At 37.7% G+C, this 71,401-nt stretch overlaps 6 protein-coding genes and 2 non-coding genes across 10 annotated transcripts; 3 read left to right on the forward strand and 5 right to left on the reverse strand.

The window, feature by feature from the left end:
• Positions 1–4,110: 4,110 nt before the first annotated feature.
• Positions 4,111–9,097, forward strand: LOC110786432 (uncharacterized protein At4g00950). The gene is made up of 2 exons (XM_021990992.2): positions 4,111–5,058; positions 8,673–9,097. The coding sequence occupies exons 1-2, from the start codon at positions 4,288–4,290 to the stop codon at positions 8,748–8,750; spliced, it is 849 nt and encodes a 282-aa protein (XP_021846684.2). The 5' UTR covers positions 4,111–4,287; the 3' UTR covers positions 8,751–9,097.
• A 2,330-nt stretch (positions 9,098–11,427) lies between these two features.
• LOC110786443 (uncharacterized) lies at positions 11,428–14,838 on the reverse strand. The gene is made up of 3 exons (XM_021991003.2): positions 14,632–14,838; positions 12,946–13,028; positions 11,428–11,658 (listed from the first exon to the last, which is right to left on the reverse strand). The coding sequence occupies exons 1-3, from the start codon at positions 14,708–14,710 to the stop codon at positions 11,626–11,628; spliced, it is 195 nt and encodes a 64-aa protein (XP_021846695.1). The 5' UTR covers positions 14,711–14,838; the 3' UTR covers positions 11,428–11,625.
• Positions 14,839–17,679: 2,841 nt separating this feature from the next.
• Positions 17,680–21,558, reverse strand: LOC110786453 (uncharacterized). Its single transcript, XM_021991013.2, has 3 exons — positions 21,399–21,558; positions 19,502–20,411; positions 17,680–18,403 (listed from the first exon to the last, which is right to left on the reverse strand). The coding sequence occupies exons 2-3, from the start codon at positions 20,398–20,400 to the stop codon at positions 17,947–17,949; spliced, it is 1,356 nt and encodes a 451-aa protein (XP_021846705.2). The 5' UTR covers positions 20,401–20,411; positions 21,399–21,558; the 3' UTR covers positions 17,680–17,946.
• Positions 21,559–29,126: 7,568 nt separating this feature from the next.
• LOC110785065 (uncharacterized) lies at positions 29,127–29,975 on the reverse strand. Its single transcript, XM_021989519.2, has one exon. It carries the CDS (start codon positions 29,829–29,831, stop codon positions 29,310–29,312), a length of 522 nt encoding a protein of 173 aa, XP_021845211.2. The 5' UTR covers positions 29,832–29,975; the 3' UTR covers positions 29,127–29,309.
• A 1,702-nt stretch (positions 29,976–31,677) lies between these two features.
• LOC130468173 (U1 spliceosomal RNA) lies at positions 31,678–31,839 on the forward strand. The gene has a single exon (XR_008928597.1). It is a non-coding gene; the product is annotated as a U1 spliceosomal RNA (small nuclear RNA).
• Positions 31,840–32,978: 1,139 nt separating this feature from the next.
• Positions 32,979–49,861, reverse strand: LOC110786463 (uncharacterized). Of its 3 annotated transcripts, XM_021991027.2 has the most exons (17): positions 49,441–49,861; positions 46,101–48,776; positions 45,224–45,683; positions 44,337–44,565; positions 42,303–42,467; positions 41,804–42,076; positions 41,444–41,689; positions 39,795–40,190; positions 38,341–39,717; positions 38,181–38,237; positions 37,072–37,500; positions 35,576–35,799; positions 34,587–34,720; positions 34,068–34,334; positions 33,807–33,985; positions 33,583–33,730; positions 32,979–33,496 (listed from the first exon to the last, which is right to left on the reverse strand). In XM_021991027.2, exons 1-16 carry the CDS (start codon positions 49,802–49,804, stop codon positions 33,632–33,634), a joined length of 7,575 nt encoding a protein of 2,524 aa, XP_021846719.2. In that variant the 5' UTR covers positions 49,805–49,861; the 3' UTR covers positions 32,979–33,496; positions 33,583–33,631. The 3 variants fall into 3 exon arrangements, with proteins under 3 accessions (XP_021846719.2, XP_021846713.2, XP_021846724.2); XM_021991021.2 differs by having other exon boundaries at positions 32,979–33,730; XM_021991032.2 differs by having other exon boundaries at positions 32,979–33,730; positions 46,101–48,756; positions 49,441–49,607.
• Positions 49,862–52,117: 2,256 nt separating this feature from the next.
• Positions 52,118–57,312, forward strand: LOC110784767 (probable alkaline/neutral invertase F). Its single transcript, XM_021989211.2, has 4 exons — positions 52,118–53,149; positions 54,549–54,983; positions 55,349–55,907; positions 56,549–57,312. The coding sequence occupies exons 1-4, from the start codon at positions 52,601–52,603 to the stop codon at positions 56,851–56,853; spliced, it is 1,848 nt and encodes a 615-aa protein (XP_021844903.2). The 5' UTR covers positions 52,118–52,600; the 3' UTR covers positions 56,854–57,312.
• Positions 57,313–57,630: 318 nt separating this feature from the next.
• On the reverse strand, positions 57,631–57,701 carry TRNAG-CCC (transfer RNA glycine (anticodon CCC)). Its single transcript has one exon. It is a non-coding gene; the product is annotated as a tRNA-Gly (tRNA).
• Positions 57,702–71,401: the final 13,700 nt, after the last annotated feature.

The following is a 71,401-nucleotide window of genomic DNA, read 5'->3' on the forward strand; positions in this document are numbered from 1 at the left end:
ATATTCTTATGTTCTTTTCAACTAAACTAAATAGTAAAATCATTTTTAATCTTTACAAAAACCAATTTGGAAAAGTAAATACAAGATCCAATTAGTCAAATGAGTAAAAATTAACTCAAATGTTTAAAAATTACCCCGATACATGTAAACGCGCAAATTTGATGGTGCAGGCGTGTGCACCGTGCTCTAGGTGCACCGGAAACAAAACGACATAAAAAACACATAAAACGCGCGTGTTTCATTAAATCCCGGGAACAAAAGAACATTTTTCTTGAACAAAAGAACAATACCCTAGAACAAAAGAACATTAACGGCTCTGTTCTTTTCAGCTCTGTATTTCACGTTTTTATTCGATTTGCTTTCTTCTTGCGATATATATTCTTCTAGATTTTATGTTTGAACTCAAATTGTGAAGAGGGGAGAGAAAGTATGAACTAGGTTTTCTAAAATGGTTCCTAGAGAGAGAAAGTAGTGAAAATTACCAAAAATTCGTTGATTTTTCTGCTTCAATATCAAATTAAATCGATTCTTCTTCTTCAAATCTGAATTCTGCAGCTGATAATCAGATTTTGGGAGGTAATTTTTCAATTTTGAAATAATAAATTCTAGGTTTTGATGATTTTGATTTTGTAATAATCGTGTGTTTGATGATTTTGATTATTTTGATTATTTTGTTTTTGTAATAATCGAGTTTTGATGGTTTTGATGATTTTAATGAATCAAATTATGTAACAACACGCTTATTTCGTTGAAATCGCTGATTTTGAAGATTTAGACTATGTACTTACGATTTTTTTTCCAGAAAAGAACAGTTTTACGTATTAAAAGAACATATGCTCGTATTAAAAGAACAGTTTCTTTATGCTCGTATTAAAATAACAGTTTCATTATAATAGAAAAATAGACCATTTGCGTTTCATAATTTGTTCATTCATTCTATTGTGTTCTTCTTTTTTTATTATTTTCAATTTCATTTGCGTTTCATAACTTGTTCTTTTTATTTTATTATGTTAATTTTCTTCTTACTTTTTATTTATCCTTTGTTCTTTTGGTTGCGTTCTTTTTCTTGGTTTTATACATGTTAACCTATTATTTTTTCAGATATTATGAATAATGTGCTTGATAATTCATAACAGAATGATGAAAATGATGATTCTGAATCATATATTATTGTTGGACAAGGTACTTGACTTGTTCTTTTAGTCTCTCTATTTGTTCTTTTAGTCTTTTCATTTGTTCTTTTTATAATATTCTGTTAAAAGAACAAAATAAAAACACGTGCATAGTTCTCATTATGCACTCTTTAAATATTTTTCCTTTCTCCTTCTCTGTTATTCTTTGATTCTACTTCCTATTTTTTCATTTTCTATTTTTCAGCAACTATATATATAATAATTGTACTTATGAATCATAACCATTAGTCATTTTATAAATACATTTTAGAGAGAGAAAGATGAGAGGATTTATATTCTCTCAACATAAGAGAGATTTTTTGAGAGAGAAAGAGTGAGATGGAGAGTGAAAGAGTAAAAAATATATTTTCTCCTTATTCTCTCTCTAAAATTTCTTCTGAATGTTTCTCCTTTGTTGAAAAATGAGTGAATTAAGAAAAACACTAGTTCAATTTGGCTGGTTTTCGAAGCAAGAGAATATCTAGAGAGCGTGATATTTTCCGAGAATTGAGATCAGTTTTTGAAGATTTATTAAAAGATATTGATGCTCCTGATAAATGTTGATCGAGTGTTTAAGGTACGTTTCCTTGTTCTTTCCTCTAATGTTCTTTTCAAATTGTAATGTTCTTTTCACAACTTTACTTTTACTGTGGCATCACCATAGTTTGTTATTTTAAATCAACATAGTTTGTTCTTTTATATCAACGTACATAGATTGTTAAAAAAAGAACATATAATGGTTTGAAAAGAACACATAACACTTAAAAAAGAACATAGTCTGATTCGTGGTAAAAGAACAAAAGTACTTTTTTAAAAAATATAGATTTAGTTTTTTAAGTGCATCAAAAAATAGTCGTTTCGTCTTTTTTTAATTAGAACATAAAATCGTCTGAATAGAACAAATAACACTTAATAAAAGAACATAGATCTGATGCGTTGGATAAGAACAAAAATAGATTTAAATAAAAATATAGATCTAGTTTTAAGTGCATCAAAATATCGTCGTTTTTGTCTTTTTAATTAGAACACTAAGTGGTTTGAAAAGAACAAATACAACTAATAAAAGAACATAGATTTGTTGTTCTTTTCGTCCCTTTCATTCTGTTCTTTTGTTTGATAAGGAAAAAGAAAATGTTGTTCTTTTTCATGTGTTTTGTTCTCTTGTTCTTTTTTTTGTTGTCTTTTTCTTAAAATTTTTTGAGTTTTTGTTATTTTATTTTTCTTTTGATTTTGTTCTTTGTGTTTTCCAAAAAAGTTGTTGTTCTTTTTAAATTATTTTGTGTTTTTTTTAAACTTTTTTACTGTTTTTTAATTTTTTATAATATTATCGATAATATTTTTTGTTTTTTTGTTTTTCTGTTGCATTTTTCACATGATGTTCTTTTTGTAAAATAGTTGTTCTTTTTATAGTGTATCAGGAGAGAGAATATGTTATTTTCAATTTTGTACATTTTCTTTAGTTTTTTAACATTAGTGTTCTTTTCAGCTTTTGGTTAATGTTCTTTTCGTTGACTCTATTATGTTCTTTCTGTTTAGTTTCTTATGTTCTTTTTGTATTTTTTTGTTTTTTGCGTTTTGGTGCAGGTGCACGTAGATCTACGTGCAGGCCCCTGCACCATCCGCGCGTTGATGTAAACGTTTTCTTTTTTTAGTGATAAGTTTTTTTTATTACATTTTAATAAAAAAACATTCTTTCAAAATAACTGACACGTAGTAATGTACTCCGTATAAATGTAACTATTTAACCATTTGTTTATCCGTCGATTTTTTTCATAATATAAAGGTCAATAAAAACATAAAAGTTACAAAAAACTAAGTAAAAGTTATCCCGATGTACAATAATCTTATTATACACCTTGTGCGTGCAAGATCTTTTGTACAACGGAACACGTGTTATTTTCAAGAATGACCTCGCTTATTTAATAAACTAGCTTTTGAGCCCGTCCAATGAACGGACAATTCTATAGTGGTTGTTAAGCCGTCTTTTAAAATATTAATTTTATTGATAATTTGTCATTTTAGTGGGAATATATGATTTATATAAAGGTCAAAATGTGAAGTTGACAAAATAAATAAATTGAATGGAGAATTAATATTGAGTGTTAAAGAGAGGGAGATGGAGTGGAAAGGGTTGAAAGAATATAGGAATTAAATTGTGAATTAATGTTGATTGAGGAAGACAAAATGGAAGAGATGTTAAAGCTGTCAAATATTCCGTAAGATACAAACTAACAAAAGGAAAAATTGAAAAAACAAATTGTGGATGAAAGATAAGGGTAACACGTGTTATCTAATCATCTATGATTTCCCCTTTATAGACTAGTTATAAATGTCCTCAAAAAACCCCCCTTAGGGCTTGTGTTGGTGGACATGAGGTGAGAATTTAATTTCTATAGAAAGTTCTAATTCAAGGGAAATTACTTCCCTCGTTAAATTCATGGAAATTTCCTTAAATTATTTGATTGACAACATGAGAATTTATAATCTTGATTGACCGAAGGCTGGGCTACTTAATTCACTTCCCATATTTTGTAGGAATTTCAACTTCCTACATTTTTTCTCTTTTTATATCAACCAAATAACTACACTACAGAGTATCTATAAATGATTATTCCCATAAATTTCAATTTTCCTCATTTTTAATTGTCAACCAAACAATCTCTTAAACTTTCGAAAAAACATGTGAAATCATGTAGGAAAAACATGTGAAATCATCTAAGAAAATCTTGAAGATAATTTCTTAAATTCTTACCATAAAGTAGGAATCATTTTGTAAAATGGCATGCCATACCACCAGTCCATATAATTATAGATAATCAATCATCTTTAAATCGATCCTTAAATTTCTTAATTTCCTCACATCTTTTTCCCAAAAGTAAAAGGAACAATAAATCATAGACCCGCCAAAAAGGACAAAACTCCCCACCTTCCCCTCCCCTTTCACAAATGTCATACGTTTTCATGTACTTCAACAAAAACACACCACACTTTCTCTCTCTTCACTAACAAAAACACAAAACAAACTCCCATTTTCTCTCTCCTAAACAAATTCCCTGTTCTTTCTTCCCCACTCTCATCACAGATTCACAGTACAGCCAGAAACAGAGAGAGAAAGATGGGATCTGAAGAAGAAGGAACAGAAACAGAGCATGGAAGTGAAATCCCAAAACTACCCTTATACACACTACCCTCTCTAAAATCAACACAACAACAACAACATTCAACAAACTTATTAACATCACCCTTACACACTTCAGCTTCAGCCTCAGTCTCAGTGCCCTTCAAATGGGAGGAACATCCTGGAAAGCCCTTACCTTGTCTTGAACTTGCCCTTCCTTCTTCTTCTTCTTCTTCATCTTCTACAACAACAATTAAGTCCCTAGAATTGCCTCCAAGGTTGCTCAATGAGACTAAATTTACCAAAACACCCTCCCCTACAACCGTCCTAGAGGGTCCGTACAGTTACAGTAATTCTGCTACTGTAGGAAAGTCCTTCTCTTTTAGGTTTCTTAGGAAAAGACAAGGGTCCTTCGATGGTTCCCTTAGTTTTGGGGGTAGTCGAGGAAGTAGCCCTGAAAGAGGCTTGCTTGGGACAATTGTTCTTAGCCGCAGCAGCAGTGTTAGTAGGAGAGAGATTAATACTAATACTAATACTACGACTAAGGGCTTGTTTGGTTCTTGGATGAAAAGAGGTGGGAATAATAGTAATTTCAAAGGTAAAAACAGTGATGTTCATGGGGGTAAATTCGTCTTTCCAGGTTTCCTCTCCGATGATGGTATTACAGGTACGGATGACGGTGGTGAAGCAACTGTTCAGGTTACAAAGATGGGTAAAAAGGGCAAGTTCTTGGGTTTGTCATCAAGCAGCAGCAAGTCTCACTTCTGGGTAAGTTTTGTTTATTATTATTATTATCCGTTTTTACTATTTTTGATGTTTTAGTAATTTTGTCTCAAAAAAGGTGAGAAGTTTAGTTAAGTTTGTGTGGTTTTGATTAATTGGGGTTATCAAAAGTTGTCAGAAATGTGTTTTTCATGGTCTTAAAGTACGTAGACTAATGTCAGAATGTGTATTACTTTGAGATGATCTAAGAATACTGTGTCTAAGCAGTGGTGTTGTGTTATGGCTACGTTAACAGCTTAACATAATTAGGTAGCAAATTGTGATTCATTTCGGGTATTAAAACCGCAGATTAGGTAACACTGTCTATGAATTGAAGGGTAGAAAAACTTATTGACTTTTAAAAGTAAGAAGAGATGATGAAAAGTATCCTAAGTTGTACAGTAAGTTCCTAACCACCATATCTGTCACACTGGTACAGTGATACCTGCTCTGTGTTCAATGATAGAGCAGAATCACCAGTTGCAAAAGTGCACATTACTACATTCCATCCTTATAGTTATTATTTTGAACTTTATTTGGAAAATTGTAATAGGCTTAAGCCTTAAGGCCATGGCTTGGTTTAAATTAATGAATGTTTCTGTTTTCACCAAAAAAAGAAACAGTTAGGCTATTAACATGGTGCGAATGAGCTACATAGGTCAAGGGTAATACAAGTTACAAATAGGGCTGAGGGATTTGTACCCAAGACATATCATGCACATACCCATTGTTACCTGATTCGCTAGTGCGAGATTGGGTACAGGTTCACAATTCGCTACCTAATTTTCTTATTTACACCAAAATTATACCATTCATGTTATAATTCGCCTTTTCGATTCGTGGTTCATGGGCTGATTAGAAAATTAGGTAACACTGCACAGACCATTAGTCTTAACTAAGGCTTCACTAGTATCGAACTACATCTAGTATTTAACGTTTCATTCTCCGTTAGTTGCCTAACTCGTCAGGAAATAGATTTTTTTTTTCCCTAAGAAGAGTAGATCGAATGAATATTCAGGAACAACATTGAAGGGTGTTTGAATAAACTCTGCTTGAGAATGTTTATTCTGTCTGTCTCCGTTGTACGGAGTAGTTTGGACAATTTTAGTTGAAAGGGGGGAAGAACAGGCCAAATGTACAAATGATTTTGGGACCAAAGTTATTTGAATTGGGGAAAAAAGAGCGCCTTTTGATATTTTGAATTTAGTTTCGAACCTAAACGCTTTGGCCTTTTGATGCTTAAAGTTCTACTCACCTTTTAAGGGCATCTTGATTTCTCAATTGCATAAAACTGGCTTTTAATCTTTGTTCATAAAAAGCATAGGTTGCAGAATTACCATTTCGTAAGCTGTGTTCGGGGTTAGTTATTGTCTATCGTTGGCCTCTATGGTAGAATGCTATTTTATAAGTTGTGTTCGGGGTAGTTATTGTCTATCGCTGGCCTCATGGTAGAATGCCATTTTATAAACCGTGTTTGGGGTAGTTATTGTCTATCGTTGGCCTCTATGGTAGTAGTCATTCCGTTGGGGCCAGAGGTATATACTCTCTAAGTTCAGGACACATTAAACATTAATACAGAGAGAGTACATTTAATAAATTCCAACTATTTTGAGCATCAAACTAGGAATTATTTTTAGACAATAGTACACAAACTATACAATAATAATTCTTTAGGTGGGGAGATTGTAACTAATTTTGCTCACACCATTAAGACATCTAGTGATGCTATATCTATGTACTTTTAGCATATATAAGGATGTTTGGGGTTTCTCCTACTAAACTCAGAACATGAGTACCCTTTATCTTTCCGTGGTCGTATAACCAATTCTACAAGTGTTCAAGTTGAGCCATAACAGATCTGAAGACTTATGTTACCCGGACTCAGATACCCATATCGGACACAGGTATGGGTTCAAGTGTCCGACACAACTATATATATATATATATATGAAGAGTCCAGGTAACCGAGCTAAAGACAATGTTGAGGGCAATTTTAGGAAATGGAAAAGTTTCTATAAAATGGTGTTCCTTCAAGGAGGATCAGTCATTGATTAGTACTATCACACTTGTTGAGTGGGTGGGTGGGTGGTGAGGTTAATTCCCTCAAGGTAACATTATTTGGTAAGTGAGAAGGAAAATGATGATAGCATGATAATGACATACAACAGTGCTTCATTAAGAGGTCATTGCTAACCACCTCTCCTTTTCTCCTATTTGGAAATCTAAACTACCAATAAATATGACAATTAACAAACTTACTTCCCATTTCCAACACTCCAACACCAATACATAACATGATATAGTAGGGATATGTTAATTTCTACTCATTATCAAGGTGGTTTAGGGTCCTAAAAAGGAATACCTTAATTGTACACTAGGGTTAGGGGTTTTGATTACCGATAAGTAGGATAACGAATTGATTATTGATAAGTGATAACTCCTATTACCATATCTAGAATTCTAGTAATCAACAAGGAATGTAAGGTTTTGCCATTTTAGAGATGATAACTTTATCCAAATGATGGGCAAAATCGCCCAACCTCAGGATTTTAGTCAGAAAACTCCCTGGGATTGAATCTTTTTCGCTCATCTTTGAGATAGATTTATCATACTCTAATTATTCCTTTAGAAAAAGTGCAGAAACCACCTACTAAAACCCATTGTAGGGCCATCAATTTTGACATTGGCTAATATTAAGCATTGATTTGTTGTGTGATTAATACTTTTATCCATAAATGGGTGCAAATATTTCCTTATGACTTTTCTTAGGGGAGGTGAAAAAAGGGTACTCAGATCTGTGTGACGTAAGCACCAAATAGAGCAGCATAGGGTTCGTATTAAATTCTTAATGGTCCTACAATAACATCATTATACAACCACTAAGTTTTCTTTTAGGTTACAAACTTACAACTACTACATTGTTTAAGCCATAATACTAATCATACTCCATATTCAAGGAGCAATAGGGCATCATATTATAGCAGTACGGAGTAGGTCTTAAAGATATTTATGTTTTGTCTTCAGTGACGATCTTTAATATCGCACTTTCATCAAGCAATCACAAAAACGAACTCGACCAATTGTCTGTTGGTTCAGTGGTGATTGGGGCTGAACTTGCTAAGGAGAACTCGTGTTCGGTCCCCCGCAACAACAGTTGAGAGGGGACCGAAACCTATCCACCTAGAACTCGCCCCGAATCCGGATTATCCCTAACGGTGAACCGGATGCTAACACCCAAAAAAAAGAAAACAAAAACGAACTCGACCTGATTAACCATAGTCCTACACTCCTCCTGCTGGCCCGATCCAACCCGAAAAGCGTGAGTTTGGGTTCCCTAAAATATGCATTTTAGACTAAAACCCAAGCCCGGCTCGAAAAAGCTTGTTTCAGCCTGCAAAGCCAAACTAAATACTTATATGGGTTTGGGCATGATTTTTTTGTGTTAAAGCCCAGTCCGGCTCAAATTTTAATCACCTATAATACGAACAATATAGCATGCTCCTTCCGTCCTTACATAAATGTCACATTTGATTTTTTATTTATTTTAGTTTATACTCAAATAAAAGCTGCATATAGTGTGTATTTAAGAATATACTGAAAAGTGAGTGAAAATGGTGCAGGCAAGCATATATGGGGCCTTCAAGCAAGTGATACCCAGTCCCAGGAAAAGTACGAAGTGGAAGAAAGATGCCTGGTAAACTAACCCCATCTCTCTTATCCTTTGCCAGTAACAAGTCCCCATCGATTTGCCACCAATCCAAAGTGCCTGTCTCTAAACATTTGCTCTATCTTACCCCCTCTAATTAAAGCGTGCTCTCTCTATCTCCCTCGTTCTCTCCTTTTCTATCCCTTTGATGAGAACGACACGAACTGTCGAATATTCATTCATAAGATGTATACATGAAATTATATTTTCTGTAGTGTTTGAATTAGTATCGAAGAACATATAGTTACTGATTATGAGTATTTTATTACAGTTTGTACTTCAATGTGTGTAAATTTTTACTGGTACTTACCCTGAAATTTGAACTTCCTGTTCTGGTGACCTCAATAAACATGTCATCAAATTTCGCTAATTTGTTTCTGATTTCTCTCTTTCTTCCGGTTTGATATAAGATGACAGGCATGCTCGCTACAGTCTAGTTTCGTTGGTAAAGTCTGGAATTGAATTGAATTGAATTGAATTTACACAATTGGCTATGAGGCTCCTTAATCCTTGTAGACCCAAAAAAGCAAAAGGTATGCTACTCAAATATGGTCCCATATAAAGACTTTTCCTTGATTTGTGTTCTAAACACTTGCAACAAGCATTAAAAATGGCGGCAAGTTTCTCTCATGTACCAACCCTAAACCACACGGCATCATTGGACAAGAAATAACCAGAAAGTAAGATTAAAGGGATGTTATTGGTGGTATTAATTTCCTTAATTCTACGACGCTTAAGAATGAACAAACAAACAAACAACAATGACATCTCTAAAAGTCATGTCTCATTGCTCATCGAGCTGATACGATGAGTGACTGTTAACTAAGGCCTACTGAAGAACACACCTGATAACAGATATGAACAGGACCAGAAATTAAAAAAATTATACCCTATTGTGTTCTCAATGAATTTGAACTTTCATCTTAACATCTTCTGTTAACCTTATTCAGTATTGATTATTGAGTTGACAAAGAGGCAGTTCATAGGTTTTTGGTAATCTTCTGTTAACCTTATTCAACATTTTAATGACACTGAATTATTTTCTCACATCCAGCTAGCCTACTTGTTCTTTAAACCAATTCCCAACAATACATAGGGTCTCCTTGAGGTACAGTCCTGGTCAATTAATTTCAGAGCATTAGAGCAAATTCACCACATATCATACTGCAGCTTCATTAAACCAGGTCAATTTAAGGAGATCGCAGATGAGCAACTTCTTTAGTGTAAAGCAACCTTTTGTCCTGTAACTTCCAAAATGCCTCAATCAATATTCACTTTCATTATCCATAAATTGATGGCATGGACTAACACAAATCAAAGCAACTGCACTGAATTAATACTGGTCAAGCATTCTAACAAATCAATTAGACAACTCTAAAATGTACGTTCGGCCAGTCTTTTAGTTATTTCCTTACGTCAACTAAAGTGGGACGGAGGGAATACTAAACATGGCGTTATTCGCTAAAAAACGACCCCTTCTCTTCCTTTCTTTTAATCAAGGAATAGGATTGAAGCAACAGATGGTTAAGGAATACTTTATGAAAGTCTTTTGCTGATCAATTTCCTTTGCAGTTTTTGTTTAGCCCTGTTTATGGAGAAAGAATTTAATTGAACTATTTTCCCATTAAAACGGGAACAATTGAGGTGAACTATTTTCCCACTCATGTGCTGCACAATCGCAGAAGTTGCCGTTAAGCATAAAAGTTCCTAATGGTGTGTAGAAATGAATAGTTCATAGCATTATTGATGTAGTGGACTTCCATCCTTACTTGTCCAAGTCGAAAAAGCACTGAAACTAGGCAAAACTAATGGCATTCTTAATTGATGTACTGCTACTGCTTATAGTGGAGTTCTATGGTTGGGACTTGCGAGGTCAAGCAAGAAGATGTTAGCAGTAAAAAACCAAAATGGAAAGGAAAGGTTATCCGCACTTTAGAAGGTGCCTATTGTACATGGAAGTTTAGCATTGAGATCAACATTACCCCCAATGGCCCAATATACATGTAGAATTGCTCTCACATGATACGAATTAGAGGGTCTAACCGTCGAATATACACAACATAACACTTGGGAAAACAAAGTCTCTTTCTGCCTTTTGCGTAGAGAAAGTTAGAGCAACAACAAGAGGAGACTCTTATTTAGGAGACTCTTACTCTCTCTCATATGAGACCTATGCACCAATTTCAAATAAGAGACTTCTCCCAAAAGTTGTGGAAATGGACTAACTCTCAACACTAGCACGTATGCTCTCTTACCCTCTTTTTTATTTTATTTTTATGCAAAAAAAATGATGTGGCACTAGCTTTTATTTCAGAATTTTCTCTTGCAAACTCAAATTAAAAGTCTACTATTTCTTACCTCTAAAATGTAGGAGTCTCCCTTATTCATGCTCTTAACGTCCCAGTAGGCAGTAGCCATCAAAATGATGGTGGATGGCTCCTTGAAGAAGCTTCTTGCTATTGCTTTCTTTTACTACATACGTGAATGTGTATGTGTGCCTCAAACCGACTTGGCTCACAATCTTGGCCCAAATCTAACTATAACACAAATCTAACTCGTCATTTTAAGAGTATTTGTTAATTTTCTAGGGTAACTTCTCAGAATTTAAGCAAAATTATTGATATGAAAGAACACAAACTGGTGAATTTTCTATCTGCAGCTAGAAAAGATGCAAGAAACAGGTTTCACATTTAACAGATAACTTACAAGACATACTAAACATTTTCCATTAAATCAAATCGGAGAAACATGAAATACAGTACATCTAGCTCATACAAAAATGGCTTATTTCCTATGAGAGAATATCTCACATTAAAAGAACACAAGGAAACAGTTAAGAAAAATCAGGACTCACATCCATGATCACTTCATTCTTTTTTACCAACAACACCAGCAACAACCTACAAAAACAGACGACAAATATTTTCACCATATAAGTGTTCTGCATAATTACCCAAAATTGGGTGAGATACAATAGCGTGAAACAGGCACACAACTAATTTGGGCATTCAGTCGTCCAGAATGAAGTACAAACTTACTCCTTAACACACACCAACACCTAAAAATCAGCAAAGAAAGCATTCACCGTCATTTAGGACACAGGAAATAAGCATGATAGAATACTTGGCACCATGATGCAGAAACGATTTGAACTAGAAAGCGCGGAGTCTAATTTGAGCATCCACATCATGTACTTATACAATTCCAATTTTCCAATTATCACCCGAGTGTACCCAGAGCTAGGTTTGCCAAGGTATTTTTTCTGCTCATTTGGATCTGAGCTAGAGCAGAGAACAAAGGCCGGGTCAATGATCGACCAAAATTTTAAAACAAAGTTACAAACAACAGAATACTCCATGAACAGACATGCTTATGACAGATTGGCATTTGATAACTACCACAAATTGGGGTTGCAATTAGAAAATAGTGCCAATACACAAAAGAACACCAGGCAATAGGGTTCACAATGAAGGGAGTAAATATATCAACATGCTGAGATTTGGACAAGATGGAACGTGGGGATTAGAGGAAGAAGAAATTTGATTGATCAATAACTGGAAAACTGCAATACTATAGGACAGTTGCAAGCATTTGAGAGGCTCGCTCTCTCCCAAAGTGTAAAATAACTAACAATCAATTCTGAATAATATTCTGCATGATCTCTATATCTCTCGTTTGGTCCATTTATACTTTTATAGAGCTCTACTCTCACTAAGTAAGTATCTTCTTCTTCAAACTAAAAGAAGGTTATTAAATATTACTCTCTGAAGTGCCATTCCCCCTAATATCTGCATGATTTCTCTCTCATTTGTTCCATTTATAGAGCTTCTACCCTCAGTAACTATCTTTTTCTTCTTCAAAGAGATCAAACTATGAAAAACTTATTATAATGCTACTCTCTAAAGTGCCCTTCCCCCGAATATCTGCATGATTTCTCTCTCTCATTTGTTCCATTTATAGAGTGTCTGCCCTCACTAACTATCTTCATCTTTTTCAAACTATTAACAACTTAGTATAATGCTACTCTTTAAAGTTCCCCTCTCCCTAATATCGTTGTGTAGTTCATGTTAAACTTCAACAGAAGATTGCTAAAGTTTGATCAGAAGAGGAGGAATTTAGTGTTAATTGTAACACACAGGAAGTTCTGGTTCTAGAGTAATACTTCTTAATTTATAAATGACACTTACATCACTCAAAGGGGGTGGAGGTACTTGCTTAGCTGCTTGCATAGAATCCAACATAGGCCTCACCACAGCTGGAAGAAAAAGTCCTGAAGCATCAGACCAGAAAAGCACAGTGAGAACACATTTACTGAGAAACTAAAGTATCAAAAGCACACTGTATCAGTTTAGAATAAATGGCTGTTAACAGGCCTGGCATACAAATCAATTTACAGCGTGTTTGGAGGTTAGACAGCAACAGAGGGGGAAGGAGAAGTGGGTTTGTGCTTTCCCTCCAAATCTTTCCAACTATGGGAGGATTTGACTGAATAAGAGGGAGAGAAAATCAGCACCTTTTATTACCCTAGCCTTTATGCTTCCACTACATATCCTAATAGAGCAAAATAAATTCATCACTCTTCTCCCCTTTCTTTCTCTTCAAATCCATTTACCCAAACACACTGTTATACTGTATTTTGCATTTGAATACAAGCATTTACACATTGTATTAAACATGAATCCTCATTGCCTTTGATGAACAAAATGTCACTTTACAACCTCTAACTTACTTTGGGTCGGTTTCCATTGAGCTAAAACATGTTCCAAATTCAATGTTCTTTGGAATTACAACTAAAAATAGTACATTAACATTAAAATTGAGGAAGAACATGGACTCCAACACCAAATCTTAAATTCCCAATACATTCTAGTTCCCTTGCCAGAAAAAAACTAATAACCAGATAAGAAGGGTTCGTTATAGTGTCAAATTCCCAAAATATTGACCGTTTCCCCCTGCACGACATGCAACCCTACTAAGCTCTTCTCCACCAATTCATACCAGTTATGCACTATTCAACCAATTGGTGTTCAATTTCTAAAAAAAGTCATAATAAACTGAAGAACACCACCATGAAACTATTACCGAATGGAAAACACTTTACATATGTTTCCAATAGGTCAATTAGCTCTGATTTTGGTTGTGAAATCGCTTCCAAATCCAACATGTTATAGAATGTTCTTGTCACCTCAAAACCACTATTAGACCGGATACCAACATCCTAAGATACTCCAATAGCCAACAAAAAGACTAAAGAACTAACCTTACTCCCGACCTGACCTAAACGCTGATAACAATCCAATGACCTCTAAACAACTAATAGTAAAACCCGTAAACGATGTCCTAAAAAGTTAATGCTTGAGCTCCAAATTTATTTGCATCTGATGAAAGTCCTTCAAGCCCTCAACGTGGTTCAGCATTATACTGTTAAAAAGAACGTTTTACACCAACAAACTTCTGTGCAGACAACAAGTACTAGGAAATTGTTCTTGGATTACCTATTAGAAAAGATAATGAAAATCATCAAATAAACTCTCACTATTCCCAAATAAATGATCTATGTTTATTGTCTAGCTAATTCAACCTTCCTTATTACTTTGGAACACATTAAAATAACTGAAAATTAAAAATTCCATACTCTTGGATGTTAATTCAGGCAAATGATCCAAATTCCATATTACGGAAAATCGCAGGTACAAATTTTCAATTAATTCGGCTAATTACTCTTCAAAGTGAAAAAGCATGTAAAAGTGAGATCAATCAGAAACATCATCAGATATTGAATTGAAATCTAATTGACAAATTGATCAAAATGAGATTGATGAAACTGAATCCGGGAAGTAAAAACTAGGGTTTTCTTTGAAGAAGAAAGATACCAATTCCACCAATAATGCAAGAAGCAGCGACGACTGGTTCTTCAGCGACAAACATCCTGAGCCTCTGCATCACCCCCATTTCTCTCTCTTTCTCTCTCTATTTCGGTGTTTTGGTGAGCTCTGAATTTGGGTGCGTTAATGGCGATGGAAGAAGGACCAAGTGGATTCGCCTATTTGGCTATTTGGTTCGGACTTGGGCCTTTTGATTTGATTTTCAACCTTTAAAAGAGTTTTTTATTTAATACGTTAAATTGTTTTTTACCACTTAAAAGAATTGACAAATTGTTTTGGCAAATTTATTAAAAATGACATTTTATAACTTAAATTTTGCGAAAAAGACAATTAAAAGTAAATTTCTTGCTATTGACTTGCACGTGGCTTTATTTTGCTAACCACACCCAAATTTCTTCCAAAATTCTAAGCTTTAAAACCTAAAGTTGAAAAAAAATTGAAATAAGATCAAGTTTGAAAATTCAAAACTCGGGAAAATCAGAGTCTTTAGCCAAGTTAAGCCACATGTGTTGCTCACGCGCAAGTCAATGGCCGAAAAAGATCAGTAAATGCCGAAAACTTCCCTTATGTCCTTTCTCGCAAAACAAATTTACATTAAGGTGTGATTTAACAAAAAAAAAATTATATAAGGTCTTTTCTCGCAAAATTTGAGTTATAAAATGTCATTTTTAGCAAATTTGTCAATTATTTTTTACCACCTAAAAAAAATGTTTTTCACCACCTAAATATTAAATAAAAGTGTTACTACTCGTGCTAGTTATGTTCATCATGGCATAAGAGTGTTTGAAAAGTTCTTATTTGTCCATCGTCATATTAAAAATAGTGTATCGTTATTCGACGCCCGTGTACACCGCCCGCGTTTTTGTAGTGAAAGAATACTTTTACCCTTATCAAATATTACACCCTCCCTTCAATTTTTTAACCCAATTTTCACCCTTCTCCCTCACTTCCCCCTCGTGGAAGACCAATTATCTCGCTAGAGTTCATTAATTCCAGCCTATTTTTAAAAAAAAAAATTATTTCCCTTGGCAAACACCTTCACTTATTTAGCTACAACATATTCTCTCCGGGAAACTTGTGTTTCTTTCCTTTTATCGTCGAAACTTGACGTCGGAGATGGAGTTATGCTTGCGGAGCTCGATGGAGCAGCGGGTGTAGTCGTGGAAGGAGTTGCGTTTCTCAAATGGAATCGTCGGAGGTGGTGGTAAAAATTAACGTTTTATTTTTATTTTTACTATTGCGAACCCGCACACAAAATTTTCTTGGCTCACATGGTAGTCGCGCACGGTTATTGCGTGGCCACCATGTGAACCAAGCACAAGATTTGCTTGGTTGACAGGTAGCCACACAATAACTGTGAGCGACTACCATGAGAGCGAAGCAAATCTTGTGCGCGGGTCTGATTAAAATTCAAATTTATTTATTTATTAATTATTATTTTTACGTGAGATTAAGAATTAATGTTAATTAAAAATGTATGTGTAAATTGTGTCATAAATGAGTGTTATTGATTTTAGGAATTATTTGTAAAATTATTTTAGAATATAATTTTTAAAAGTAATTTTTATTAAGTATATTATTAATATATAATAATATAATTAAGTATATTGTTTAGTATTTTTATTAAGTATATTGTTAATATTTGTCGTTAATGTTTCGTTTGTTCATATAATTTTTAAAATTAGCATTATTAAGAATTAGCGTTAATATTTTTTATTTGTCGTTAATATTAGCGTTAAAAAGTCCGATGAGTGTGACCGAATTTGTGGTGACTGGTGAGGGGGGCTGAGCAAAAACAGTTGAGGAAGGTGAGGGTGAGAGGGAGGTGAGGGTGAGTTTCTTTACAAAAGGTAAAAGTGTACTTTAATGCGAGAAAATAGGGTGTTATTAGCTAATTAGGGCATCGGATAAAAACCCCCTAAGAATACTCGTACTTATATATTTACTTTTATTGATGTTAGCATCCGGTTCACCCTTAGGGCTAATCCGTGTTCGGGACGAGTTATGAATGAATAGTTTTCAGTCCCCTCCCAATTATTGTTGTAGGGGATCGAAGACGGGGTCCTACCTGTTCAGCCCCAATAATTACTGAAACAATAGAAATTAGTATGTATTTACTCCTATTTATTTTGTTGCATTTAGTTAAATTTTTTTTTGTTCAGAATGATAACTTTTTTTTTCCCACTCGAGTCAAGTGCCAAGACTGGCAACTATAGGGCAATGCCGTAACGGGCTCGAGAAGTCAAGACCCCCAATACGCTAACCATTAGTCAATGATCAATATTCAATACTAAAATCCTACTCCAAATACTAATGAGTGGTGAGTTTCAGATAAAGCTAAACTATGGACGAGCCATCTCCACTCTACCTTAGAGTTGGCACTTGGCAATATCCCAACCATTGTTTGCGACTTTGAGGTTCTAGCGTTCGACTTTGTAGAGTTTGTTCTATCTGTGGGAGTATGCTAAATTGCTAATCTAATCTATACTAATATATTAAAAAGCATTTTTAATAATGTATATGTGTCACGTAAAACTCTCTAATCACTATAATGTCACGTCATCACAAAAAGTTGATGTCTCACCATATGAGCCAATAATTTGAATGATCTTTGTTGCACGTAATTATATTATTTGGAATATCCAAGTGTATAATACTCCTCCGGTTTTTAATTCCCGCAACTTTTGTGATTTTTACTCTATTCATATATTTTATTTTGACCATTATTAGTGATTTGTGCGTAAGATAAAACATAGTCATACGAGATCTTGTTAGATTCGTCTTAATATGTATTTTCGAAATATTAACTTTTTATAATTTTTAGTTAAAGAGAATTAAAGATAATAATGATCAAAGTTGTGCATTGACATACGTGGAAATTACAAACGTTGCGAGTAAAAATAAACAGAGGAAATATACACTAACTTTTTACCTAATGCACACCACCATATATGATGTTCCACGTAGTAATCCGAGACATCGCCCGGGTCAAACACTAGTTAACCCTTGAAATGAGCTTGGAGGTTAACCTGTATATAACTTGAAATGAGTTTTATTGAAGAAATTGTACATACCTTGAAATGAAGAAAGCTGTTACAATAGGTCAATATTTACATACAAAGTATTTACATTACACAAACTAAATACATACATACAAGAACACAGACATCCACTGTAAGGAAAATCTTCAAATTGCTAAAAAAACCTAAGCAAATTACAACTGTATCGCCAAAAGAAACCTGATCTTACTTACTACTCTGCTTCTTCAAACTTCTAAACAAGGTGTTGTGTTTTGTTGCTCACCTAAAATGCGGGTAGCAACCAACCAACTGTCCATCCCAGAATTAACCCGGCACCAACAAGAGTGAATCCCACAGCAAAAGCGACAGCATATTTACCAATGTCGTTTTCTTGCGACCCTCTTCTACGCCGCTTTGGCTTCTGCACCTTTTTACGGGGCGTGTGAGGCTTCCATGGAAGCACGTCGGGGAAATCAGTGAGAGGTGATGATGAATCACCCTCTGTCTGTAAGAGGAGATTTTCCAATTGAAGTATTTTGAACCACTGCTTATAAGCAAAGAGTTGGGAAGCTTGTCGGAAAAAAAGCTTGAGAATGTGTTCTTTCTCAGTGTATGCTAGTTTTGCTGCCTTCTCTGCTTCTCTTGCACGAGTTTGGGAATGGCAAAGTGCTTCTAATAGCTTAGCCTTGCAAGGGTCCTCGTCAAAAACCCTTACCTCTTCTGGCACGTCATTATTTGTTCTGGGCATTAGATGTTAAAATCGCAGACACAAATAAGTTAGCAGAACTCCAGATCACCAAACAACAATATGTAACAAATAAGAAGTGGATGTCAAATAGCTTAGTTGGTAAAAACATGGGGTTCTAAGTCCATCTTCATCACTATTTTGTTATAATGGAAGCAAGAAAGATTATAAATAACGTAAACAAAGAGCACAAAAATTTAACGTGGTTCACTAACAATGTGTTGGCAACGTCCACATGCAGAGGAGAGGAAAGTTTTATTGATCTTGAGGAGCATAGATTACAGAATACAACTAGGTTAACTTAAGACCTACAGAGTTTATATAAACAGATGCGAGATCCCCGTGTTGGGGCGTTGCAATTGTAACACTATTTATGTGGCAGACCAGTAGTAACTAAAGTATTTCAATAGTAAGATGGAAATTCTTTTGCTATAAATCCTGGAAATAATAACTATTTCTTAATAGAGGTACTACTCGAGATTCTGGAACTATACTTAATCTGTAGGAAGAACTAACCTTCAAACATTGAGACCGGTAATACCTATACAGTATTAGCTGCATCAGGCATTCAGGCCTGTTACATATGACACTTTCAAGGTGGCCGATTCAGTTATACACAGCACTATCAGAAACAGCAAGTAACAGCAGAAGAATTAAACTCAGTGGCTGTAGTCTCAGTGCTACTTCCTAGGGGGATTCAGCAAGTCTACCATATATCTGATAAGAACACATGCTATTGGAAGGATTCATGCAGTTATGGTCCTTATGGATACCCAATATATGAAACTTTTGGTTTTACTGTGTTACATAAGGCTTTTTTGGAGAGGAAAAAACTTGGATCTGCACCCCTATACCAAGTTGAGACTTGAGAGTTTCAAATGGAAAAAACTTCTATGAGTAGAATTCATGAATTAAACAACTAGATAACCTCAACGAAGAGATCAGACGAATCTAAACAAGTAGCACACGGTCTACAAGTTAGTAAAAAACTAAAAACTGCATAAGGAAAACCCATTTTCTTCACACTCCTCAACCTTCAGGAAAAAAGAAAGAGGGAGGGGTGTTAATGATACAATTAGGATCTTCATGTTACCTGATAGGTTCAGAAGCTGCATTGTCATTTTGGGATAGTCCACCTTGTACTGAAGACCAATGTTTTCCCTGTGACACGCCGGAAGATGGACTGGAAATGGCATCACTACGAGCCTCCCATTCTAGAGATGACATATAAATCTCATCATGGTCAAACATACACTTAGCCTGTTTAGACGGCGGCTCCTTTCTAACATGCCTTTTCTGAGGGGGAGGAAGATCACAGTTCTCAACATGGTGAAGCGATTTCTGCGCCACAAACGAGGCCAGTTCCTCCCCGTCTGAAACACGCCACCAAGGAACCTTCTCTCCCCCGATCCAAGAAGAATCTTTGTTTGAAGAAATATTGCTGGTTTGTTTAGAAATTGAGCTACCAACCATCTCCATTTCCAGAAACTCATAATAGTCTGTCATCTTCTTTACATCAAGATAATCTTGATCCACCTTATTACTACTCACAGTATTCAGTTCGTCCAATATCGAGTCAGGATGTTTCTTCACATCAAGAAATGACTCAAAATCGCTTTTGTCAGTCATAGTAGCAATCTCTCTGACTGGCAAATCTGTGTTCATAGTAACAGGTGAAGAGTTTTCAGCTGTCTTAGCATTAAGCTGCTGAAAGTTAAGGCCTCTATAATCCCCGTGATTTGGTTGCATTTGAAGCCACCATTTTGCATCAGGAGGCAAATTACTATACGAAGGTGTCCTATTGAAAGGCATACGACCTACAGCTCGATGATCCAAAGCATCAGTAACATTAGTCGGTCCTGCATCGGCTAGTTTGGATGACGAAGTTGAAGATTGGCAACAAGCTAACTTGGGAGCTCTTTTAGCATCTTCTTGGACGAAGTAACGGTTAGCTGTTCTCTGCCAAGCTGTTCTTGCTTCTGCAGCGGCCATCAGTCATCTTACTGCAAGGTCAGGATAAAAAAGAGTTTCAAAACTGTGAATCTGATGAACTATCCTACATTCATGATATTGACCTTCAAAACTATACAGCACATAAACAAGTAGCAATGTAGTCTAAGAGCATTTGCAAACAACAAGAACTCCAACAAACAACATAATCTCAATGCAAATAAGCATATGCAAAACACAAACTACACTACAAGTCATCAAAAATACAGATCGAAACAACATAGTTCAGTAAACCATGCTTTGATCCCCAATGCACGATTAACCTCTTACACCTTTTTGTAAAACACCATACATGAAGCAAAGTCCATAAAGCTTCAAAAGTACAGTGTCATTAGTAAAATTGAAGAAACCCATAAAACCAAAAAGATAAAAATCTAGATCCGTACATCAATTCACCACTTTCAACTAAAATATCGAATAATCTTCTAATGTTCATACCTAATCCCACTTAAAGCACATGATTTCCCCATCAATCATGCAAAAATATAATATAAATAAATTCCATTAGAAAATGGATCATGATTATGTATGATCAATCAAATAAGCATGTTTGAAGACTTGAACTCAACATAGTAATTTACCCACACACAAAACAATTAGCATCACAAATAATTGTTCATCGGCATGAAAATGGTGTCATTATTCAAATATCGCACAAATCAAGTATTAAAGTGATCAAATTGAGCAAAAAATGAAGATTATTAGCAGTAACAACCAAAATTCCAGAAACAGACCATCAAAATCAAAATTAAATTTAAATAAAATAATCAAGAGAATATATGATCTTCTAGAATATATCCACTATGAAATTATGGCTTCACTAACAAGAAAAGAAGCTCAAAAAATCAAAAATCAAAACCCAGAAATAACCTAACATAAACGAGCAAAGATACTCCATATTTGGAAAGAATAATCAACGTGAATTAAGGAGAAAATGGTGGGAGATAAATTGGGGAAGTGGAGTTATTGAAGAGAATTACATGAAAAATTAGAAAGGGTTGATCCGTTGATGACGAACAGAAGTTACTCGATCTCTTTCTCTCTCCCGCTTTGTGCTTTGAGAGAAATTTGGTTTGTTGTGTTTTTATTTTTGCAGTTATCTTTTCCACTCTGTCTGTTTTTCTTTATTAAGTAAAACTAGTGGTTAATTTTCGTATTCCGTAATAAAAAAAACAAATAGTGGTTAATTTTCATACTCCGTAATTTCTAAGGAATGAGCTAAACGAGAATTGCCGGGCTAATTAGCGGTAACGGGTAGGTTTTATCCGCGAAATATAGATTAGTGTTTTTAGATCGTAAAAAATAAAAAAAATACATTGAATATACTTATATGTTCAAAACTTTCTTACTTCGTATTATAATTTGATCAAACGCTATCCACTATCTCTAAACGTTAATATATTTGACTTTTAAGAAAAGTTACATATCTGATAAATGTTGCCTTGTCAACATTTGCGGTCTTTACGGAGTATAAATCATGTAAATTACTAACATTATAATTTGACTATATCTATTCTTTATTATTTTTTACTATATCTATTCTTTATTATTTTTTGTTGTTGTTTTTATTGATAATAATATCAAACGATTGATTATATCAAATATCAAATATGTTATTTCCTACATTTAAGTGATTAATCAACCCAGTAAAGCATTCAATTTCGAAAAAAGTCAATTTTTTTGCAAATTCTGAAAAAAGGCGACTTTTATACTGTAATTTAGATAAGAACCCCTCAAAAAATTTACCACATACATTCTCAAATATTGAAAGTCAATACTCAATAGTCATGTTAACATGGCAAAAGGAGATAAAAATACAAGCAATTGAGTTTAGCCTAGTTGTCGGGTCGGGTAAAAACCTGATATTACGGCAGGGTGTCGTCTATATGGGAAATGGGTCCTGGATAATGCGGCTGGTTTGTTAACAAAAAGATCTGATGAATGAAATGATGAGAGAAGATGGAGGTGGTGTCAATGTGTCATGGACTCATGGTCATGGTCATGGTCATGGTCATGTTGTAGAGGGACCAGGCTATACACGTAGCTTTGAGCAATTCCAAATTAATCCCAACTACTTTCTCGGCCCTAAATATTTGTCCCATGTATCAAAGGGTTTTACATAGTTGGTTGAGTAAAATTAAAAATAGATAAAAATATACTCCCTCCGTCTCTTAATACTCGCATCGCTTTTTTTTTCGGGTCATCCCTTAATACTTGCATCGCTTCTATAAATGGAAATTTATACCAATATTATATTATTTTTCACACTTACTTACTAACCCCACCTACACCCCACCTACACCCCTATTCCCTACAAAAAACCATCTAAAAATTAACACCCTCAATCACCACTCCCCATCTCTTACACATTCCCACTAATTATATTAAAAAAATACCCCACTATCAACTAACACCAATTAAATTAATAAGTCAATTCAAATGTCTTAAACTCCGTACCGATCAAACCAGTGCGAGTATTAAGGTACGGAGGGAGTAACGATTAAATGTATTTATGTGAAAGTATATACTCATAAATTAAGTATAATAATGGAATGGTCTCTTAAAGATGAAGACAAATGACGTGAAGTTAAGAAAAAAAGAAAAAAAAAAAAAAAGACGAAGGGGATACTTTTCTTCATTCTCTTATTTCTCCTAGTTTGATAAAACTTGTACCCAATAATATCTTTTACACGTAAGCTTTCCCACAAACTGTTGTCGACTTACCTTGGATTTTCACATCTGTGGGCTCCTTTTTGGTGCACATCCTCTATCATTTCAATTACGGAGTAAGGCGTTAATAGATACCGACACCACCTTATTCTTATACAAGTATCATGGAGTACTTCCTCCATTTTTTTTATTATTGCACCATTTGGGTTGGGCACAAGATTTAAGAATGGGGTTAAAAGGTGATAAATGATAAATATACCCATGTGATTTAAGTACAAATGTGATTTAACAAATGATGATAAGGATAGAAATGTCATTTTATGTGGATAAACTTACCAAAAAAGGAAAATGGTGCAATTAATATGCAACTTCCGAAAAAGAAAAACGGTGCAATTATAAAAAAAATGGAGGAAGTATTTTTTTTAACACTTTTTTTATTCTTAACGTCAAATTAGATTAGAAAAGGTATAAATATTCATAGAAAACATTCAGATTAGATCAGATAAAATTAATAAAATTTATACCAGACGAGATCAGAAACTTGGAAATATTGGAACAAACCAAGTGAAGAGAAAAAAAAATTCCACACCTTAAGTTGATACTCTTACTTGTACTTATTTTTGTACGTTGACTACAACCTTTGTTGTACTCCCTCCATCCTTTTTTTTGTTTGTCCCATTTACTATTTTAATTCGTTCTCAAAAGATTACCCCCCTTTTTTGTTTGACCCATCTGTTATTTTGGTTCGTTCTCAAAAGATTACCCCATTATTAAAGATTAACTTGAAACTACAATTTCACTCTCACATAAAACACATTTGATCCACCACTTTTATCTTTCTCAATTTCACCCAATCCAATTCTTAATAAAAATATTTTTAGGACATCGGTCAAACAGTAAAAAACATAAAAAGTATAGAGTAAAATTAAATGTAGATCGAAACTGTTTGATGTTTACAGGGTGATTTTTGTAAGGGAGGAATTACCTTCTGTTTGGCTGATTTTAGTCTTATAAAATGACTTTACAAAAACTCAAAAGTTGATTCTAAAGGGGCTTAATTATATGCGTCATGGCCAAAAGGAAACAAATATGTTGTTCAACATCACGTAGAAAAAACATCTTATCTTTGAGAAGAGGGACCATTTTGATTTTCAGATTCTCATATTATACTCAAAGTAGACCTTTCACCTCAAAGAAAGTTATTGACTTACTACTAATTAAGCTAGCATACCAATATGTCCCGAACTAGTGGCTACTGGTGTATGATAGGTCTCAAGATCGAATTCTCCTGGCTCTATTTAATTTGTAATTCGTATTGTCTTTGTGACTTATCGTACAAAAATAGAAGTTTAAGCTAATTAACATATTAAGGTGTTGTTGATTTGTCCTATTATTGGTGGGTTTTCTTTTACAAAGTAATACTACACGTAAAACTAGCTAGGTTAGGCTTTCTTTCTAGGATTGAAAGTCGGGTTGTGAAGTCATAAAAATAAGAAAAATATTGTGCATTTAACCATCAAAAATAATCCATCCTTTACTTTTAGCCATCAAATTTCAAAAATCTACAGGTAATATAATATATACAATAATTTATTTCATTTCATGCAATTGTGATACATTTTATCTTTGTTGCATACCTTTACGGTTACTATTTGTATAAATGTTACGATTAAAAAGGGAGTGTAAATCATATGAATAAAGTAAGATAAATGTGTAAAAAGAAGAGCGAATAAAGAGAAAAATAAATAAAGTAAAAGAAAGCGAGTGGAAAGTTGTAAATGTTGTGGGGTAAAGAATGTAAGATAGGTGCATGTCAAGTTGCCAATATAAACCAAAGAATCCACCAAAACTAGCTAGCTAGATGGATCTGTTAGATTATATATGCTGCTACTTGTAACTACTTATGGGCTAACTGTCAACTGACGAAAAGGATTTTTCATGGCCGTTTTAGGAGGGCCATGCGCGCGGATGCGCCAACGCCCATGCTAGCTAGTAGCTACTCCGTAGTATAGATATCCAATTGTCCCATGACAATAGTATAAGATGGACCATATACTTCCTCCGTTTCTGAAAGTTCTTTACGCTTTGAAATATGTGTCCAAAATATGAAAACTTTGACCGTAAATTCTCACTATTATATATATCATAACGTTACATGTAAGATCTTGTTAGATTGGTCATGATATGTATTTTCTGAATATCAACTTTTTATAATTTTTCTACATACGAAATTGGATATATTAGTAGTTAAGTATTACATTGGAGTCCGTGCAAATAGTAACTGTAAATAACTTTCTGAAACGGAGGTAGTAACTATTAAATCAAAATCTATTATAGGAAAGTCAATTCAGCTACGCAAGTCTGCTAAATTACAAAGTGAGTTCCCCACCATCACCACCAAATCGTGTTTGTTAAGATGGATCATACGTAGTACTTCGTTTATGATAAATGGTTTGTGAAGTACTCGTATATATGATACGCTATCTACACCTATAAAAATTGAAAACAAGCATACCAACCTATGATCTATAGTGTCAAACCGATAAATTATACTACCTCCGTTTCACAATAGATGCATCATTTCTTTTTTCACGTATTCCAACATGTTTCATTGAACATTAATATCTCTAATTGCGTGTAAGTAAAAATTATAAGAAATTGATATTTGGAATCCTCACATTGATACGAATTTAACAAGATCTCACTTGACTATGTTTGTTTTACATAATGTGAAAGAATAATTGTCAAAGTTAATTAATGAACGGAAATGATAAAGGTCGCAATATGCGACCTTTAAGCTGTGTCACAATGGTGACATGGCACGCTTATGTGTCATAAATGTATTTGGAAACTAAAATATTTAGATTATGTAACCTATTATACATGTTACAAAAAAGGTAGGAAATCTTAATATTCTAATTTACAAATTGAATAATGTAACTTTTTATTTCAAAAAAATATTTCTAATTTGTATAGGAAAGTAGAAAAAAATATTTTAATTATTTATATGATATAGGAAATTAAAATAAAAAATACGTTTACTCATTTATACTTAGAAAATAAAAAATACAGTACATTAGAAAATAAAAAATTAGGAAAAGGTTTTCATCTTTATTGATTTATTGGATTTGTTCTTCACCTTCATCTTCCTGTCTACCCTGGCGGAATTCCAATTGTTGATTAGCCTTAATTCCCATTGTTGATTAGGCTTAATTCCCATTTTTTATTGGCGCAATTCCCATCAACAACAATCAGCAATAAAGCATGTTTTTCAATCTCTCTTTTATTGTCATCAATCAATCATCAGCGAGAAGTTATCATCAAGCTAATCAAATTTTTTTTTAAAAATGGGAATTAGAAATTTGTGGGTGAATTGACTTGAAATTGTGGATCGGATTGGCTTAAAAATTAGGAATCGATTATTAACGTGTCTTTGTTTTCATATGATTCTGCTTGTAAATTAATATGCTAATCCTTCTTTTAGTGAAATATTCAATAGATGTTTCACAGGGCAATAACTATAAGTCTATAACCGTATTAGCCTAAAGAACTTTTGTCTGCCTAAAAATCATACATTCAGTTTGGTGAGTTGTAATCTGCAATGTAAAACAAATTGAGGATAAAAAACGAGTCACATCTAATCATTAAAATTAAAATAATATAAAGTAATGTATAATTATGAATTTATATTACATAAAATATATTATTAGATTATAAATTAGGGGATTTTTTAAATTAAATTGATGTATTTTTTTAATTGCACAAAAATATATTATTAGATTATAATTTTTATTTTTTTAATTTGTAATTTATAAGATAAAAGGAAATATATATTTAATATAAATATAATAAATATTTATTTCCTTCTTTGTATCGACTGCCTTATTTATATATTTTCATAGTAAAATTATTAAATTGATAGTAAAATTTTTTTGATGACGTGTATCCTACATGGCACCTATTTGTACTAATGAAATGGCGACACGTAAGATTGCGACAACATAATGTTGTCGCAACTTGCGACCTATATCATCGTCCATTAATGATTGGTCCAAAAGAGAAACGATGTATCTATTGCGGAACGGAGGAAGTATAATTTTGATTATAAAACCGTGTGACAATAAAAAGAGCCACTCCTTGGCATTACAAACAGTTTAAATCATATGGTAGGCGTAATATAGGATACAAAACCAATGTGTTGCCCATTGATTATATGATCCACTTTATCTATATTAGCTTTTCTCAACTTTCGGTATAGTGATGTTTTTTATAGTCAATTGCCAAATAAAATGGAATATTTTCCGATTAAGGTGTCAAAGATTATGAGCTGTTATCATAGAGAACACCACTAGACTAATCTCCGTTTCTAAAAAGATTTACATTGAAATATCAAATATGTGTCCAAAATATAAGAACGGTTCTTAGCTACTATAAGACTCTATTTGGTTTGGCGTAAAACATTTTCATTGAAAAATGTTTTTTCACGGAAAACATTTTCCTAGGAAAAACACAATTCCAAGTTAGTTTTCATTTGTTTGGTTTCTTACAAAAAATTTAATAGAAAATTGAAAATGGGAGAAGATAGGTGGGAAGAAGGAAAGTAAGGAGGAAGCTAGAGTAGTAGAGTGGTATCTCTTTCTTTCAAATGAAAAAGGTTTTTCCACATTTGTGCGCTTGAGGGAGTCATGGAAAATTATTTTTCATCCTTGACAAACTAAACAACACAAAATGATTGAAATCGAAAAAATAGTTTTCAATGAAAATGTTTTACACTAAATTATACGGAGCTTAAATATTTTATCAATTAAACGAATTTCATAATAATTGAATACAATAGTGTATAAAAATGTTGCTTAAATTGGACAAACTTGTGACTTGGAATGAGGACTAAACTACAAATACTCCAACACTATTTTACTCCCGCCTCTTGTGTCCCTTATGAAGCAAATGACGTCATTTAATTATGTGTTATTAAAGTATTAACTACAATTAGTGCTTAGACAACGACCCCTAATTATATAATTATGTTATTTTGATTATTTTAGGGGGTCGGTTTGGTTTTGCAGTGTATTTACGCCATGTAATCTTGCACATCACAAGAGAGAAAAATCCTAGGAAAAAAAAAAATAGAAGATACTTAGTAGAATAAAACAAAATAGAGTTCCTCATAATTTTTTATCCATTGATCTTATGAGTTAGTTGAAGACAAAAATTAGTTGGACTTGAAATGGATTTTTAAACAATAAAATGAAGAATTGCTAGGGAGTACTAATTTCAATTATTGTTGCATCGTAACAACATCATTCTTATTATCTTATAAGACGTCCATGATTCGTCTTCTGTGAGAGTTAATGTTAACGTCAAATGAATGACAAGAATATTCTACGAATTTCATATAGATAAATATATAATAAAATATAAAAATATTTTTTTTGCCCCCTATATATAGTATTTTACTGTACATCCAATCTAGCGTATAAAAAGTGAAAAATAGAACTCACTCAAAGTAAAAAGTGACCAAAACCAAATATATAAGTCACCTTAGTCAAGGACTAAGTTACCTTACTCAAGGATACATGTGACCTTAACCAATGAAAAACGTGACCCTAACAATAAACAATTAAATGACCTGATCAAGAGTGATATGCTTGTTACAACTTACAAGTTATGATTATGACCCCATACAAACCAACAATGAGAATACACCAATACACAAGTGTAATATAAGTAGTAGTCTATGTAGCTTGAACACACACCATGTACATTATTGTACATTGGTCTTCCATTTGAGCTAATAGCCTTAATAATAAGTTAACTTATAATTACAATAAATAAAACTAATGACATCAATAGGGGTAACTTAAAGAACAAAACATGTACGGATTAAGATGCTTACTAGTTTTAGTTGCCTAAAATCATTTAGTTTAGTAAACCATATAAATTTTAATCAAATCTCAATATGCAACACAGGTAGATTACAACGTCGTTATAAGACTCCTAGACGTCTAAATGTAGTTAGTTTTATCGAATCCAAGACATGGAAAACAAGTCACAACCTTCATCAAAGATGCTATACAAAGAACTTAACAATTCAGCAACAAGGCCACTATCTTTCTTTAATTTAGGCAAAAGAAGAAAAAACACTAAACTAAACCCAAAACATGAAAATTAGTCCATAAGAATATAACATCCTCCACCAAAGAGTTACTCCACCGTAGACCTTAGTCTTCAACCTCCCCACCACCATCCCCTTCATACCCGCCACCCAACTCACACACCCTCTTCCACACCTCCGCCGGCACCGGCACCACCGACAACCTCGGTTGCCGAAACAACGCAAACCCGGACACCTTCAGCCTCTCATCCACCTTCATCTCCGCCAAGTCCACCGGCCTCCTCATCTCCCCTACCGCCGCCATATCCACCGCCACTCCGCCATCATCGCCGTCGTCGTAGCATTCCTTAACGACGGTTACGACGCCGACAATGCGGCGCGCTTTGGCGCCAGAATGGTAGAAGAAACAGAGGTCTCCCATCCTCATGGACTTGAGATACTTCTGAGCTTGCTTGTTTTTAACGCCGTCCCATTTGGAATTCCCACCGTTTGCCGATTGATCTTCCCAAGACCATTCACCGATTTCTGTTTTCAACAACCAGTATTGTTGTTGTTGTCGTTCTTCTTCTTGTTGTGCTTCTTTTGGAGGATTTTGGGCTTTCTTCTTCATTTTCTTCGTCCTTTTCATTTTAGGGTATGTGAATTGTAATTTGGGGAAGAAGTATATGTTTTGATTTATCAGTTTTTATACAGTGGATTTATGGCGGGTAAATGGACATATTTTTGGCGCCAACTTTATATGTTTGTTAGTAGGCTGTAGATGTAATCTAAAATTCTAAATTGGACACCTTGCTACCTAAGTCCTAAGATACATTTAATACATCTAAAACAAAATACACCTTAAATTGAGATAGGGGTGTACAAAGGTTTCAAGAGAGGGGCAAATCTTTTAGGAAGGGCTCTCGATCCACGTCTCAAAGACTTGCCAACATATAACAGGCCTAAGTCGTACGGAGTACAATAGTATCTCGAAGCTTCTACCGTAGTCGACGACTATCGTCGACTATATTAAATATAAAACGATCTCAACCATTCATTATTTTGTTTGAATATCAGCCATTGATTTATTTTAATATTTTTTTATACTATATATATAATTTTTAAATGTTTGGTTTGTTTAACATGCTGGGGAATTTTCTATTATTTTATTTTAACTTATATTATTTATTCTAAATTCACTCTAAAAATTAAAAAACAAGCGTGAATTCTTTTCCCTCTAGAATTCACTCTAGAATTTTTACATCTACCAATTTAACAATTTATTCTAAGAATATAAAATAAACTCTATCAAAGTAGGACACCTTATTATCTCGTAGTAAGATACAATTAACCAGGGTAGTCCTGGGTGATGCGAGTTGAGCGAAAGAACATGTCCCCAAATTTCAGAAATAGTATACAGAGTAGTTAGTTTCCTACGTATGAAAAAAACAGAAAATAAAGTAGTGGTGAAGATCTTGGTTTTGATTCCTAACCAAAATCACTTTCTCTTATTTATTTATTTTGCATTGAACAAGGGTCTCATTTTGAGAAATTACAAAGTGTCCATAATTGTAGCATCATCGTAGCCCCAAGGCCCCAACACTATTATTTGCTTCACCATGCTTTGTATCTGCTTAACCACTGCATAAACAATAGGGATTTTACCATTCCATATAGCTTTACTTCTAACATTTTAGATTGTGTACAAAGTTGCAGCCACAATGCTATTGCAACTTTTCTTCAAGATCGAGCTTTACTTGCTGCTATTCTACAGATCCATCTCAAAACGAAGTAGAAATCGTTAGTCATATCTTAGAATTCTACTATGAATTACTTTTTGGCTTATTCACTAACATTTTGCATTTTATTTTATCTTTCACCATTTCTCGTTTTACCACATGTAGTACGAATGTACAATGCTTCAATGACAAATAAGATTAATAAATTTCATTTGATGGACGAGTATCAAAATCAGGAGAATAAAATACCAACTGTCACATGCATAACTCATTAGCTAGTTGTAAAGATTAAGATAATGGGTACGTACACACAGAGATCAAATTCTTATCCCCATCCGTAGTTCACACCTAATACAAAGTCACCATCTGAATCTCAAATGGTACAAAGTATAAAGATTGAGATAATGGGTACGCATCAAAATCAAAATTTTCTCTCCTTCAATAGTTCACACCTAATACAGAGTCACCTTCTTAATATCGAATGGATAAAACTAATTATTCTAAGATATTGAAACTTTCGTGTTGCTTTAGTTAGGATAAGTTATGGAAGTACATCGTATAACAACTACTCTTGAAGATGAAATGTTTATAAACTGTCTAACCAAAGGGTCACTAGATTCTTGAACCAAACTCAACACTAGCTTGTGGATTGTGGAACAGCATATTTTACGTTAAACTGTGGAGTCCCACATCGGAAAATAAAAGGACGAGAAAGTATGTGACAGTATAAAATGAAAGCTTGTGAGACTGAGCAAAATACTTACCTGGACGGGGTGAATGGGCGATCAAGAAGGCCCATAGCCTAGGGTGATGACTTCCATTGCACTTTGGATGGGTGTCAGCCTAAGATCTCCCCAATGTGGGAGAGTCTACGTCATAATTTGTCATAGTGGGGGCCTGCGTTCGCGCGCCCCCTGTTTAATTCGAGTCGAACTTTCAGGCTTCAGGCTTGTGTAGATTTACATTTACATTTTGTTTCTTTTTTGTTTGGTGTAAATGAGCTGCAGACATACAAACTATTTAATCAAGTCTATATGCATTACATATTGATATGCTTGTTAAAGTAATTAATAAATCTATTTAATCATTTAATTTGGAGGACATAATTTTCGTTATACTATGCATTACATATTGTGCTTGATATGCTAATTGATCAAAATATTTGATATATTAATATGTTGATTTTACTAAAATATTGAGTAAATTCTTAATATTACGATTTGACTAAAATATTCAAAAATTATTTTTAGCAAACTATAATGATGTGGCTTATATTATTGTCGTAATCTATAAATAATTTTTTTTAATACATAAGGGGTAAACAAATAAGGATAGAAATAAATTTAAAATATAAAGTAAAGTTTTGTAGGAATTTTGTTTTTAAGAAAATTTTTGCACCATGGTGCAACGCGTCACTCTTGATGCTTGCTTTAGTATAATTTATAAAGAAATGGGGTGGATTACATTGGCTATTACTCTATTAGTCTTTAAATGCTATGCCTTCCAAATCCTTTTGGGACATATGGTCTCACTTTCGAGAATCAAAAACCAAACTATACTACAATGCAAACCAAATGCCCCTTTATAGTATTGAGTAGGTCTCCTATAAGATTTTCTTATGCTTAAGATCATGGGATCATTATAAAATATAACTATACAATAATGTGTAACTATTTGATTGATTATAAATTATGGAATATAACTATTTAGTTACAATATTTAACTATTTAATTATAAAGTATAACTATTTGGTAAAAAGTTGGTATTATACATCAGATCGTCATATATAAGTATTTGTACATAGCATCTTGTCAAAATAACTTTTTTTGCTTTATGTTCACAATGATTGGTTCAAAAGGAGAGATTAAATTTTGTTCTTTTTTTGGGGAAGGACTCGTTGCAGCGCTAAAGACTTAACATCGATTCACTTATGTTGAGAGAATAAACTACAATGGTTACATGTCAGATTGAGTTAATTGCCGAATTGTCCCACGTTGAAGAAGGGGAAAAATGGCAATTACGATCTTAGATTGGTGGGCTTCTATGTGTCTAAACTCTTCTTTGATGTGAACACAACTTTCTCTCACATTTATCGTTCAAGTACAATTACAGAAGCCATGATTGTGTATATAAATATTCCATTTTACAACACTAATGTTACAAATTTACAAATGTTAACCAGTAACCACAGACTAAACCTACAAAACGTACTCTAGACAGCCTATGAGCTAGATTGTACAACATATTAGGGAACAAATTGTTGCCCATCATCTATTTCTCTCAGCACACCTTTATTAGGGGCTTAAAATCAGGTACATTAGATTCTCGATAACACAAGGAGACGGCACCGAAGCATCCTTGAACAGTTTTGAAGTTTAACAATTTACAGTTGTTCAGATTAGATCCTGTGTGAAAATCTGCACTGTGGTTGAAGAAAGTTTTCTGCAGTTCCTTCAAGGTGGGATACCAAGATGTGTATTATGATCCTGAGCAAAATCCTCTATACACTTGAGCAATTGCAGGAAGAGAGAGAGAGAGAGCACAAAGGATTCACACTGCAACACCAGACTTTGGCCTGCGAGTAGCTTCCTTAAAGCTCAGACTATAGATAATCGGCATTTCACAGTATAAAAATTCTTTAACTAGATCAGTTTTACTGACCTCCCGCGAGTAGCTTCCTATATGCTGTATAGATTAGATACTCCGTATTTCAAAATAGAAAATTGTTTAACTGGACCAGTTTTACTGAACCATCGCCTCCACAGGTAAGAAACCCATCAGAAATGACTTGAATATCTGTGACACCAACCTGCAACAATCAACAATGTGTTTAGTAAGAGTAGATTAAGACTTCATATTATGTCTTTAGGAACATGTTAGTTTACCCTAGTGACTCCCCCAAAGCTTTGGGTACTACGCTGGAGAAAAGTATGTCTCTCGTGCAATCTTGGCCAATGAAAGATCAAGCTTGCTCTGTTAGCATCCCAAAGTTTGACGTCTCCATCCTTGCTTCCAGTCAAGAACAAACTTGTGTTTGGAATTGTTGCAATCTTAGTAATACTCCCTATCGCGAAGAATCAAAACATAGGATGTCAAGCTGATACAATTCACAGAATCTGGAAAACTGAGAAACCACTATTACCTACCTGAGTGAGCCTTTGGTATATACCATAGCATTCCATGTCGATTCTGATCTCCTACACTTGAGGAGAGCTCAGATCGTATACCAATAGCAGCTGTATCAGTGATCCTCTCAATACTGTTCAAATGTTTGTGTCTTTTGGTTTTTCCTGTTGCTATATACCGGAAATCATGAAGTCCGACGTCACCGCCTTTTCCACCGGTAACAATTAGAGGAGAAACAGAACCAGTTCCCACATCATTATCAAACACAGCAATGGAACAGGCACCACCTACACCAAGATGCCAAAGAGGTTAAGAAAACACAATCATACATCTATAAGAATATTTCATAGTAGCTTGTCAGCATGCAATAGCTCAAAGATAAAAGTGAAGGCCAGTGCAAGATCAATAAATAAATTCTGTCATTTTAACAACACTTCACTGCTACTCCCTGGAATAGCAATATGACATCTTAAAGCAGATAACACAGCAGGCTGGATATCAGTAGCTAAGAATTTTTTGTTGTTGTCTGATTTTAATACCTTCATGGCACATCACAGAAGCTCGGGAGCTCGATGGGGGAGCTAGCGTATCCCATATAACCACATTAACACTGTTTGAACTGTAACCAGAAGCAGCAATAATTGACCCACTTGTTCCCACATAACAGACATCCCTGTTAAATCAGATAGCAACCATATAAGCTGTCTTAATGCAGAAAGGAGTGAAGTTTTAACATGTTTTGTGCATAAAAAAGTCTCCACTTAAAGCAGAAGCAGAAACTGGAAGCAGACAGCTCTATCTAAGCTCGAGGTGCAACCGCCTCCCTCAGCTTGATAACATAAGCCTCAAAACTTCCACCCTGAGTGGGATAATCACTCAGCGCTATTAAGAACCACTTCCATTTTCAAATGCCATCTTGAAGGCTAAACATTAATTAAGTTGGTAAAGAAGGTTACTAGCAGAGGCCCATCCAATAAATGCAGTAAAATAAAGCCCAATTTTGCATCCAAAGATTGTGTATTCTTATAGAGCTTAGAGCCGGAAGGTACACTACCCTTTGCTTTAAACATGCTGCTTCTATCTAACGTGAACTGACAAGCATTCTGTGTTTCGGATGGTCTTACAGAAACGGCCATAAGAATGTGTACATCCAACCCATCCAAGGTGAGAGCCTCATTATAGGCATGGGATAATGTTGATGTCGAAATTGTTGTACCCCTAACTCCCTAAGGTACCTAGTCTACAGTTCTATCTAAGTTCGGTACGAAGCATAGCTATGCTAAATAAGCAGTATCACACAATCACATACAAGATCATTAAGTACAATGTGCATAGTAATTCTTGAGAAAGAAATTTGTCACTGAGATGCAACTTGGAAACACAGCTTGAACTTAGGTTGTAAAAATGGTTTTTTGGGTTTTGAATATAGTAGCTACAGCTACCAAAAAAAAAAAAGATTTTATGAAAAATATGCAATAGTATATTTCATTTTCAAGGTGAATCCTTTCTCTTTTAAATCAACACTTACGAAACATGGCCATTAAAGCAGAGAGATGACTCTGTTGGTCTGACATTGCTCCTTCCTCCCACCTCCAGTTGCCAGGCGGACACAGTTCCATCTGATGCACTGCTGGCAAATCTTTGGCCACAGCGATCAAACTGCAAACTAGTAACCGAAGGAAGAGCATATGGAGGAGGTATATTAGCTTCAGCTAGTACTCCATAAGTTGCAGTAGCTTTCTCTTCACCAAACTGCAGCCATTTAAGTAAATCAGCAGTATGACAATGCGTCTTACAAGCGAAAAAAGAAAATCAGCAGTATGACAATGCGTCTTACAAGCGAAAAAAGAAAATCAGCAGTATGACAATGCGTCTTACAAGCGAAAAAAGAAAAGATATAGTTACCCGAGAAAATGACAACAATGTACATATGCCACTACGACTAAATTTATTTCTTTACTTATTTTATTCATTACTACTGGTCTCGTAGATGAAATGTTTAGGTCAGTATCAACAAGCTAAGATATCCGAAATTTAGATATAGATGTAGCCATATATAGGAAAAAAGCAATACCTTAGCAAATGACAACAATGTATTTTCTCCATTATGACAAAAAAATATTCTTTACTTATTTATTCATTTTTACTGGCTCGCGGAAAAAAGGTTAAGGTCTGTATCAACATGAGCTCAGATATCTGAAAATTTGATAAAGACGTAACTGTGCAGGTGATTTCACTAAAATACACCATTTACCTAAACACTAAGTCTGGACAAGTATTATGGAAGGAAATGAAGGGGAGGGGAGGATAGAAGAAAAAGAAAGGGAGGTGTGTGTGTGTGTGTGTGTGTGGGGGGGGGGGGGGGGGGGGGGGGGGGGGGGGGTGGGGCGGAGATGTGAGCTTTTGTTTTCCTTTCAAATCTTTCCAACGTTGGATGGATTTGGTTTATTCGAAGGGGAGGAAAATGGTTTTGATTCCTCCAATTCTCTTCCCTTCCTTATCCCCTAGTAATATCCAAACAAGGGAAGATGAATCCCTCACTTTATCCTTCGATTCCCTCCACATTACTCTATCCACACACACCATAAGACATCCAAATATGCTGGTGTCCACCACAAATGGTTCCTTTAGCAGGCACATTACAGAAGGGAATAGAAAAACCACATATTCCAATGTTTTTATACATTAATTAGTCAAGGCATTTATAGAATAGCTGGCAGATCTTCATCCTGTTTATGAGATATGAGCGAAAACTATTTAGTGACACAATTACACAAATGTAGTTACTGTTTGAATATATCTAAATAAAGGCTACGCATATGAGACTAAACATTGATAGCCTGTTAAGAAGGGAACTATGATGCCGGGGCATTCCGAAAGTCAAACATTAATATGTATATGGAGTATTAAATTAGTTCAATGCGGCTCCCACAATCAAATCTACCAAAAATTTGTGGTTTCTTTAATGGATATAAAGCAAAAACATTGCACTGTGACAACTGGAAAATATTTCTGAAGTCATACCTCCCATAGGTAAATGTGGGTGTTACTAGACCCAACTAGAAAGAAAGGCCTTGAAGGATGAGCAGCTAAAGCACTTCCATTTACATTATTCAATGTAGCTGGAGGATCAACACATTTGTCGAGTTCGTCTTGAATTCCCCAGCCCATGCCAGTGGCGCCAATGCCAGCATAACCCGGGATTCCAAATGCTCCACCACCAGTCAAGTCGCTTCCAAATCTTGCTTGAGAACCAACACCACTTTTAACTCCACCCAATCCAACCTGTGAGCTTTTATCACTTCCAAGACCAACACCAGGAGAAACAAATGTAGGAACTGGAGTAGATTCGGCACCAGCCCAACCATTCTGTGGCCAATCAGCTTGTGCCCAGACAAAGTCTGATGGATCTCTGCAAGGCAACCCATCACCCCAACTAAAGAAACTTATTCCCTGTACAATATAAGATCGAATTATTAGCACCCTAAGAAAAGAAGAAAAGAAAATAACCCCACAAGTTATGAGCAAGCTTAGAAAGGCATATTTATGTTACTTTTGGGATTTTTTGACAAGATTAAGATACAAGCTCTTAAGACCATGGGAAGAAGTCTCATCAATTATATGTCCTCAGGTAACACCCAGAGCTCCTGTCCAGCAAAAACTATAGTTGGCTACTTTGACACAATTCTTCTCTACTTCAGAACTGAACAAGCATGAACAATTCTTCCATGTCTTTATACCAGTAGGCTTTGTTCAGGCCACCAGCATGACTTATATGATGGCAGTCTCAACTCTCATCAGATTATTTGGGTTGTGAGAGGTGGTTAGTGACCTAGACAGCAAGAAAAATCAAAGCTTTGCTCATGGAGAGGGATCAGGGCGGCCACCTATAGAGTTGTGGGCTATGGGCCATAAGCCTGATACATGCCATACCAAACAGGAAAAAATTCTCATGTTCAAGCCCATTACTATCGAAAACTGAAGAGTATATAATCAAGCACCCGTGATTCACAGTATTACCTCAACAATTCATAATAACAGCAAGTTTGTAGTTCACACTACTTTCTGCATAGAACACAAGATGCTAGTATATTAAGCGACAACAAGAAATTTCTTCAATCCCAACAATATACCTTTTTGTTGCTTGCAAGTGCAGCCTGCTGTTGCTCTATGGAATTAATACAAAACGCCTGTCCAATAAATGATTACAGTTATTAAACTCAACAGGCGGTTCAAAGGCAATGATTCTGGAAATGACGATAAAGACAGAGTCCAGAACAAAAATTTACTAACCTCCAACAGTTCTCCATTCTGCCTGTAAATTTCTTTAGGATTGCTGAAAGGAACTAACTTCTTTGTGAGAGCTGCCCCCTTCCTATCAGAATCCAGAAGGTTATGACTCTGTTCAGAACCTGTAGAAGGGCTTTTACTTCTATTACTACGAGGACTGCTTTCAAATATACCTTCTTGCTTATAACTTTCCAGTTTTTCATGCTCTCCCAGAACACCCATGTGCAAATGGTTCCACCCTTTACCAGCGTTTGTGTGAATAAGCTCTGACAACTTAATTGGTAATTGAGCAAGCATTTCAGAGACCGTTTCAGGACAATTGCAGATCGTTAGTAACTTTGAGCATGAAGATGAATTTTCTTTATCAGAAGTTTCTGAAGAACCAGAACCTCCATTCTGATCCTCAAGAAGCACACTAGGAGTAGATTGGGTAAGTTCCTCCAACCACATTAGAATAGGCTGAGAGGTTCCACCCTCTGCCTTCTGCTGTAGAAAAATGGCGAGCTGCCTTGCAGTATGAGGTGGTATATGAGTGAAGGTGTTTCCTATCGTTTCAATAAAGACAATTAAGGCCTGTCTAACATGTTTCAGGGAACCATTACTATCAGGGGTAAGAGATAAACTAGGATCTGAGACAGAAGTATTAGCTGCATTGTCACAAGATAGTTCACTGAATAACTGATTCAGCTGGAATTTGATGAACTTAAACAGATGTTGCCACAAACACAACCTAAGAATTATCCATTTCTCATCTTCTGGAATCATAGACGCTGTGTCCCCTTCCTTTTTCTGCTGCAATCCTTGAGGATCCAGTAGAGCATTAAGGTCTGGTGATTTAAGACTGAGTGCCTCGACAACCTGTCCAAGTATTGTCCTCAAGCTTACAATGTCAATATCTTCATATTTTCCATCAGGGCATGGCACCGAGACAGGTTGCAACAGTATATCAAGTGCTTTCAGGTTATGTTGAAGCATTGCTGAAGCGAAATATATACAATACTTGCATAAATCAAAAGCAATAATGCACTTCCCAACAAAATCTCTAGAACTACCACTACAAAGCTTCATTATAGCAGCTTCTAGGTTGGAGATTGTTAATAAAATACCCTGCACGTAAAATTCCAAAAATTGGAAGCAGCAATATGGTTTGCCGACAGTCAAACTCTGCTCGGTTGAAGCCAACGTCCAGGAACTGGCTATGCTGCTAGCAATAACAAACCTTGAAAGTGAATAAGACAAATGTTCGGTCACATTTATAAACTTTTTGAGCAGCCGGGGTGAAGTACAGTCACCATGGCTTTTTGGAAGCAAATGAACTTGAGAAGCAAAACCATGATAGCCGCTGAGCAACAGCTTATCATTGTCTAAAGAAACAAAAATCTGCAGCAAACGAGATTCAGAAAGCTTAGCATTTGTTATAACCAAATCAGAAATGGAAAGATGGAATACAGACTTACCTTATCAAGCAGTACATCCCGCTCCACAGAAAACTTCTGCTCTAGATATGCAAGTTCGGAATCCAACAACTGTTCAAAATTTTCAAGAAGAGCACCATATTGACTTATCTCGTGCTCCGGAGAGCTAGCCTCAACAGCACCAGCTTTTGATAACACCGAACTAGTGACAAGACAACACGGATGCTCCTCAAAAATTTTGATGGCATACTGCAGCGCTAGATCTAATTTGGTTTGGTAAGCCAAATGACAGGCTACCTCATGTGACAGCCACCTAAAAGAATTAGCTGGAGATGGAAGCATTATTCTGGGAAGCATTTCAGAATCTACATCATTTGTTCTCTTATCCAGAACTCCAAGAATGATGGAAGATGATGATAGGCACTCCAAAGCTTCAAGCTGACCACATTTGAGAAGCAAATTGTAAAACCAGTTTGTCAATTGTGCCATTCAGATTACAGAGGAAATGATTATTCAACAAACACCTATGAGTATTATCCAACCAGTAAGCACACATTGGAAGGGGTGGAGCAAAGGTGTATATGTGAAACGGAACTAGGATCTCAAAGAAAATCACTAAGAAGAAAGTATGAATTATGATCAAAGTGAATAATGATCCTTGTTCTTCATTACTTGGCAACAACCATCAATTTGTACACCTTTAAAAATAGACAATGAGGACCTTAATGAAAAACATTGAAGAGGAAAAGATACGTATGGTCAATCTCAATAATAACCCTTGTTCTTCATCACTTGCCAACAACAATTAACAGTACCTTTTAAAAATATTCTAGAAGCAACCATCTGATATGACAACTTCAGGAATAATAGCTGCTAGAACAGCACATGGTTTTAGACACAGAAAAAAAATACTTTGTCTTATAGCATAATTTCAACGTGACAAACATGTAATATCATGCAAATATTTCCATACATTCAAAATTTATAGGATTATTTAACCACTTCATTTCCTCCATTCCAATACAGTCTTGCTTCTCAGTTGAGTTGTGCCAATGTAATTGTCTATCCTCTCACAGTAGCATTTTCTAAAGAAAGAAAATGATAACAATCTTATGCTACCATTTTACTCCTAAACGTTTACAGGTAATAGACCATTGAAACCGGATTCATGTTCATGCCATTTAAAAAACAGCATTTTTTTTTAAAAAAATTTATCAGATATTACTCATACATTCAACATTTATAGAAATATAAGATCATATACAACTTCAATTTCTTTTTTTGGGCAAGTATACAACTACTATTTCCTCCAATCCAATACAGTCTTGCTTCTCATTTGAGTTGTGTCAAAAAAACAATGTCCACCATCCTCTCACTATAGCATTTTCTAGAGACTAAGAGAGCCTTGTACTACCAATTTACTTCTGAAATTTTACCTGTAATGGACATTAAATTCACTTCATAGTGTACATGCCAATTAGAAGCGACACTGCTTATTTTTATACATGTCTTTCTCATAGATACTCGTGTAAGAGACATGAGAAAGTCTACGAGCACAAGTACGCAGCTAAAACCTAAGGCGCATTTTTCTGCTCTAAACAACATTACTACATAAAACCTTACAAGGATAAGATGAAGGCAAGATTATATTTAGCAATAGCAACACTAGAAAACAGTGAAAATAGACTTACTGGAAGGCCATGTTTGTTAAATGCAGAAGCAATCATCACTACAGCCCAACGACACAAAATAGCGGTGTTCTGTTCCCCAACAGCATTTTTCAAGCTATTCTTGGCTGTCAACATTTGACAGTACTGCCCAATACTAGGGTCAAGAAAAGCGGCAGGTCTAAAAGATTTCTCAGATTCAGTGGCATAAGAATCTCCTTGCAAACCAAGAACAGTCAGAAACGATTGAAGGTAATTACCGATTTCCCACTGCAAAGAAAGAGCTGATAGTTAGCAGAGAAACGAAGCAAGAAAGAATGAAGAAGAGGCAAATCTGACGAAAACAAGGGCGTTTTCATATTAAAGATATTTGTAGCAAGCCACCTCCAGCACACTCGCAAGCCAGTAGTCGCCTTTCTCAACAGCAGAAGGAAGTAAAATCTTAAATATTAGGTGGCGCTCTGATGCTCCACCCTGACCCTCAATGAGCCGACAAATTACAAGAGCAAGTTGTTCATCACCGAGAGTCTTAGCACAAACAGTGATGGCAGAAATAGTATCACCTCCAAGCAAAAAGAAAGCAATTGCCAACTCATATTGATGTTTCCCCATTAACACATAAGCATTTTTTGAAGCAGCAGCCCTATGTCTCTCTTCCTGTTGCAACCAATATCAAATTCTTTTAAATGAAGACCAATATCAGATTTATACATTAATAAACAAAGCAACTATTCCGTAGTATATATAAGTTTAAATCTACACATGTAAGATATAGGTTTGCACCACAACAATGTATGATACAATGTGGTATGAAACAATGCATTTCAGGACTTCAGAGTTCTAGAAAGAAAATGATTTCTGAAGTTCAAGATTTAAGGATCACCTGGAAATTGCGAGATAGAAAAGCAACTAGGGGCTTGTCCTTCTCATCCTTACTGATCTTGAAGAGGCCAGCCAAGACTTGAAGTCTATTTAATGCTATGTATAGAAGTGCACACGCCTTTGGATCTTTATTTTTCAGATACTGACGTCTAGCCAACTTCTCCATCTGCAGAAAAACTTGTATTTAAATTACTTTTGCAAGCTGCTATGCCAATGACTTGCTTGGTAGTATATATGCAACAAGAAAATATACATGAAAAAACAGTTATCCTCAACAGGATATGATATCAACAGGATATGATATCAAAAATACTTAGCAATAGCAACACTAGAAAACAGTTATCCTATTTCAAAAATACTTTTTAAGAGCTGTTCCCATTTCATCAATCTTCATGATAGTATGCTATAATGCTAATACATAGCCAGACATAAATCATGGCACACTATACAGAGAAATTTTTTCTTCCACGAAGGGACAGCTAGCGCATTTGAATATCATCCAACAAGATTGAATTCAGGAAAAGAAACATTAGAAACTGTAGCAGAATACAATATGATTATTAATTACCCCAAACTAACTTAAATACTTAGGCCTAAATACCACATAAAATCCAAGGTCTTGACTTCATATTGACCATTATGTAAGTCTAGATCACAATATATATTATATATCCTCTGATCAATACTATAGGAAGTTTAGGCTTATGCATAAGAACTAAGGAAAATCTAATACTGTTGCTTGTAAACTCAGTCACCATGTTCTGCTGCTTCTCTCTCTCTTTTCCAGGGACTCCTTAGTCTTCTTCAGATGAGAGAGAACTGACTAGGTGTGGTAGACTTGTAGCTGGACGGTTTAGTTTTTTCAAGTAGTAATACAGAAGTAAACAGAATGGGGGGAAAACGAGGTGACAAGCTGATTTTTTCATTTCTCACTGCCTCTAGTTATTGAAAAAAGATACTTCTCTTAAAAGATAGGGATAAGATAAGGTGCATTAAGCCTTAGTCCCAAAATGATTTGGGGTTGGCTAACATGATTCGTCATAGGAGATCGTCATTGTGACCAATCAAACAAGAAAGGAGCGGGAAGTTAAAAGAATAAGCAAGGAAGAGGGAGAAAGTGAAATTAATGAAAGTGAAACAAGAAAAATATTAAAGAAAAATAACTAAAGTTAAAAACAAAAAAATAAGGATAGATAAATAAAATAAGTACATTTGAAAATATCATATAAAAGGGAGCCGAGAAAAGATGGAGAGGAATTTTTTTTTTATGGGGGAAACTAATGAAAAGGTTAGAGAAAGCTTTAGAGGAAAAAAAGAAAAGGAAAAAAAAATATGTAAAGAAAGTTCAACGAAAAAGGTTTGCAAAACGCAAGAAATAAACTAAGAGGGCTAAAATGGAATATATAAGTCACATCAAGTCATCAACGTATACTCTCTCCCTCCACTTTGTCCTATCCAACGCCATATTTTCCTCAATCACAAGTAAAGTCATATCATTCTCAATCACCTTCCTCCAAGTTTTCTTATATCTTCCCCTACCCCTTGCAACCCTATCACTTTGCCACCCTTCTAGCCTCCTAACCGGAGCATCACTTGATCTCCTTCTTACATGTCCAAACCATCTTAAACGATTTTCCATCATCTTAAACTCAATCGGTTCAACAGCTACTTTCTTCCTAATAATCTCAAGTAGCAACAAGTTCATATAGAAAACAAGCCTGAGATATAGAAAATAATTGTTATTGCAAAGCAAGATCACACCCAAAAGCATATTTTTGACATATGACCATCATGGATACCAACAAGTAGCAACAAGTTTATATTAACAAATTTGCAGTATAGATGAAAGTATGAAGTGACAAAGGAAGCAAAAGCAACCCCGGCTCTAGTAAACAGTATAGTTTTATTTTCCCTTTATGTTTAACAAAACCCTAAAGCTTCCAGATAGCTTTCAGACAATACTTATTTCAACCAAAATTCACTAGAAATCATGACAATAACTGAAGAAGGAACTAATACATAACACCAAGTATACCTTGCTGCGTAAATCTGATAGGTTTGTAAACCAAAAGCCAACACCCAACTTCCGCATATCTCCCCAAGACGGCTCAGTCGGTAGAATAGTACTAAATAAGATCGCTTGACAATCAGAATGGAAGGCACAAACCATCAGCCTAGAGTCAACAACTAACTCTTCAATTGATGGAATTCTACGGTATTTCCTAAGAAAATCCAATTGCTGAAGCCTTATTCCACACCAAAACCTTTCATTAAACAAAGAATAAGTGTCAGAGAATGTAGAGTATCCAAAGAAGGAAAATGATGAAGGCTATCAAGGGATATAAGTGAACTACATTAGTAAACTCTATGAAACACCCTTCACAGACAAAGACCATACAACTTTAGCTGATCAAGGAACTGCTAGGGGGGCAAGGGGTTATTTGATGGCTTGCTAACTTATTTCAACACTTGAGGTTAGGAGAAAAGTGGAATAAGTCTTTGCAAACGATGACATTGCATCAAAAAATTCTACTACTTGCCAAATTCCTTGTGCTTCACTATTGCTACCCACAACACAGTCTAATTGAGCGTGTAAAGGAACCATTCCTATCAAAAATTCTAAATATTAGTTCTGGTCAAGGGGTGCATAGACTCGAGTTATTTCCAGTTTTCCACTGGTTAATAATTCGGCAAACATGACTCATCAAGCTAAGATAATAGATTTTGTTCATTTCCTCAACTAGATTCTGCGAAGGTAAGACAACTAAACATATAAGATCCCAAAGGGACAGTGCAACCTAGAGTCTCATAAAAAAGAAGTATCTTAATCAGAATAATAATTTCACATCTAATTACCAAATTTGATGCTGTAGGTTGGCTAAAATCCTGTCTTCAACAGGCTAAAACTAGCTTCACATTTACCTTTTTCCTGCGTCATCAAGGCTTCCATATGCAGAGGTCGATTGTGAATTGCTAATTTCATTCAAAAGGTCTATGATTGCAAGCATCTGCATCTTCTGTGAATTCGTGACAGCTTGATGAGTGCACAATTTCTCCAGCAGTTCATGGAATCCATTTGACTCATAACTTGTGGCAGATGTAGCGGGCACACAGTTGATAGCATTACTCGCAGAATTATTCGCAAAATGCATCAGCCTTCCATCTGAATGTTGAGACCAAGAGTTTGTATCGAAATCGTTGCTCCACTGAAGTCCTTGACTAGCACCTTCTTTTGATGACTGTCCTTCAAAATACTTTGAGAGTTTGATCTGCTTAATAATGATACTAGACTTCGGAAGAGAAACTCTTTGGTCAACTTTAGAATTAGAGGTTAAACACTCAAAAAGATGACAAACAGCTGCATATGCACGTCTCCAGTTGCCTGCAAAATTATAATACATCCATTTAATAGGATTCAAAAAATAGCAGCAGCAGAAAATGCTAAATATTCGACATCCATTTAACAGAATTAAAAAAAATAGCAGCACCAGAAAATGCTATAATATTCAACCTAGAGCATTGCCTCTGGTTCAAACAAAAACACGATCAGATGCAGATAAAATTCTTCAGGCGTCAATAAGAGACAAACTTGAACAACGCATACTCTAAAAGGATGACTGTGATTCCTTTCTGATGAAAAACATACAAGAGCAACCACAAATTATATTGAATATTGTGCATTGTAAGTTCCAAAGGCTCAGCAGGACAGCTATGTATAAAAATAACATGTTACAGGTCAGAAGCCATCCTAGGTTAAGTTCAACAAAAATGACTGATTCTTTTTGCTTCAGGGATATACCTGTATATATATTCGTCAATAGTGCTTCAGGGTGATAGAAAGCCAGAGGACCACACAACTTTTCAGCAACTACTGTCATCTTCAAGAAATAGTTCTTGTTCGGTGAGATAGGAATTCGTTGAGTACCATCACCAATCAGAAAGCTATGTACATCACTATGTGCCTTTGTAGTAGGAGGGCAAAAGTTGTCCCCCTCGCTGCTTTTTTCAGAAGACAACTCTTCAAACACATGAATTTTACCCACAGAGTATGCAGGACTATAATTATCCATCCCATTTTTCTTTCTATCAGTCAGATGCTCGTTACCTGTAAAGAACGACCAGGGACTGAAGAGAGTAAAGTACTTTTCATGAATGATTACAAGTGTGCCCCTTGGCCCTAGAACAAAGTCGTAGATAGAAGGTGAAGTACGCACAACACCAATGCAAATCCAGGTGGACGATTCTGGCAAATTCTCCAGGTCCACTGAAGTCTGAACACTACAAACTCTTTGGGAATAAATGTGCAGCTCATTCTGGAAACAGACCCCTAGAAATAATATGTTTTCAATTAGAAACCAATTGAAAGCCACAACTTCTCCATTCAGGCATATCTTGTCTTCCAATTCCAGAGTCCCAGCACCTGTAAGATGCAGAGGTCCCCATATATAAAGCATGTTCACATTATTTGAAAGAGCGTCTGAACATACGGTAGCAATCTTCTGACCCCCATCAGCTACAGATATTGCAATAACAGGGCTTTGAAGGGAACTAAATATACCTACAAGCTCAAAAGGAGTGCGACCAACTGATAATTCAGATAGGTTAATCCTCCAGAGTCTTGACCTACCATCAGAGTGTCCTGTGGCCATGTGATATGGAAAATTGTTCAGACTAATATCATTTACCACCTTGTTCTGCAGAGAATGCATCGGTGTACTACGGGACACCACAGAGACACTTGTAACTTCGTCATGAACATCTGACAAATACGATGAGCACGGATTTACAGCCACGCAAAATGTTTTACCAGCAAAGTCAGTTTTATAAATACATGGGCTGCATTCAGCATTATTTCCAGTGTCATCGTTGTACAGGTGGACGCTTTCAGATTGCTCGTAGGAATGCAAGGTCACTTTCCATGATTGAATATCACAACTTTTCATCCATACCCCCATAAGAACGAAACTATTGGATTTGATATTCTCTTTATGAGGGGAATGTAAGGGAACTGAGACTATCTTGTCAGGCGCATCTAAGTGACCATTCCCGACGAAAGGAATAGTGCAAAGTTTATGGCATAGTATCTTGTCTTCTTCAGTTAAGAGAGTTTTAACAACAAGGCAATCTATTCCTTGATCATGTCCAATGAGAAGAATTTGGTCTTCTTCCAGCCACGAAGGAGCCCAATACAAGCTTGTATCCTGAGTTATGGTATACTGCAGGATAAGCTTCCCTATAAATTGCCATGGAGGAGTAAATGTTGGCAGACCCGAAAGGCTATAAGAACTGTTGGATATTGACCAAAATATAAGTAACCCGTTAGAATCCAAGGAAACAGCAAGCTCAACTTCATGCATAAAAGGATGAACAGCAACTTGTAAAATTTTACCAGTGTGGCCAAGAGTATCCAATATTCTTCCTGACTGACAAGACAAGTTGTTATCTGGTTCACATATTAGAGAAGATTTCCCTTCCACATCTAATGATTGATTATATAACACTGACCAGATCAAGGAGTTACAAGGAAACCATTGAATTAACGAACATATGGCTGGTGGACCAAAGAGTCGATTCCTCGAAATAACAACTTTATTAAAATAAGATCCTCCATAACACCTTGGACCATTGTTTCTACAGGAGATTTTCATATCAGGCTCTGTTACTTTCTGTCTCTTCCATAATGTCACCCGTGGAGACCGCATTGTAGCTATGTCATCAAGGCAGTGCACAGCCCAGAACGTGAGCTGCCCAGGACCAATCGCAATCAACCATTCACAACTGCCTACCTCATCATTTTGGCATCTCTCATTAGTGAAAACTTGGTTAAGTCCATCTCCGACAGAAACTATGCCGCCTAATTCCAGAGCCCAATCTAAAAAATTATCTTTTCCCAGAGTACCACCCAGCGACTGATTAATTTCAATGACGGCAACCACACAAAAATATCGTCCAGGAGTTGATGTTTCACGGTTATCCTTACTCCCTTTCCTCCTGCTGTCATCAATCTCACACCACAACCTGACAGCCCCGTCTAAGCAGCTCGTTAGCAGAACATGCCTTCGTGCATAAAGAACATCTCCATTTAGTTGGCGTCCTCCACAAGGTCTCCACTGTATTGCCAAAACAGGTTGAGGATGCTGTAATTCAGTAGCAACATATCCAGATTTCCCATCGTACTGGAATACAGTTACATGAACACTCTCCTTACAGGGTACAGTAGCTAATCCTTCAGCACGGAAATTAGTAGGATATACACCAGATGCTGAAGGTCCTTCAAGGGACCAAGTCGTTGAAACCAAAGTTTGAGGGACTTTCACTCTGAACTTCCATGCTATTTCCCAAGATTTGATGTTTCTTTTCCATAAAACTACTTCTTTTCCCACTGATATTATCCCATCTCCGGAGCCCGTCCACACCATGGCCTGAACCTTGGTAGATTGCACCAGCATAGCAGTCTGGCTCCAACAAAAAGAACCTGAATATGAGTAAATTAATTGATCCCGAACTTTTAAACAAACTTGATTAGTCCACAAATTTGACGAGCACATGAAATTTACCAGAAACTCCCAATCAATCTCCTTCATATACAAAAGGCGCATATCAAGTGCCATTTATGTAAAAAAACCGAAAGAGAATACAATTGTAAAATAGTAATCTACATATTTGTATTCTTCTTAACTTTTCCTTAAGAAAATCGATGAAAAATGTTACTTATATATGCAGTCGGAGTTGTTAAATATAAAACCGCAAAATCTTTTATTTGTTTCGGATGCCAATCAAGACGATTTACTAGAAGCTCCTCTGAAATTTACACTTAGCAAGTAATTTGACTAAATTCAATAGATATTTCAGAAGATTTTACTTCGACTTCTATCTAATCATTTCAGTGTATTACTGTATTATGATTTATGAATCAAAATCTAGAGGTGTTATCTTTCACACCATTGGCGTCATGGCTAAAAGTATAGTTCATATGAATTATTCAGCGATAATAAGCTAAAACAAGTTCATTTCCGATACGTTTAGGAGTTTTATGAAATCATAAAAAGGCATAATCCAATTATAACACGAACACTAAATTTTAGTTCTAATAAATTGAAATGTCGTAAGCTAAAGAACGAGAAAAAGTGCAAAAATACCTGGAGAAGGATCATACTGAAAGAGAAAAATGCGATTATCAGCGGCGGCAGCGAGATCGCCGGAAGAAGGAATCGCCGGCGACCATACAGCGGAGACTACATCGGAGGAAGGGAGGAGTTCGAAGACTTGGCGGAAGATAGGGCCAATGCGAGACTGGTGCGGGGAGAGAGGGGAAGGGAAGTGAGAGATAACTAGGAGAGAGGTAGCTCCGTAAGCAATCCATGAGTATCCGGCAAAGTCCGGCAACCAATCGACGGCGGAAGATCCGGATTCCGAGATATTTGGAGAAGGTGGAATCGTCTCTGATTTGATTAGTTGCAGAGGAAGGTGGTGGGTTAGATCGGCGAGGGAAGGTTCCGCCATTGTCGTGGGAGGTTTTGACAAATTCGAGTTTGCAACGATATGATTTTGGAGTTGGCTACGTTATTCGAGTTCCGTTTTAGGAAAAGAGTAAACTAAAAATTGTCGTGTCTCGTTAGTGTAGATTTGACGGCTGTAATTTTGGTTTACTACCAAAAATTTACCCAATTTTCGTAAATACCTAGATTTTCAAATAACAAATTGTTCAAGGATTAAAAATTGCCTATTCCCGTAACGTAATTTTAGTACGAGTTTTATCTTAATTACATTTCATTTAGTATATGTATGATGTGTGTCCAATCCTATATGAAAATAACATACAGTGAACACAAATTCTTATTTACAATGGGTGTACAATAAATATTGTACACTGGAGTAAAAGTTAACTCAAAATGCTTAAAAGTTAAGCATATATATGTAAAAGTTATCTATTTTTAAGTGATAAATTTTTTTATTTTAGTAAAACTTATTTCTTCAAAATCACTAATAATTAATAAAATTAATAATTTAACCCATAAATATTTATCTATCAATTTTTTTTACTAATATAAAAGTTAATCAAAACTAAGTTAAAGTTAGAAAAAAAAATGGTTAAAGTTATCTTGGTGTACAATAAATTTATTGTACACCTTGTGCGCGCAAGACCTTTTGTATAATGAAACTGCCAAATGTTTTTGCAATCTCTTTCCCTCAAAACAATTTTTTTTTTTGGGAATCTAGCCAAAATAAATATAGCATTTGTATGATATTCAATACGGTGAGATGTACAAACAATGTGACATCTTTTACATAAAAAATTATTTGGGTAAGATGCATGAATGTGATAATGATAACTAGTTGGAAAAGGTACACAAAAAAATAATATTTCTTGAGCTCGTTTTTTTTTTGGGTGCATGTTTCTCGAGCTCATAGCTCATGTCAATAAGGAGAAAATTATTCGACCAACCAAAATTCTCAAATAGATGAGTGATTAGCCATGAGACTTTATGAAAATTGTAATCGATCAACAACTTAAGAAGGGCTAATAACCTCTAAATCTCTAATTGATTCATATATTCTACAAAAAATTTGAGCAATTTCTTTGAACAACGTTACAAACAAAATACAATTCTTTATTTGTGTTGCTTTATAAAATAAGGTTAGTGTCCCGGGCGATTTCCTGGTCCGGAGTGTTGCATATTGTTGGATTTTTTTTTATTTATTTCAAATTTACTTATAAACTTTTTATGTGTGCAATTTGAAATTGTGAACTAAAATGTTGAGAAATTTTCTTTATTTGTGTAAAACTTTATTTTTTGTACTAGTTTACTTTTAACTTATAAGAATTTTTGTTAAGTTACCATTGTTAATAAGTTACAAAGTCGAAATACATTTTAGAGGAAAAAACACATTTGTTTAGCTAATAGACAACGAAACATTTTTTTTGTCTCCTATTCTTTTCTCTGTAAATTTTACGGTTTTTGTTTGTTCTAAACAAATTTATAGAAAACATATATGATTTGATTAGTAAACGATTAAAAATTAAAAATTAAGAAACAAATTGTTATCGTAGATTCTTAATCAAATACGTAGTACATAAATTTGGCCATTAAATTTTGATACATTTAAAAGAACGATTTTTTAACCTTTTTAATCATTTTAGAGTTACAGTTGTATCATTGGAGTGATAGCATTAACATATAAGAGATCATGGGTTCAAATATGTGTAGCAACTTTTTTTTTTTTTGTGAGGACACAATCATGTGTGCGTATGACATGCCGCGATAGTGACATGTCACTTGCCAAGTGATAGTGACACATGGATAGATGCCATAGATTGTGTTGGAGATTTAATAATATATATATAGATTTGCATATGGCCGAACACATATTGAAGTTGTTAAAAGAAAGTATTAAAATGAATCTATATTAGTAGGCTATTAGTGAAAATTATTAGGTACACCTGGGTGCACCGTGCACCCAAAGGTATTTTTATGCCTGTGGGTGGTCCCTCTCATATTTTCTCCTTACATGTAAGGGAAAAATATAAGAGAGTGCACCGGGTGCACCTAATAGTTCTAAGCTATTAGCAAACGTCCCTTATCCAATATAAAACTGTCCCTAATATCTAACGACCTATCACAAGGCTAATATACTTCATAATAATGTAATAAAATACGATGTAGATTTTTTTTTTGTTTGAAGGTAAAATAAAGTGACCTACCGAGTCGGAATCCCGCACAAGTCAACCCGCCCAAATTAGCAGGCTAGACACTTTGATAGTGGGGAAATTGTAAAGAGAATCCTCCCTCAAAGTGCCCCTAGTGAAATCATTTCCACTAGGCCAAGACATTGTTTGGTAATTACAAAGTAGATAACAATGTAATTCCCCTATACCATTAAGTCATTAACCATGCTATTAACACTACACTATGAGGGAATGAGGGATTCAAATTTTCACAGAAGCAACTAAGCAGGCAATATTAGTGGGGGACGTCCGCCTGCTGGTTGATTCTAACAGAATCACCTTCACAGAGAGTCAAATACTGACAAAAGAATCACAAATATTGACATTTTCTGAATCTCTTTCCAGAAATACCCCTTTCAAACAACAAATTAACCCATCTCCCATTATCCAAACACCACATTTCACTCTCCCAGTGGCATCTTTGTAGTTATTATCTATCTCTAGGGTAAAAGTGTAAAACTGATCATTACACATCATCAAGCGCCAAATTCATCCCACTATATTGACACACTCTCCTCCCTGTAATCAGCTCAAACATTCCGAACCTCCATTTTCTCTCTCACCACTCATCAATGGCTTTCCCTCAAGCAGAAAACACCGACCTCGTTCCAGAAACAATCAGTGAAATTCCACCTCCGTCGGAGAAACCGCATTTACCGTCTCCTAAACGTCACGTCGGTTTCACCATAGACGAGGACCTTGACGAAAGCGACAGCAACCGAAGCCCCGCCATAATCTCCGACGAAACCACCGCCTCGACGGAGAATGCAGACGTCAGAGTTCCGGAGAAGAGTACGAGTACTTTTGAGAGCGTCTTTTCGGAAATGACATTGCGTCCAGTTTCCATTCGGCCTTCACCTTCGGCTGCGAACCTCTTGAGCAGCTACGAGATGAACGGAAGCACTGGAAATTCGAATTCCGATATCAAAGGAGACACGCCGAAATCAGGAGGTGCGGTGAAATCCAACGGTAATGGAAATCATCAGCAGCCTGTAGCAGAGCATCCAATGGTGGCGGATGCTTGGGATTTGTTGAAAAAATCAATTGTGTACTTCAATAACGATGCAGTTGGAACTGTCGCTGCTTCCGATACCAGTTCTGAGGCTCTAAACTATAATCAGGTATATTTTCCCTCGCGTCCATAGTTCCATGGCGTTTTGTGTGTATTTCATCAGTTTTCAATGTTTTCCGGCCGGTTTGAGTGTTTGTCGTAATTTATAGAGATTCTTGCTTTCAAATCTATGTGTGAAGATAATCTCAAATTTTAGCAATAATCATTAAAGTAATGTATACGGAGTAGTTTTTAGTCCTTTGATTTTGTTTCTTAACATCAGTTTTTCCAGATTTTATTTGTTCGTCTAATTTTGGAATAAATTGTTAGTTGTTTTTGTCTCCGAAATTTTTCACGTTTTTGTTCAATATTTGAAATAGATCTGTTTTTATTTTAATTCGTTTGGTTTGAACTTATATTAACGCGAGATCTTCTCTGTTTTTCATGTCACTTATTTAAATTAATTTTTATTTTATGTGTTGGTGCTATCAGTTACTCATTCCTTAATGGTTTGCTGATTATTCTTTGATCTCATAGCAATTCTATTTTGTGGACTTCACTTGTCATTCATGAATTTCAATTTTCAAGGCTGTGAGGATAAGTGAAATATCTTTTTCATTTTTTGTTAGCAGATTTCTCAGAACATGTTATGTTATTCTGAATTTGACCTTTTTATTGTACGGAGTACTTCACATACAAATCGAAATTTAAAGTATGCCAGGTAGTGCTCTCATGCCGAGAGCAATGTTTTCCAGTAATGATGTGTCATTGCAAAAGCATGATACTGGTTGCTGGTTGCACATCCATTTTTTCATGTCTAGGTGTAACCGTGAGGATTTGCATGTACTGATTTCACTGAGACATGCCTAAACCAGACAAATCTTGTGCAATGGTATATGCAATTTCCATCAAATTTAACAAAAGAGTGACCACGTTCTTATCAACTTGAAATGAGTCAACTTATGATCATACATTTTCTGAATTTTATCTGAATTTTGAATATTGAGTTTGGTAATGGATGGGGAGATTTGGATTTCTGATTTTAGTAAGTTGACTAAACTAATTCTAAACCAAATAGTGTTGAGGTAACTCGTAGCTGTTTTGACTTCCCTCTATTTGATGATATACATAGGTCTTCTTAAAAACCTTCAGGCGATGCAGAACTAGACCTGTCTATTTTGCATTGTTTGGTATTCTTGCCTGTATCATCCATGTTCAAATGGCTTGTCTTTGTGATTCGTGTATTTAATCAGCTGAGAAAGGGATTTGTCCAAATAGCTCAAAAAAAATGTGAAGTCAATAAGAGTATTGGACATGAAACTACTAAAATTTTCTAGTGCATCACATTTGACGATAACATATCAGGGGCTTAGAATGTTCATATCCAGCATGTCTTTGATATTCTCGAGTTAAATCATGAGGATTTGAATGTACTGATTTCTGTGTTTTTCCACTTAAAATGTTTGCAGGTCTTCGTGAGGGACTTCATTCCGAGTGCACTAGCTTGTCTAATGAAAGAACCCCCAGAGGCCGGTATTGTGAAAAATTTCTTGCTGAAAACTCTCCTCCTTCAAAGTTGCGAAAAGAGGATAGATAACTTTACTCTTGGGAAAGGTGTGATGCCAGCGAGCTTTAAGGTTCAGACAACTGACCATGTGAAGGATATTCTGGTAGCTGATTATGGTTGCACCGCAATTGGAAGAGTTGCACCTATGGATTCTGGTTTCTGGTGGATTATTTTGCTGAAATCTTATGTCAAACATACAGGAGACCACTCACTGGCAGATAGGCCCGACGTGCAGAAAGGCATGAAATTGATTCTTGACCTGTGCCTATCTGATGGTTTTGACACTTTCCCATCACTACTCTGTGCAGATGCATGCTGTATGATTGATAGAAGGATGGTAAATTTCTTGTTTTTTTTTTTTTTTTATATTTGAATTAATCTGCACTTGTTCCTGAAGTAGAAAAACAAATAAATGGTGTGATGGGGTGATTGTTCTGTTCTTAACGAATAGTGTATCATTAACTATCACATTGAAGTTTGAAACTACTAAGGCTTATGCTTCCTTGGGTTCAGATTAAATAACTTCTTTAAACTAAGAACACAGAAATTCTTCTGACCATGTCTAAAACCTTTAGATGAACAGATATGGTAGTCAATCAACTAAAGAAAACATAGCTGCTGATAGACTGCTGTATCAATTGTTTGTCAAAGTGTCTACTTCCATGTGCTTGCTAACTTTTTCCATATTCGTTGATTGGGCAGGGAATATATGGGTATCCAATTGAGATTCAGGCTCTTTACTTCTTTGCACTGAGGTGTGCTAAACACATGTTGAAAGATGTGTGTGAAAACAAAGAATTGCTGGACAAGATCAATGCAAAAATCAAAGCACTTAGTTACCATATTCGGACCTACTACTGGCTTGATCATACCCAATTGAATAACATATACCGCTATAAAACAGAAGAATACTCTCACACAGCTTTAAACAAGTTCAATGTAAGCCCAGAGTCAATTCCTGATTGGCTGTTCGAGTTCATGCCCTTAAAAGGTGGTTATTTCGTAGGCAATGTCAGCCCAGCTCGCATGGACTTCAGGTGGTTCTTGCTTGGTAACTGCATTGCTATCTTAAGCAGTCTTGCTACACCAGAACAAGCATCAGCCATAATGGACTTGATTGAGGCGCGATGGAATGAGTTAGTTGGAGAGATGCCCATGAAAATCTCTTATCCGGCTCTAGATGGCAATGACTGGAACATTGTCACAGGGTTTGATTCCAAGAATACTCAGTGGAGTTACCACAATGGTGGATCTTGGCCAGGTGAGTTTCCTGATGCAAAATATTACTGACTGCAAACTTAGTATTCCAAGATTTATCTATTTTGTGTGTTTGTTGTTGTATGGAGTATTTAACACTAAATAGGCTTTAAAATCTGTATTTTTCCTCTATTTTCTATTTTACCTTGTTTGGTTTGCAAAGAAGTGTAAAACCATTTTCCCTAAGAGGAAAATTGCTCTCCCAAAAATGGAAAACCATTTTCCCTTCAAAATGAAGGGAAAACTGTTGTCCTCGCTTTCCCTTACCTCTCTTGTACACTCCTCTTACTACTTGCTTACTTTCCCTTTCATTTTCCTTTTGTTTCTTCATTTTTCTTACATGGAACCAAACAACGGCTAACTAATTTTGGAATTGTGTTTTCCATTGTAAATTGTTTTCCATGAAAATCATTTTACACTGAAAATATTTTACACCCAACCAAACGGAGTCTTACAGTACAAAGAATTTTACTTCATCTAATAGCTGATAATCTCTTTGTACAATAAGTCTGTGTTTAGTGATCCATTTTACTGATATAAGTCATACTGCATAAGTTGTGAACATATTTCAGCAACTGTTTTCTGTGAAGTGCATAAGTATAATCTTAGGCATTAGTATTAATTAGATTTGCTCAACTTTTTCAGTTCTGCTGTGGTTGCTGGTATCTGCATGCATCAAGACCGCGAGGCCTCAGATGGCCAGAAATGCCATAGAATTGGTGGAGAAACGTCTTTCTCGTGATGGCTGGCCAGAGTACTATGATGGGAAGACAGGTCGCTATATCGGGAAGCAAGCAAGGAAGTTTCAGACATGGAGCATTGCTGGCTACCTGGTCGCAAAGAAGATGATAGAGAATCCAGCCAATCTTCTGCTTGTCTCACTTGAGGAAGACAAGACAATTTCCAAGCCAAGGCTCACACGCTCTGCCTCGTGCAGTAGTCTTCCCTAGTTAATCGGAGACAACACTGGTGCAACTATACTCTATCAAATAGTACTTTTTAAGGCTGTAAATAAGGAGAGCCTGTGAAGTAAAAGGTAAAAAGTCAAGTGTCATTTTATGACAGGAATTTTACATCTTAACATTGGCTAAATTTTGTTGCATTTAGAGATGGATCTGAAAATTGGTATGGTGTTTGCATTGGCTGCAACTCTGCAAGCTAGCTATATTATACTATGATGGTCACAAGATATGCTCATTCAGTCATTTGTTGTCTTTTTATTCTGGTTAATGTCCGAAAGTTGGAAAATGAATGCTCCACATCGTTGGAAGCTCTAGTTGATGATGTTAAGTGGTTTCCTAGTTTAAAAAGCAATATGTAGCCTGTGCGGGAGTTATGCAAGCATCTGTTATGCTCTATTCTGTTGATCTGCTACTATGCTTTCAGTTTAGTTGTTCTGCCTTTTCTGATCTGAGCTGCTGCATCTGATCTGCAAAATGATCATACTGACTGACTGCTTGGTGGACTGATGCCACTGAGCTATTGCTGACTGCTTTGATGCTGCGTTTTCTTTGCCATACTTGGCTTAGTTTCTCTTATTGTGTTTTTGATCTGGTGTAGGGTATTGGGTAGTTTGTTATGATTCTTGTAAAGGGAGGAATACCTTTTAATACTGTAAACAAACTCCATTTTGGTTAATATAGTTTTACTTACCAAAAAAAATATACTTCGTATATAGATCATGTATGATGAACCCTTAAAAAATGAAACTTTTTTGTGCCAAAAGTTGCGCATCCGGGGAATCGAACCCCGGTCAGTACCGTGGGAGGGTACTATGATACCACTACACTAGATGCGCTAATGATACTGAAGGCTAATATATAACAAATTGATTAATCAATATTCCTTTTTTATACTCCGTACAGATACATTGTACACAGTGTAATGATAGAATGATCAATGATAGCGGAAATTGATAATTGATAATTGATAATTGATAAATTATAATTTACAGAGTTGAATATGACTAATCATTTTAAGATATAGAACTAGAGAAGGTTATTTCTTTAATGATATAACATGAAAAAAAATTACATGTCTTTAAACGAATTAAAATATGCAAATTTTGTGTTATTCGTATAAACTAATACACCATTTAAACATTATGTTTTGTGTTTGGTTTTATGCTTCTTGCACCCAAATTTCTCCAACATAGATGTATATTGTATATTTTTGTGATAATAAGTCTACATTGACATTATTTATCATTATCTTATACTCTGCAAATCTTTCGAAATACTTGCAATACTTTGATTTTAAGTCGAGGAACTTGGGTGGAGTATTTTATAAACCTCGTATATATACTGTTTGGGCTCCCAATTGATATTCAATTGGGCCACTAAGTCCAAAGCCCAATGGCTCTAAACAACAGCATCAAACCTACCACTATGGCTATTCAGTCATCCATTAAGGCCCAAGGCCCAATAGCAATAAATGACCTATGGGCATTTATTATGCAAACACTATAAATAGGCCACCAAGGCTCACACCTCAAGGTACGTCCAATTTATCGCCTTAAGACTACTCTTCTAGAGAACTTCTCTCTAGAATCCGAGCATCGTTCTTACTTAGGCATCGGAGGGGCTTTCCTCGGAAACACCCCCGAGGCTAGAGACTTTGCTCTTGTGCAGGTGAATTCGGGCTCGACTCATTCAAGCAAGCAAGATCTTCAACACATACGAAAGGGCCTTCATTCGAAGCCCATTGTTTCCATCTTTACAACACCGGAACAATTTGGCGCCGTCTGTGGGGAAGAACACTTCAAAGCCTTTGAAAGACATTAACCACCTCTTTCTGCAAAATGGTTAATGATGTTATCAACAACAATGATGACGATATGATAGTGCGGTCAGATTCGGAATCTGACGAAGAGGAGCACCCTCAATCGGTGGCGAGGTCACAGCCAAGCAGAGCTACGACCGCCACAAACGCAGGACCTCCGATTCCAACTAGGGAAGAGCTCACTGCGGCCATGACCATCATGCAAAACTTCCTCTTCAATGAGAAGCAGCAAGGATTGGCAAAAGACCGCAGAGAAGAGAGGAGGACCAGGCGAAGGCTGAACGAGCCGCCCAGTGTAGAGGTGTCCAGACCCGAACGAGAGCTCCTTCCCTTGACAGGAACACACCTGACGTCGAGATGGATGGAAAGCACGTGGGACACCCAAAAAAGGGCACAACAACAACTAGATTGGTTTGCAAGACCATCGCCTACTCCAACAGCTCTCCAAAGCGAATCGACTACTCATAACACTCGGATCCGAAGCTCGGTGCTCAGCAGGTTGAGGCCCTCGGTCCACTCAAGGTTAAGACCCTCGATCCATACGAGACTCGGGGTAGGCGAATCAAGCAGATCTGGCGAACGACCCGAGGTCAGTAGCCGAGAAAGAAGAAGAGACAGGAGGCATGATCGAACCCCTAGCCCCCATCGTACGCCCGAACGTTCTAATCACAGAACCTCGGCGAACGAAGGCATCAGGGCTAGACTCGGGAAAAGAATCATGACTCCCACGTCATCCCCTTTCTCGGACGAGCTGATCATGGAAGAAATACCGAAGGTGAGGCTGCCAGCACACCTGACATATAGCGGAATCACAGATCCGAGGGATCATGTCATCTCCTACGAACAGCAAATGTTCTTGAGCCCCTACTCCGAAGCATGTTGGTGTAAATATTTCCCAACCACGCTAACCGGAGTGGCGGGAGAGTGGTTTAGATCGCTGCCGAAGGGATCGATCAAAAGCTGGAAGAAGCTGAAAAAGAGATTCTGCACACAGTTCGTGAGCAACAATCGCCCCGAGCGAACCACAGCAGAACTGACCTCAATCCAACAAGAAAGAGACGAAAGTCTAAGAGAGTTCATGGCCAGATTCATGAAGGAATCAGCAAACATACCAAACTTGCAGCCAGACGTGGCCATCTTCGCCTTGAAGCACGCGCTCCAGGAAGGGAAATTCCGTGACAAGCTCTCGATGAAAAACCCCTCCAAAATAGCCCGTGCTCCAAATGGCTGATGCATTCATCAGAACCGAAGAGTTCAACATGGCTGCTGCAAGGTTGAAAGGATCGTCGGATCCGAGAGACACAAAAAATGCCCAGAGCAAGCCCGAGGGCAGCTCAAGGAAAGGGAAGGAGAAAGTAGGAGTTAGAGAAATGAGCCCGAAGAAAGACGGGAGAAGGGGTGAACTTCAACCCAAATACGCTAACTACACTCCACTAACTCTGCCCCGAAAAGAAATCTTTAGCCTCAACAGAAATGATGAAAAGTGGAAACTACCTGGGAAGCTCAAGTCCAACCCAGCTCGGAGAAACAAGAACAAATGGTGCGAGTTTCATGATGACTTCGGTCACCACACCGAAGAATGCAACTCGCTGAAAGACAACATTGAGGACCTCGTTCGCCGAGGTTACCTGAAACAATACTTGTTAGACCGAAGGGAGGAAAAAGAAAAGGCCGCAAGTGGCTAACAACACGAGCAACCCCAGAAAAGGGTCTACGAAGCAACAGGGCACAAGAAGAATGACATCCTAGTGGTGTTCGGGGGACAGAGGTCTGGCCAGGCCAGCAAGAAACACCTAAGAGCTCTCACCCATCGAGTCAACTTCAGCGCAGTGGGAGACAACCAACCACACCCCCCGAACATGACCTTCACTGCCGATGATTGCTTCGGAGTCCAGTACAAACATGACGATCCACTAGTCATTTCCATGGACCTCAATAACCACAACGTACACCGAGTGTTGGTCGACGGAGGAAGTGCCTTCAACATCATCTTCAGAAACTGCTTCGAGCAACTGATCCTCGAAGAGTCAGAGGAAGCATTGACGAAAGTCAGTTACCCCCTGGTCGGATTCAACGGATCCGCAGCTATCCCTCGAGGAAAGATCACCCTACCAGTCACAGTGGGCGAAGGCCAAGCAGCAAAAACCCTTCGGGGCGAATTTTTGGTGATGGACTGCGACTCCGTATACAACGTAATCATGGGAAGAACCATGATTCACAAGATGCAAGCAGTCCCCTCCACATACCATCAGCTGATGATATACGTCTCGGACGCAGGATTCGCCGAACGAATTAGAGGTGATCAAGAGGTTGCAAGAAGAACCTGCCACACCGCCGTCCGAAAGCCCAAATTAGGAGACGGTTCCGAGGCGGAGAAGGATGCTCCAAGAGAGGAGAGCGAGGCAAAAAGGAGAAAAGCAAGCACGAGCAGCTTATCTCCCGCAGAGGTCGATGCCCGCCCCGAACCCTATCTCCCGAACCAGATCAGGAAATGGAGGATATCTTCCTCGAAGAAGGTTCAGACAGGAGCGTCCGAATAGGCAAGGGCCTAAGTTCGGGGCTCCGAATCGATTTGATCCAACTGCTCAGGGATCACAAAGACATTTTTGCATGGTCAGCAGCAGATTTGCCAGGGATAAATCCGAAGCTGATTTGTCACAAGCTGGACGTCAACGCTGAAGCTCGGCCAATCAAACAAAAGAAGAGGAATTACTCCTCGGAGAAAAACAGAGCCATCGCCGAAGAGGTGAAAAAGTTGCAGGAAGCCGGATTCATCGAGCCATGCATGTACTCACAATGGTTGGCCAACGTGGTGATGGTCAAGAAAGCGAACGGCTCTTGGCGAATGTGCGTGGATTTCACAGATCTGAACCGAGCCTGCCCCAAGGACTGCTATCCCCTGCCTAGGATAAATCAATTGGTTGACTCCACCAGCGGCCATGCACTGCTCAGCTTCATGGATGCCTTTTCAGGCTACCATCAAGTGTTCATGCACCCCGACGACAGGGCGAAGACAACATTCATCACGAGCGCAGGAGTGTTCAACTACAAAATGATGCCCTTCGGCTTGAAAAATGTCGGCGCTACATACCAGAGGCTAGTTGATCACGTCTTCGCCGACCAGAAAGGGAGGAACGTCGAGGTCTATGTGGATGACTCCATCGTAAAAAGCATTAAGGAGGAAGACCATGTCAAGGACTTGGCAGAGACCTTCGGAAACCTGAGGAAATACAGCATGAAGCTGAACCCAAAAAAATGTGTCTTCGGGGTGAAGTCGGGGAAATTCCTCGGATTCATGGTGAGTGAAAGAGGAATCGATGCGAACCCGGACAAAGTCCAAGCAGCGTTGGATTTACCCGAGCCAAGGACCAAGAGAGACGTGCAGAGGCTAACCGGCAGGTTAGCCGCACTAACAAGGTTCATATCAAAAGCCTCGGACAAGGGAGCCCCTTTCTTCAAAGCACTAAAACCAAAGAGCCTCCCCGGGGGAGAAGCAGAACCAGTCAAGAAAAAGGGGGTCCCGAGGAAGGTGGATCCCGAGCTGATATGGGAGCAGGAGCAAAAAGAGGCTTTTCAGCAACTCAGAGCCCACCTAGCTCAACTGCCGACACTGGCCAGACCAAAGGAGGGGGAAACCCTGTACCTATATGTCGCAGTCAGCCCTGAAACCGTCAGCGCAATGCTTCTTCGGGAAGAAGAGAAGAAACAACAGCCAATCTACTTCACCAGCCGAACACTCACAGGGGCCGAAACTCGGTACCCGCTCATCGAGAAAGTTGCATATGCAGTGGTGGTAGCTGCACGAAAACTGAGGCCATACTTCGACTCCCACCAGATCACAGTACTAACCGACCAACCACTCGAGAAAGTACTCGACAAAATAGAGAGGTCAGGAAGATTGGCTGCCTGGGCCTTCGAACTATCAGAGTTCGGCATCAAATATCAGCCGAGGACCGCCATCAAAGCACAGGCGTTGGCAGACTTCTTGGCCGAGTGCTCATACCAGGAAATGCTGGATGATACGAAAAGCACTTGGGAGGTCTTCACTGACGGATCTTCCACAGTAAACGGCTCAGGAGCAGGAGTTGTACTAATCCCCCCAACGGGGAAAAGCATAGAGTATGCATTGAAGTTCGGATTCAAAGCAACTAACAACGAGGCCGAATATGAGGCCGCAATCGCAGGGATAGAGCTTTGCTTATCCCTGGAGGCCGAGCATGTTTGCCTCAAAACTGATTCCCACCTTGTAGCCAACCAGATCCGAGGGGAGTATGAGGCCAAGTGGCCCAGCATGACAGCTTACTTAGCGAAAATTAAATCCTTAACGTCAAAGTTAAGATCCTTCGAAGTCATTCTCATCCCCCGAGGACAAAACACGCAAGCAGACGCACTGTCAAAACTCGCAAGCTCAACACTCATCGACCTAAACAGGTCGGTCCACGTGGAAGTTCACCAAGAAAGAAGCATTGATTTGCTACCCCCCACAGTATGCAGTTTACGTACCGAACCCAGCTGGATGGACGCATTAATTGCATACAAAGAAAGGGGAGAACTTCCCGAAGATAAGCTACAGGCGAGAAAGCTGAAAAGATTCAACAAGTGGTTCATCATCAACGCCGAAGGAGAGCTCATGAGGAAATCATTCTCCGCTCCACTGCTAAAATGTTTGGGTCCAACAGACGCTGACTATATCCTAAGAGAAATCTGACAGGCTAAATCGCACTCCTATCAAAGATAAACCTAACGTTCACCAACTAAAAATATAGCAAGGGAAGCAGGGATCGTATCCACAGGGAAACAATGTTCTTTCTACTATTAATTAACTAATCTAGACTACTGGTAACAAAGAATTGGATTGGTTTGTATATTAAGCTAAGGCAAATAATCAAACTGGAATATAACAATATTAAGGGAATCTAGGGCAGCAGTTCACCACAAATGCAGACCGGGATTGGACAACGGACAATAACAATTAATTAACAATCATAACTAGGAAAACATGCATCTCTCGAATCTTATGAATTCCTTAGGATAGAACAACTAGCGGGCTCTCGCTACGTACTAGAAATAATTCCTATCTAATAGCCACAGACCAAAAACATCAGATTTATACCTCTCGGCGCATAATCTAAGGTTAATCAAACTCAAATCAAAATAGTCCGGCCGAACAGAATTGACGAGCAATGATAATAAGCTATAGAAATTATAATCAATCAATCAAATAATCAAGTCCACATATAATCCCAATCATGCATTCATGGATCCCCTAAACCCTAGAAATTAAACTACTCACTCATGATAACTAATAACAAAGCGATTAACATAATGGAAAACATGATCAAAGCAATAGAATAAATTAAAGTAAGAAGCAATACCTAATTCTCCAACAATGGAAATTGAAAGCTTGTGTTTTTATATAAATCAAACTAAGTGCTTGAATTAATGTAGAGAGGAAATAAAACTTAGAGAAAATAAACTAAGGGTCTAGTGCTGGAAATTAAGATGTTTACTAAAAATAAAAGGGCTAGTATTTATAGTTTGCCCAAAATACAAGCCAAAAACCGGAAAGAAAAAACGCGAAAAAGCATAAGGGGTTGGCGTCGCCCGATCGGGCGGCTCTTCGCCCGATCGGGCGAATCACTCGATAGTCGGCCCGATCGGGCCAAAATCCGCCCGATCGGGCGGATTGCGAAATCTCCACAAAGCCTCCAGATTGACCGCCCGATCCGCATCGGGCGAGCTGCGCCCGATCGGGCGCGCGTTGATGAACTTAGCTTGCTTATACTTCCGCCCGATGGTTGCATTTCGCCCTCAGCTTCCAGGGCGATTTGCAATCTTCAATGTATCTCGCCCGTATCACCAAGTCTAACTCCCGGGGCTCAACCATAAGCATCTAAGGCTCCCGAAAGTCGACGATGGAGGTCCCGAACTTCTCGGACTCATATAGTGGCCTTGATCAACAATGAAACGGGTCTAAAACGACCCATTTCTCATAATCAAACCTGAAACTCAAGGCACACTCAATAACACACATTAGTACTAGAAACGGCTCCTAAGAGCACGTTTGATACATAAAAGTACTAAGGGACGGGGGTAAAAACTCTATATAAAACGCATATATCAAAATCCACCTCGGGATATGCGGAAACCACATCGGAGGCAGGACATTGGCCCACAAATCCCTTCGGGCCGGATACTGGTGGCCCACTATGGTTTCCGAGGCAAAGCAGATGGCAAGGAAATGCGAGAAATGCCAAAAGTTCGCACCAGCTATCCATCAACCAGCTCAAACCTTACAATCAACACTGTATCCCTTACCATTCGCACAGTGGGGGTTAGACATCATTGGTCCATTCCCCTCAGCTACGAACCAGAAGAAGTGGTTGATTGTAGGAGTCGACTATTTTAGCAAATGGATCGAAGCTGAAGTTGTCTCCTCCATCACCGAACCTCAGGTCCGCAAGTTCATATGGCAGAACATCATCACAAGGTTCGGCATACCAAGACTAATGGTCTTCGACCACGGGAAACAGTTCGACAACACCCCGCTACAAAAGTGGTGCAAACAGCTCGGCATACACCTAGCTTACTCGGCAGTTTGCCACCCACAAAGCAACGGGCAAGCCGAAGCTGCAAACAAACTCATCCTCAACGCACTCAAGAAAAGAGTCGAGGATGACAAAAACAAGTGGTTAGAAGAGCTACCCGGAACGCTATGGTCCCTTCGGACCACCGAGAAAGAAGCTACTGGGCAAACACCGTTCCACCTTGTATATGGATCCGAAGCTGTCATCCCTGTGGAAATCGGAGCAGAAAGCTTGAGGATCCAGGCATACAACAGGCATGATGGACTCCAAGGAGAAAGCAACAACCAACTTCTGTCTGAAGCTCTCGACCTACTAGACGAAGCTCGGAACGATGCGAGGACACTCAACGCAGCTTATTTGCAGAGGGTCAACAAGCATTACAATCGAAGAGTCAACGCCAGACCCCTAAAAGTCGGTGACCTAGTACTCAGAAACGCCGCCTCGGTTCAGAAAGGACGGATCCATGGCAAACTCTCAGCCACCTGGGAAGGACCATACATCATCCATTCCGAAAAAAGGCCAGGCACGTTTATGCTGAAACAGTTAGATGGAACAATCTTGAAGAACCATTGGAATACCGATGTTCTCAAGAAATATTTTGTATGATCTCTGTCTGTAAACCAAGTAAGTTGTTTAATGAGAAGAGGAAAACCGTTTGGCACCATGTGTTTCATTAAACCTATCTCTATATTTCAAATTCATTGTCCCTTTATATATACATGCAGCCTCGGATCTGATCAATCCGAGACTAAAAGCAGGTTGACTTTGCCCATTCCTTGATAAAATGCAAGAAATGTCCAAATCATACACTTCGGGGAATCGTCCAGAATCCTCGGATTCGCGATACCCAGATAAACCTTGTTCGCAACAAACAGTCGCTCGAATCAAGTTATAAAACTTCGGCTCAGATCCACGGATCGCCAAAGTCATAACTAAGAGGCAGACTAGCGATCTCTTGCCCAGGTTTCCGAACCACAAGAGATCGGAAGAACAATTCAGACCTCTGAGCAGATCGACGGATTTGAAGAGTCTGGAAATTAAAGAGTCTCTTAGCAGATCTACGGATTTGAAGAACTCGCAAAATTAAAGAGTCTCTTAGCAGATCTACGGATTTGAAGAACTCGCAAAATTAAAGAGTCTCTTAGCAGATCTACGGATTTGAAGAACTCGCAAAATTAAAGAGTCTCTTAGCAGATCTACGGATTTGAAGAACTCGCAAAATTAAAGAGTCTCTTAGCAGATCTACGGATTTGAAGAACTCGCAAAATCAAAGGGTTTCTTAGCAAGTCTGCGAAAAAGAAGAGCTCGAAAATCTACGGATTCAAAGGCAAAGACTTAAAACTTCGGAAGTGCAAAAAAAATTGAAAAGAGGCAGCCAAGTAACAAACATTCATTTTTCATTCAATATTCGGGGGAAGTACAAATACATCAAACAGCTCGGTGCATACCCGAGGACCCTCAAAAATTGAAAACAAAATGAAACAGTTAAAATCGACAGCCATCAACAGACAATACCGGCCTACCGAAGTACTAAAAAGCAAAAAGAAACAAGTACAACGCAGCGCCGAGGCAAAAGGGGGAAAGGCAAGCACACATTCGGAAGTCCTCAACTGGAACCGACCGACTCTGAAGAAGACGACTGCCCGAATCCCTAACTCTTGGGAGTCTCAGGAGCAGCCCCTAGGGGAGCATCCTTCGAAGAACCCCCAGCAGTAGTGTCACCTTCGGAATTCGCCTTCTGGGCCCGAGCCTCTGCAAGAGCAGCTTGGCGTTCAGCTTCAGCTTCGTCTCGATCAGCCTGGCACTCCACCAAGTGATCCTGGGCCCGCATCAAGAGAGGAACTTTCTCATTCCAAGGGAAATGAGGCATGTGCTTCGCAAACATGCGCCGAGCACCCAGGATACCATTCCAATACTGCTCTCTATACTGATCAGCAGTATAGAGGTCAACTCGCTCTTGCTCCAACTTCCGAATGGCCTCATCCTTCTCTCGGATCTTCAGCTGGAGAACAGGCACCTTGTCAGCTTGGTTCTGAATCATCTCCCGATTCTTGAAAAACTGACAAAGCCTCGCCTCCGCATCCTTGCTCTGCTTATCAGCCGCCTCAAATTTAGACGTCATCTCCTTGAGAAGTCTGTCTTTTTCTTCAAGTTCGCTCGCAAACTTGGCGGCCATATCTTTCCTCTCCTTGTCGAAGGAAGCTATTTTTTCAGCATCCTCTTCGACTCGGAAGGTGAGCTTTCCAACTTCAGTCCCGATCTGCTCAGCAGAAGCTCTAGCCTCGCGACTGTACTGAAGGTACAGCTGCTTGACTTCCACAAGCTCGGAGAAGAGCTGCCCAGCCTTCTGGTCTAAGATAGGAATATCACGAGCGTAAGCCTCCTGATATCTCCTCAGTTGTCTCTCCTCAACCGAGCTGCACTCGGAAGCGAACGAGGACCAGAAAACAGCCTGGGAGCGAAGGAAAGATGAGCAAAAGTAGGAAAAACATAAAACAAAAACACAAATCAAAGAGAAAATCCAACACTTACCTCATTCAGGTAGTACTGGGCCATCATAGTCGGGTTCCTCTCTTCAGCTCCAGGAACCCTCCACTGCGGATTGGCCCGAAGAAGATTCTCCCGAGCAGCTTCGGGACCCACTAAAGATCCCACGTGAGCCATGGGATTCTCTCCCAAAACCGGAGCCCTAGCATACCGAGCCATCGCCTCCCTTACTTCCTCGGGGATTCGTTTCAGCGGAACATCCGAGCAAGGGTCAGCATGGATCAATCTATCCAGGGCCGAGGTCGAAGTAGAACCAAAGTTGAGTGGCGCCTCTTCCTCGTCAGACCCTGCTCGGGCTGCTCCTCCTCAGCAGAGGGAACATCCTTCTCATCCTCGGAAACCTCAACATTGGGGCCTGTGAGATCCACCATCTCCTTATCTGGACTTCTCTCTCTTTCGAGAGGAACGTCAGCAGATTCCTTCTTCTCCTCGGCCACGATAGGGACATCCGAGCCAGGAACAAAGTCGGCTTCAATCGCCTCCATCACCTTGGTGATATCCTGGATCTCGATCCCTAAAGCAGTAGACGGCTTCAGCGGAGAGGGGATGGTATCTTCCTCAGCCAACGGTTGATCCACGGGCGGCGGTTCCGCAACCACCACACTCTTTAACTTCTGCCCTGGCAAGGGCATGAAGTGAAGAAGGTTTTTGGGAGGAGGCATGTCTTCCGAAACTGTTTCCTACAAAACAAGCGTTCAAAGATCAGCTTCAAAAAAGGAAAAGACGGACTACAAGAAAGCTCCTAAGTCAGAGCAAATACCTTCTCCGAGGACTGAGAAACCTTCGCCTTCTTCGGATGCGCAGAAGACTTCAGAAGAGTGCTACCCTTCCTTTTCCTTTGATCCTAAGAAAAGGAGACCAAGGATCAATAAACTCAGAGGAAGACCAAAAAAAAAAAAAAAAAAAGGTGAAGTACCCGGTTCCTAGATAAAGAGATATCTATCCGAGCTGGGGATGAAACCGAAGGAACGGCACGCGGCACAACGTCAGTCCCAGGACCCTAGAAAGATGGTCAAGGACCAAGACGTTAGCCGACGGCCAACCAAAGAGAAAGAAAAGAATTTCAAAAACCGAGCCTATAGAAACACTCACCGGATCCGAAGTTTTCCTCAAAGCAGGAAGCACGACCTTCACTGGAACAGCTTCGGGAGAGGAGGCAGAATCCCACGGATCAGCTCGAACTTCGGATATCCGAGCAACACCCGAAGGAGACAACACGTAATCCTTCAGGCGAGGATTACGAGGATTCTCTTTCCCGAACTTGTAATCAGGAGCCGAGTCGTGAATAGTTTTCAGATCCAAAGAGATGCCCAAAATCTCAGGATCAAGGCAGCTAAAGCTGTACTCTGCAAAAACAAAGTACAAAACGAGTCAGTAAAACGAAGGAAAAAAGAGGAGGACAAACTCACTGAAACACGGTCCCAGCCGAAAGACACCTACCCCTGTCAAAAATCCTGCTGAGACCGGCGACAGCAAGAATGTCCTCCCGCAAGATGTAGTTAAGGTTCGGGAGCCAGCTAGACGACAGTTTATAATTATCCTCCCGAGCCAAGAACCACTGGAGGAGATCCACGTAGTGTTGATGGTTCCGATCCGGAGCAGCCACGCCCCCCATATCAGGATCAGGAGTCACAAACCACTTTGGAGGGCGATAAAAATTGGGGTGCTTCGGATCCGTCGGCACGCGAACAAGCAACCACTCCGTCTTCCATTTATGGTCAGAGCTAAGGTAAGGGTATGCCGTAATATAGTTCGGCTCCCCTTTCCTTCGGGACTTTTTGTTGATGATGGTCCACCAACCATACCCATCACCCTTGGAAGCATGGTTGAAAGACAGATCGTGGAGATCCCGAAAAACTGCGACAGAGCAGGGAAAGTTAACGAAGTCGCACACCCATCTAAATCCGATGATGTGCCTCATAGACTTGGGTGTAAGTTGGGCCAAACTGATGTTGTACGACACCAGGAGCTCGGAAATGAATGGATCCAAGGGAAAACGGAGACCGTTCTCCAAGTGATGAGTGTACACAGAGATGAACTCCCTCGGCGGATGAGTCACCCGAGGACGCTCCTGATCGGGAAGCTCACACCAGTACCCCAAGGCGTGCTGGATTCCGTATAGCTCATCGGCCCTCCGATGGTAGTTCCCCAGCTTCGCCTCCACTAACCAGTCACCACTGACCGATTTCTCCAACGGACCATCGATCTTGGTGGTCTCATGCAAGATCGGGGCATACTTGCCCTTCGGATCAGCTTCAGTCCAATGAACTGGAAACTCAGGGTAAGGACGGCGTACACCCGAAGAACCAGCTTTCTTACCAGAAGTAGCACGTTCAGACACACCAGACCCGCCAACAGCACCATCTTTGGAAGCGTCCCAACCAGTCGAACGTTTCTCCACCGGCCTCTCCGAAGGCCAACCCCTTGAAGTCTTTTGTACCCTTCCCGAAGGCACATCCTCCCTCTCACTAGAGGAGCCAACGACGAACTTACTTTTGCCCTTATTCTTTGCCATGGTCGCGAATCCTCGGTCTAGGGTTTAGATTGAGGAGTAGAGGAAAGAACGAAAAAGTAAGGAAAATTCATAAACAAGTTACCTTTTTCCGAAGCAGAATTCGCCGACAAAGCGAACGACACAAGTTCCCGAAGTCTAGAGCTGACTGAATTTCGTAGATCTGAAGAAACTCGAAAACTGCGATCGCCAGAAAAAGAGAGGAAGTGTGTTTGAAAGAGAGAGAAAGTAAAAGTTTGAAGAGAGCTAAGCGCCCAGTATTTATAGAAAAAAAGAGGTGCATCAACTTCTTTTCAAACCCACGATCTCCACGACACAATACAAGTCCCAACACTTGTCATCAATGCAAATCATCCCTTTTCAAAAAAAAAGAGGGAACTTTTGGACTTCTGACAGCTGGAAACCCACCCATTTAATTCTAAATGGACCGGGTCTGGGGGGCATGTTGTTTGGGCTCCCAATTGATATTCAATTGGGCCACTAAGTCCAAAGCCCAATGGCTCTAAACAACAGCATCAAACCTACCACTATGGCTATTCAGCCATCCATTAAGGCCCAAGGCCCAATAGCAATAAATGACCTATGGGCATTTATTATGCAAACACTATAAATAGGCCACCAAGGCTCACACCTCAAGGTACGTCCAATTTATCGCCTTAAGACTACTCTTCTAGAGAACTTCTCTCTAGAATACGAGCATCGTTCTTACTTAGGCATCGGAGGGGCTTTCCTCGGAAACACCCCCGAGGCTAGTGACTTTGCTCTTGTGCAGGTGAATTCGGACTCGACTTATTCAAGCAAGCAAGATCTTCAACACATACGAAATGGCCTTCATTCGAAGCCCATTATTTCCATCTTTACAACACCGGAACATATACTCAAAGTGAAATTACTCAAAGTCTAAGACGCTCAAACTTAATTAGTAAGACATGTCTTTACATAACTTCCGCTATAAACAGATTATAATTTTTTTGTTGAGCCTGCTTCCTAGTGGACTTGTTGATGGTCAATTGGTCATACATATCCAAATTTACCAAATTTATATTTTATTCAATGTACTCCATAGCCAGT

The sequence above is a fragment of the Spinacia oleracea genome, chromosome 2 (assembly GCF_020520425.1).
Source record: "Spinacia oleracea cultivar Varoflay chromosome 2, BTI_SOV_V1, whole genome shotgun sequence".
Lineage (NCBI taxonomy): Eukaryota > Viridiplantae > Streptophyta > Magnoliopsida > Caryophyllales > Amaranthaceae > Spinacia > Spinacia oleracea.

Coding starts and splice junctions, on each gene's coding strand:
- LOC110786432 (XM_021990992.2), top strand. CDS start 4,288: ATGGGATCTGAAGAAGAAGGAACAGAAACAGAGCATGGAAGTGAAATC. Junction 5,059..8,672: donor GCAGCAAGTCTCACTTCTGG/GTAAGTTTTGTT, acceptor AAAATGGTGCAG/GCAAGCATATATGGGGCCTT.
- LOC110786443 (XM_021991003.2), bottom strand. CDS start 14,710: ATGGGGGTGATGCAGAGGCTCAGGATGTTTGTCGCTGAAGAACCAGTC. Junction 13,029..14,631: donor TTGCATTATTGGTGGAATTG/GTATCTTTCTTC, acceptor CTGATGCTTCAG/GACTTTTTCTTCCAGCTGTG. Junction 11,659..12,945: donor CTCCACCCCCTTTGAGTGAT/GTAAGTGTCATT, acceptor CTGTTTTTGTAG/GTTGTTGCTGGTGTTGTTGG.
- LOC110786453 (XM_021991013.2), bottom strand. CDS start 20,400: ATGGCCGCTGCAGAAGCAAGAACAGCTTGGCAGAGAACAGCTAACCGT. Junction 18,404..19,501: donor GCAGCTTCTGAACCTATCAG/GTAACATGAAGA, acceptor TCTAATGCCCAG/AACAAATAATGACGTGCCAG.
- LOC110785065 (XM_021989519.2), bottom strand. CDS start 29,831: ATGAAAAGGACGAAGAAAATGAAGAAGAAAGCCCAAAATCCTCCAAAA.
- LOC110786463 (XM_021991027.2), bottom strand. CDS start 49,804: ATGGCGGAACCTTCCCTCGCCGATCTAACCCACCACCTTCCTCTGCAA. Junction 48,777..49,440: donor TCAGTATGATCCTTCTCCAG/GTATTTTTGCAC, acceptor ACTCATATTCAG/GTTCTTTTTGTTGGAGCCAG. Junction 37,501..38,180: donor CACTTGCAAGCAACAAAAAG/GTATATTGTTGG, acceptor TATATTGTACAG/GGAATAAGTTTCTTTAGTTG.
- LOC110784767 (XM_021989211.2), top strand. CDS start 52,601: ATGGCTTTCCCTCAAGCAGAAAACACCGACCTCGTTCCAGAAACAATC. Junction 53,150..54,548: donor AGGCTCTAAACTATAATCAG/GTATATTTTCCC, acceptor AAATGTTTGCAG/GTCTTCGTGAGGGACTTCAT. Junction 55,908..56,548: donor CAATGGTGGATCTTGGCCAG/GTGAGTTTCCTG, acceptor CAACTTTTTCAG/TTCTGCTGTGGTTGCTGGTA.